This window comes from Tachypleus tridentatus, chromosome 1, assembly GCF_004210375.1.
Source record: "Tachypleus tridentatus isolate NWPU-2018 chromosome 1, ASM421037v1, whole genome shotgun sequence".
NCBI classification, from domain to species: Eukaryota; Metazoa; Arthropoda; class Merostomata; order Xiphosura; family Limulidae; genus Tachypleus; species Tachypleus tridentatus.
The window spans coordinates 72159520-72231608 of record NC_134825.1 but is presented as its reverse complement, the minus strand read 5'-3'; the positions used below and the strand labels follow the sequence as shown (position 1 = coordinate 72231608).

At 34.2% G+C, this 72089-nt stretch overlaps 1 long non-coding RNA gene across 1 annotated transcript; it reads left to right on the top strand.

Annotated features, from left to right (window-relative positions):
* The first annotated feature begins 15788 nt into the window (after positions 1 to 15788).
* LOC143250875 (uncharacterized) lies at positions 15789 to 64320 on the top strand. The gene is made up of 3 exons (XR_013028424.1): positions 15789 to 16282; positions 63021 to 63075; positions 63362 to 64320. It is a non-coding gene; the product is annotated as an uncharacterized LOC143250875 (long non-coding RNA).
* Positions 64321 to 72089: the final 7769 nt, after the last annotated feature.

Here is a 72089-nt window from a genome sequence, read left to right as displayed (position 1 = left end):
CCGAGATAAATTATAATACATAACACTTTGTATTATTCTCTCCTTGCTTATCACACATCGAATTTTTCACCACTGGAATTATATTATGTCTTCATAAAAATACTAATATCCGATGTGAATATGCTAAAGTTAAATGGTTTGTAATTTATAAACGTTTCTGATCAAATATATGATCAGAATAGGTTGATAAGCGTTAATCATAATTATAGCGTCCGAGGTTTATGCTATACCAGTTACAGCAAGCCAATGACATATATACCGTCTTTTAGCGCGTCGCGTTGATTACATTTATAGGCGCGAGGGGAGTTTCTAGAAATTTCATTCTTCACAACAATACTGATGATACACTAGTGTTTACGTATGCACAAATATTGTTGATTCTTACATTATAGAATCTTCTACCACTTTAAAGAATAGGTTGGAATTTTGCAGTACATATTTAACAGTATACGTTATATACATTTAGAAATATTACGTTTAACTTAAACACATATAGATATTAAAATAGACGTATGAAAATACATATGTCACACCTTACACGTGCGTGAAATATCTTAATATAGTACATTACTTGAAGGCACTCGGTGAAAGGAATTTACTGATAACAGAGTGGAACCGACAACGTGATTGATAACTGAGAGAAATGATAAACGTACGAATTAACAGGAGCTCAAAGCATTGAACAAAGTAAAGTCATACTGAAACATGATTGGTGGATCTGTAGCACCAGATTATCTCTTGCTCTTATGTTCAGTCTTCGCTTTATAATTCGAAACGTAATTATTTTGTTTATTAATTACTACTTTCAGCGTTTTAAAATAATTTCAAAAATTTAAATTATTATAATATTATTTATTAGAATTTTTAGTAAAAGATAAATTTAAAAAAAATTCATGATAATACCGCCCCTATGTACTTGTTTTTAGGAAAAGTTTTGTTCAAAATTCATTCTATATTTTTATTGTAAATTGGACAATAAATTATTTATTAGTTGCCCATTTTTATATACGATTACGTCAACGTATCTACTCTCCCCGGTGACTAAGCGGTCAGTCTGAGGACTTTCAACTTCAAACATCGAATTATCTGTGGTTTACCAACCACGAGTATCGAGACTTGACCTTTAGCCCTGTCAATCCTTAGACTTGCTGTCAAGTCACCGGAGGGGTCACTAAGCTAATGATTGAACTAAAATTAACAAGATATTAAGAGAATTAGAAGTGTGGCTAGCCTAACAAAATTAGTGTGATAAGGTTTAAAATATTTTGTTATTAAAACTTTTGATAGAAAAGAGTTTGTTCGGTTCTCTCAATGCAGTTTGGCCCGGCATGGCCAAGCGTGTTAAAGCTTGCGACTCGTAATCTGAGGGTCGCGGGTTCGCATCCCTGTCGCGCCAAACATGCTCGCCCTTTCAGCCGTGGGGGCGTTATAATGTGACGATCAATCCCACTATTCGTTGGTAAAAGAGTAGCCCAAGAGTTGGCGGTGGGTGGTGATGACTAGCTGCAAAATTAGGGACGGCTACCACAGATAGCCCTCGAGTAGCTTTGTGCGAAATTCCAAAAACAAACAACAAACTCAATGCAGCTTAATGTTAAGATTGCTCGCTGTATTTACACTTCGTTGTGTTTGGAAGACCAAACAATAAAACAAGTTTTGTGCAACGCCTTCTGCTAGCCCATAAAATATATTTCTATATATTTATAAGAAGAATTTTGGACAGGTATGATCCGGTGGTTAAGGCGCTTGACTTGCAATATTTTGCACTCGCGATCAAACTCACTTACCAATAATGCTCGCCCTTTCCGCCGTAGGGTGTTATAAAGTGCCGGTTAGTGCCACTGTTCGTTGGTAGAAGAATAGTCTAACTGAGATGACGTGGACCACATCTCTCGTTCTTCTCTTTAGGAAAGACTAGCGCAGAAAACCCTCTATTAACTTTGCACGAAATTCAACAAACAAATATAATTTTTAGATGTTTATTTTCTTTCTCTCTGAACACCACAATTATAATCTAAGTAGAATTAGATCTTTTCACGAAACCGATTTGTTTTTAAAGTTAATATACAATTTTGATTCTAACCTCACCTAACAAACCATGCAAAATATATTTCAGAATATATCATGTTTATTTTTGATTACTTAATAATAATGTTTGTGCATCTGATAAAACTAATTAAACTTACAAAACATACTGAAACATCAACAAGGCCAGCAGATAAGCAAATTAGCCAGCCACCTGGAATAATATCATAAAAATAATTTTTAACAATGAATTCATCAACAAAAGTTATTGAATAGTTATAATATAATATCAGGTCATGTCCGATTTATGTTCAGGTAAAGAGAAAAGATTTCAAACACTTTTAATGTTATTTAATCAATAATGTATGCTCCATTATTATTATTAATTACTTCCTGCTAACGATTCACAAGCTCCTGAATGCCTCTTCTGTAAAATTCTTGGGGTTTGGAGGAAAATAATGTAGGGAGGGTAGTTCTGACATCTTCATGTGTTCCAAGCTCTTTTCCATCAAGATAGTTCTGCAAACTTCGGAAAAGATGATAATCAGATGGAACAAGGTCTGGATAATAAGGAGGATGTGAAAGTTTCTCTCAGTCTAGCTCTTCAATATATACAGATGTGATCCTTGCTGTGTGGAGCTGTGCATTATCCTGGTGTAACACAACACCTTCACGATTGAACAAAACAGACCGCTTTTCTTTCATTGCAAGCTGTTTAACTGTTGACAATAGAAGTCTGATGTAATTGTTACATTGAGTGGCAGCAACTCAAAGTGGATCACACTAACAATATCCCACCAAATGCTTAACAAGACTTTCCTAGAGTGGAGGCCCATTTTGGGCTGTGCTTTAGCCAGTTTACCTGCACTGAACCATTGTATGTGGCACTTAACAATTTATAATATATATCCATTTTTTTATCTCCAGTCACTATCCTGTCCAAAAAAAGGTGAATTACGTTCACAAGAGTGTAGAGAAGTGCAAATGTCCACTTTGCTCTAAGGTTGGCTTCTGTTAAATCATGGGGTCCCATTTTCCAAGTTTTGACACCTTTCCAAGGTGTTGCAGATGACGGTGAACTGTTGAATGGGCTGAATTAAACTTCTGTGCTAGTTCTTTAACTGTTACACACAATCTTTGTCAAGTGCAGCCAGCAGCAAGTCATCATTAAACTCAACAGGACGACCTGAACGTGGCCCATCGCTTAAGCTGTAGTCACCTGATCTGAACTTCTGAAACCACCTTCGACATTTTTTTTCATTGAGAGACTCCGCACCATAAAATCTTTGAATAAGTCGTGCAGTTTCTGTTGCACTATTGCGTTTTTTAAACACATAAAGCATTATATGACTAATGTGCTCCTCAGACACATCAATCTTCAATAGCGTTTATTTGATTAATGATCTGAACAAGTAGAGTTGGGTTGGTTTCTTTCATTTGTCTGAAAATTTTTATACACGTCTTACTATATATTTTAGTCATTAAAGCATTCTAAAAAGACAGAAATGACGATGCGCTTTCTGTATTAAATTTTCGGGCATTACTTAAGGGATGATCTGATATTTCTTAACTAATATGTTGCCTCTAGCTGAGAGCGTGTGCTGTAAATAAACAGTAGGAATAAAGTTCTCTGATCCTCAGATCCACCCCACTATACAATGGAAACAACAGAATGAAAATATTCTAAATATTTATAACTACAGATTTTTAAAGAAATCTGGAAATTAGGCCACTGTGATATTTAACATACACGAGATCGATAGGCTACAAGTTTGTTTGTTTTTTCCTTAGGGAATGCGTAAAGTAGAAATATATTGTTATTAAACAGCATATAAGTTTATAAAAAGTGTAAGACAGTAAAAATTCGTGACAAAAATAGAGATAACTAATAAGTGATTAACTATCAAAAATAAGAATCACCGTTTTCCTCGTGCTAGGTATTGGAAAAGGAAAGCAAAAAAAAAAAAAGAGGCACATTTAGAAATTGTTTCTCTAACGTTATACAATTAAACTAAAGAGACTGCCATTAGAAACAGTCAGGAAATTACTGGTGATAAAAACAGTAAACAAAAAAAGGAAAGTGTTACAAGTTTCTGCTACGCTGCCTCAGGAATGGAAGAAATAACTTTATTTTTATGGCGAGGACGATTATGTAAAGAATAAAAGAAGATAAATAACAGAAACACATCTTTATTAGACATAATTGATTCATTTACACACGACGACATAGCAATGAAGAATAAGTGCTAAGAGTGGGTTCAATATTTGGTCACACACAATTCAGTGGTTTGATTTGATGCAAGAGTTTTAACACGGATAACCTTTGTATCTCAGAACGGCTGGTATGAGTTTTAACACTTTTATTAATAAGGAGAGAACAACGTTTTGACCTTCCTTGGTCATCTTCAAGTTTAGAAAGGAGTTTGTTTGCGTTAAATGGAACAAAGTGTTGTATAACTTTGTCAGCATTTTCCAGTTATCTAGCTGGCGCGGCATGGCCAAGCGTGTTAAGGCGTGCGACTCCTAATCTGAGGGTCGCGGGCTCGCATCTCCGTCGCGCCAAATATGCTCACCCTTTTAGCCGTAGGGGCGTTATAATGTTACGGTCAATCCCACTATTCGTTGGTAAAAGAGTAGCCCAACAGTTGGCGGTGAGTGGTGATAACTAGCTGCCTTTCCTCTAGTTTTACACTGATAAATTAGGGACGGCTAGCACAGATAGCCCTCGAGTAGCTTTGTGTGAAATTCAAGAAAACGAAAACAAACAAAAGAGTCATCTAGAAGCGATTCAACATTAAAGAAGACTGAAGTCTGACTATAAATAAGGCAAATAAGTTAAGCAGAAGACCTGTACCTGATGAAGAAAAGAAAAAAAAACACTTGGAAGCCACATTGAAAGACCCGTTGTATAACAGGAATTCATGAAACCCAAATACATTCCCTCACATCTGGAAATTCCCTGATAGTTGGCCACGTTTGATTCTGTCATGAAAGAAGAGTTTATAAGAATTACCGTGCAAGAAATCCATAAGCACTGTCTGGAAAAGAAGATTGAAAATGAGCTGATTCAGCTGTTGTTCAACAAGACATGGATTTACACGTTGGTTGCTGCTAGGAATACTAACTATTACTCCATTTTACCCTATTTAAGTACAGATATGAGACACACGGAACAGAATATAGTGATCATTCTGTTGCCACAGGTACTGGTCAGGATCATTTGGTTTGCCACAACTACTGAGATTACTGCGACTAAAGATTGTATGTTCAGCAAAATGGGCACTTCCTTAGTCTTCTGTTGCTGAAAAACGCATGGGTTGCACGTATGGCGAAAACTGAGGTCTTGTGCTGACCCTGTAACACTTACATGGCTAAAAGAATGACAGTGCAGCCAACATGAAAGTTTAAAAAAAAAACAAACGATATTCCAAAATGAATTAGAGATTTACATCCAAGAGCTTTTGTTTTTTGTTTTGTACCACGTAGTTCTTTCGTTTTCCATGACAGTATAGCAGGAAGTCCTATAGTTGCTTTTAGCTTCTCCATGGATCTCGTGTTGAAATCTTAGCAACGTTCTTTGACTTGGTTCAAGTAAAATATTAGCTATTTTTTACTTCAGTTCGTTGTTGAGAGGCATTGCTTCAACATGTTTTCTAGTTAATGCTAAGCCAATTAGTGACACGAGATGAGGAAACAGAAATGATGTTCTTCGTGTACTCAGATACGGACTGAGATAGGTTAACGACACTGAAGTTTCCATCGTAGAAGAAAACACTCTCAAGGAAGCTGGCGTAACAAAGTCACGTTCCAAAACGTAAGCATTCGCTGGGAAGAAACTACGTTTCAAATTTGTAGTTAGTGTTACGGATGGCTCGACTTGCTACATGAAAACAACTTCACCAGCAAGTAGCTGCAATGTAATGATCTAGACATGCCTTCAGAACTGGATTGGCAACAGTTTTGATTGCAAATGAAATTATTCAAACTTTGGACTTCATAATAACATTGTACGATTTAGGCTGAAATGATAGCAAGAAAGAGACAATTTTCGTGATTATAATATTTTAAACTGACATTCAAGTCACGTGACACTGTAATTTATTTTCAAACTTTAATACATGAATATAAATAGATAAATAAATACATTTGATCTGATAAGAACTGCAACACAACTAAAAGTAGCACCAAGGGTATGAGGGAAGAGGTTGAAACATGTTCAAGACGATAAAGTTGCTTTGATCATAAGACGTTTCAATTTTACTTTTAGATATTGCAGGCGCTTTGATTAGATAGACTAATTATAAACAGTTACTATTGTAAAGGTGAAGTGTTGGTCCCGAAGTTGTCATACTTGAAGAAATTGTTCCACGATAAAGCTTCGATAACGAAATTATTACTTTCATTTATCAACCATCTATCAGTATAAAGTTCTATTAATAAAATAAAGCTTATATTTTTCTTAGGTTCTAAACTTTCTGTTTACTGTAATGAAAAGTATTTTCAGAATTATCTTCAAGGAACATTTTGATATAAACAAATTAAACAATAGGTATATAATAAACTTTCATGGATGGTATACTATTTCTGGGAAGCTTCACGTGTAAGTTGTATTTCTTCCAGTTGAAATCTCTACCAATAATCCATCAGTGAACCTGGTTAGGTAAATAGAATTGTTAGTTGACAATTCCGAAAGCTGTAATCTCCTTACACTTTAAATGCTTTGTTTACGTATAATTGCATAGATCTTTATAATTGGCCCCGAACTAGCAGAAAATTTTGCATTCTTTCTAACAAATACTGTACTTCTGGACAATTACTATGCGTTATGAATATTGTAAAGATGAACTTTCTCTTTCGTTTAGGTTTTTATAATACAAACTAATCACAATCGTGTGTAGTATACGTGGATTAAATATAAATTAATGTGGACGTTGTTTTATTTTCCTTGCAGTTATTTCTGATGCTTTCAAAGTAGTTTCTAATTACAAGATTTATCTCCAGTTACCATGAAACTAATACTGTTTTATTTACTATTATTACTCTTTATATTCATATTAATGACATGAAACTATTATTATAGTTTTTATGGCCCTTTCACATCATAACAAACGGAAATAATGGTTTAAATGAGTGTTTCATAGCAGACGTTCTGAACTTTGTACTGAAGATATTTACTTTTTTATTTTGGTTGGTTAACGTTCTATAACATTTTTATTGGATAATATCTCACCAATTGGTGTTTCTATTATCGATACATCACATACTCTCAAAGTGTATCTATAAGACTTTCAATGATAAATAGAACAAAATTCCTGCTAGTTATGTAAACTATAAATATTGTGGCGATTAGGATTCAACATCTATTCAACTCGTCGTTGTCGGGTTTTATTGATGTTTGGCTTTGGACGGAGTAGTTTATGTTTGTGATTAGTAAAGTTTTAATTTTCAAAATAATGTTTTAAATACACTCTTGTATCAAATACACCTTTCTTGCACTTAACACCCTATTTAAGAAGGAATTATATCTGCTCCTAAATTATCCTGTTTTTCATATCATTTTTAATACTTATATAAATAAATCCAGAGAATTTTTAGATCAGTATTTTACTTTTAACTATTATTTTTATTATTTTGAATTATATGCACGCAAAACTCATACACTGATTTGCAACCAGTTAAAATTATATACGTTTCTCACAAACAAAACGCCTGGCATGGCCAGGTGGTTAAGGCACTCGACTCCATCACACCAAACCTTCTCGCCTTTTCAACCATGGAGGTGTTATAATGTCATGGTCAATCTTACTATTCGTTGGTAAAAGAGTAGCCCAAGAGTTGGCGATGGGTGGTGATGACTAGCTGCCTTTCCTCCAGTCTTGCACTGCAAAATTAGGGACGGCTAGCGCTGATAGCCCTTGTGTAGCTTTGCACGAAATTCAAAACAAACCAAAACCACAAACAAAACTAGTTTGCTGTTGAATTTTGAGAGGATATTATTGAAACACATTCAAAGAAGTATTTTAACTGTAACAATATGAGTGATGTTAATTTTATCGTAAATTCGATATTTTATCGATATCAAATGTTTTAACTATAAAATATATAACATATGATGTTATCATTTAAACACTAGCTAATACACAACCAGTTTAAAACGCAAAATATTTTTTAAGCAAAACTATTCTTTATGTGACCACTCGTTTAACGTATGTGTATTTTGTTATAGAAAATCCACATCGGGCTATCTGCTGAGTACATTAAGGAGAATCACACCCTTGATTTTAGCGGTGTATATCCGTAGCCTTACCGCTGCACCAGCGGCGAACTTGTTGTACGTCATTTGTACCTTAATCTATTATTCACACTTAACGTAACTGTTAAAAAGTGGGGCCCGGCATGGCCAAGCGCGTTAAGGCGTGCGACTCTTAATCCGAGGGTCGCGGGTTCGCATCCCCGTCGCGCCAAACATGCTCGCCCTTTCAGCCGTGAGGGCGTTATAACGTTACGGTAAATCCCACTATTCGTTGGTAAAAGAGTAGCCCAAGAGTTGGCGGTGGGTGGTGATGACTAGCTGCTTTCCCTCTAGTCTTACACTGCAAAATTAGGACGGTTAGCACAGATAGCCCTCGAGTAGCTTTGTGCGAAATTCAAAAACAAACAAAGAAACAAACTGTTAAAAAGTGAAAATATACAACGAGAGGTCATTTTAAGTAAGTTATAATTCATTGTGAGTATCTTTATAATGCATTCACTCCGTCGTAAAATTAGCTTGGTAAACATGCAAAGAAATTTTTTGAAATTTTTTCACCACATGCAAGATTTCTTCTTATTGCATACTTCATATAATTTTATTACCCCTAAAGACTAAGGCAGGCAATAAAAGGACTAAAATATGATTCATTTATATATTATTATCATATGAGTAATTGTTATCGGGTAATGACGATGGTTGTTCTGCTAAACATCTAGAAAAATCTCTGATGAAGTTGTCTCTATAAACATCCAAATAAAGCAAACTCGTCCATTAGGTTGTGTGAGTGTGTAAACTACATTTTATGGTCGACAAGGCGTTAACTTTGCTTGCTTGTTTGTTTGTTTTGGAATTTCGCACAAAGCTACTCGATGGCTATCTGTGCTAGCCGTCCCTAATTTAGCAGTGTAAGACTAGAGGGAAGGCAGCTAGTCATCACCACCCACCGCCAACTCTTGAGCTACTCTTTTACCAACGAATAGTGGGATTGACCGTTACATTATAACGCCCTCACGGCTGGGAGGGCGAGCATGTTTGGCGCGACTCGGGCGCGAACCCGCGACCCTCAGATTACGAAGCGCACGCCTTAACGCGCTAGGCCATGCCGGGCCCCCGTTAACTTTGCATGCGTGTTTATACGATAGCAACAATGAAACTAAAAGTAACGAGGTAACCAATCAAATACTCTTGGGAAAACATGTTCAAGTATGGAAAGATGTAACATGAAAAGAAGTTATACGGACCGTGAGTACCTTACATTAAAGTATTTTGGAGTATCACCACGTTTGTTACAACCTATGATTATACTCTACCTGAAGTTTGTGCATCTTGGCAATAGGACAATAGCCCTACAGCGTCGTTCTTATTGTAGTGGACTCCATTGTAAGCTGTCATGTTCAAAGCGAACCATTTTTGCCTAATTACCTTCTTTTGAGGTATGCGATGGTTGAATAGACATTTCGTGGAAGTAACTTTCAACACACGACTTGTGTTTCTTTTTATGATGGATATCCTTTTTTATTATAGTTTGGGTCGGGCTACCTGCTGCATTTACAGGGATAGAATTCCGAATTTTCCTTTGTAATTTCACAGACTTACGGTCTCATCGGGGGACCGATTCTTGATTATGTTTAGAGTTTCTATTTTCTTAAATCGGTGTTTATTTTTAGCCTTTCTAAAATGTTATTTAGACATGATCTTGAAATCGATGTTTGTCAATAATTTTATTTTTGGGTTTATATAGATGTTTTAAAAACGACATTTTTCCCACTTTTCGTGCTTAAATCTTGCGAATGCAGTAACTAAATAATATATTAGTTCGTTTATTTCAGTTTGTTTTTTTGGATTTCGCGCAAAGCTACACGAGGGTTATCTACGCTATCCGTCCGTCATTTAACAGTGGGGAGGCAGCTAGACATCATCACCCACCGCCAACTCTTGGGCAACTCTTTTACCAACAAATAATGGATTGACAGTGACGTTATAATGCCTGCACATCTGAAAGGGTGAGCATGTTTGGTTTGATAGGAAGTGAATCTGCGACCCTTAGATTGCAAGTCGAACGCCCTAATCACCGGGCCTAAGCATGTAGAAATGAATCAAATAATATAGGTTATATGGCATTGCCTCGTTCTTGGTTGTTGCTACAGCAAATTTGCATTGCTTAAACATTAAACGGAATGAAACATGATGCATGTTTGTCGATTCACTGCGCGCGCGTGTGTGTGTACAATATTCTCCGTGCATGTGGTTCAGGTTGCAACGGTTCGACATAGCCAGGTGATTAAAGCACTCGACTTGTAATCCGAGGGTCGCAAGTTCGAATCCCCGTCACACCAAACATGCTCGTCCTTTCAGCCGTGGTAGTGTTATAATGTGACAGTCAATTCCACTATTCGTTGTTAAAAGAGTAGCCCAAGAGTTGACGGTGGGTAGTGATGACTAGCTGCCTTCCCTCTAGCCTTACACTACTAAGTTAGGAACGGCTAGCGCAGATAGTCCTCGTGTAGCTTTGGGCGAAACTCAAAACAAACACCTTGCAACTTCTTTTGGCTCGATAATCACAAGATGTAGAATGAGCAAGAAAAGAAATAAATAATCCTATTATTTTAAATGAACTAAGATAGACAGTTGATAAAACAAACTTCAGGTCCTTACTGTATACAGTTCTCTCTTCCTTTTTTTCTTACACCCGAAATGCATTGGGTTATTATTCACGCCCTTGTAGCGCACACCTGCAACACAGTATTATCAGCTGATTATTTTTTCAATAGTAACAACAGATAATATATTTGAAAATGTTCTCCATACGAAAACAATGTTCGTAGTTTTCACATACATATACTTGTTTCTATTTCGTTACCTCATTGTTTTAAGTTTGGCCGTTTTCTTTCTACTTTTCATATTCAACTATAACAACAAACTATTGGATGAAGTAGTTTTTAATTAACTTTTGACTGTTGTTGAAATTATATAGTGCGTTCCGGCACCATTGATTTTTTCTCTTATTGCTTGATCACGGTTTAAAACAATAAACAATTTTAACATGTAGTTCTGATACATGCTTTTCCACCACGACTTGCATATTCATAATCTTTCTAATATAACATACCAAGCCCTATGTATAAGGAGTATGGAATACGCGAGTTTAACAGGAGATATAAAGGAAGGAAACTATATACTTTACAAAAGATTTGTAAAGCTTACCCACATGTTAAAAGAAAGACTCGTGATTAGTGTGAAAAGTGTTATATACTTCATATATTAATAGTGAAGTGTAATATCTTTCTAAAACAAAATAACATGAAAAGGTTCTCTCCATTCAGTAAGATTTTTAAAGCATACCTACATATTAGAAAGTGCTTATAATGTTGTGTTGTTGTTTTTTTAATAGCGCAAAGCTACAAGAGGACTTTCTGCGCTAGTCGTCCCTAATTTAGCAGTGTAAGGCTAGAGGGAAGGCAGCTAGTCATTACCACCCAACGCCAACTCTTGGCCTACTCTTTTACCAACGAATAGTGGAATTGACCGTCACATTCTAATTCCCCCACATCTTAAAGGTTGAGCATGTTTTAAATGAGGGGGATTCAAACCCACGACCCACAGATTACGAGTCAAGGCCTTAAACACCTGACCATGACGGGCCGGTTTGTGAAGATTAATCACCTCTTGAATAATAAATTAGGGTCGAATGTCTTTTGAATTTTGAAGGAATGGATTAGTTTTATCTTCAAATTGTGGGAATTCTAAGAAGTAAGGTAGTTATAAAATTAAGTTATAAGAACTTTGTGCTTAAAATCTGAATTCTTTTATTTAATATTAAATTTGTAAACGACTATTTTTCGACAAGCTGTATGCACTCTATGTCCAAGCAAAATGCTATTTTATTGCTGAAAAAATGTTCTGAAAGGTTACAAAACAGAAGAACTTGCAAGATTTGATGAAACCCATAAGAACAAGAGTTATACCATAAGATAAGTGCTTTTCATGGAGATTAGTGTGTTATGATTAAATTCCATCATTTTTTCTTGTATGTCTTTTATTTCTAAACTCTCAGTAAATAGATTATTAGACCTTCGTGAAAAGAATAATGGAATTTAAATAAGGACTTTTTATATCAACCATCCACATCTTATAAAAGTGAAGCCAAGCGTGAAAGCGAATCCTCTCTACTCATTTTCAATTTCCATGACAAATTGTATACTCCTGTGTTTTGAAAATTAGGTACGGTAGTGTGAAGACAGGTTTGTACTTAGAATAGCACCTGATAAGTTGCTGTATATATATTTATATATTTCGTGATCGAAAGATTACTCATACTTTTCAATTATTCTTAACTTTTATTGACCAGGATGTAGTTTGGTGAAGTGGAAACGCACAAACACGTTCCGTTTTTTTCAGTCATTGATGCGCGATAAGAGTAACTGTCAAATTCCGTTATTCTTTCACTCAGGAGTAGCCCATATAGTTAGCGATGGAGGATGCTGACTAACTGCCTTTTCTCTAGTTTATCAGCTCAAAATTATGAACGGCTATGCACTGACAACCGTTGTGTGTCTTTGCGCATAATTTTGAAACAAAATCGTTTGTTTGTTTTGAATGTCGCGCAAAGCTACTCAAGGGCTATTTGCGCTAGCCATCCCTAATTTAGCAGTGTAAGACTAGAGGGAAGGCAGCTAGTCGTCACCACACACCGCCAACTCGTGGGCTACTCTTTTACCAACGCATGTTTGGTGCGACCGGGATTCTAACCCGCAACCCTCGGATTACGAGTCGAACGCCTTAACCCACGTGGCCATGCCGGGCTCGAAATCGTTAGACCATATACATTTTTTCTCTTTTTCTGATATCTGTTCGAGTACACATTTGTGAGCTTGTTGTTAGGCCGACAAAACTTGTACTTGAAGATACTTCTAATTATTCGTGCAAGAATGATTATGACATTTGTTTTCCAAAAATGAATTGTGAGAAAATAAGAAGAAAAAAATTAGCAGCTGTTCATTTTTTAATTAAAAAAGTGTAACTAAAGGAAATTTAAATTTTTAATAAAGACTTAAGTATTTCTCTTTAAATCCTTGCGTATGCTTCAGTTATTAACTAGTTATTTCTTGCCTGAAATTTAATTCTCTGTACTTTATCGTACAAATAATCGTAAACGTCAATCTTTCCTTCCTCGCATACGAAACGGCGGCTAACACAAAGAGAAGCATACAACTGGATGAGGGAAGACCAAGGTCCCAGCGGGATTGTTTGTCGTATTAGTTGAAGAGAATCGGTCTTTTATAACGCTTCCGTATACATCGCTGTTACAGGCTGTTTCTGACTTGCTCAGAGAACATGGTTTTGATTAACATGCACATACATGCATTATTTATAAAACTAAAGTTGTCTGTTTAGTAGAAACAGTTTTCTACATACGTATATACAGAAAAATCTACTCTCTTCAAACTCTTACTTTATTTAAAACTACGTCTGGTTCACTACTTGACCAAAATAAATCTATTCTTTGTTGTCGTTTTTGTGTTCTGTCTAGAAACTAAAAATAGATTGTAATTTCAACTACAACACCACAGTTTAATAAAAAAAACAACAACAACTGATAACTGACATCGTTAAAGATGTAAGCGAACTAAGCTTACATGTTACAAGAGTTACACTACCTTGGGTATAATTTCCTGTGTTAAAATACATACCACATTTTCTAAAAGGTAAACGTATATAAAGCTTTTCATTAATAAATAAAGTTGAAAATACTTCGAATTATACAGTACAATTACTTACCGAAATTTAATTATACCTATAAAAAGTTATTTTGTTGACATATGATAACATATGTAAAATTATCCCCTTACGAAACTTTCGCACGCGTCACAGACTGCTAGTTAACACACACATAAACTTATAATACTCCATTTAATAAGGAATAAAATCCTGATGTCACTCTTACTCCAGAAATGGATTTTCTAGATAAAAGTTAGGCATACGTATTAGGTCTATAAGTATAGTCTTGGCCTAAACGTTTGTATGCTGTTCTACACTGATGTTATTGTCTACATGCATGTAGTTGGTACTGATTAAATAACCGAGTAGTAACAGAGAAGATATTTTATGATTGAACAAATTAATGTATGTGTTGTTATTTTGGTCCCCATAAATTGTTTTGAGCATTATTATAATATATTTCGAAGCAGATCAAAGCTTTGTTTAGACATTTCTCTGTACTTGGTGTAGAGTCATTCTTCGACACGTGCTAGAAGTTATATGACGTAAAATTATTCGAGACTGTTCAGAAATGGTGTGAGGTAAACAGAAATTGGCAGAACAGTAGAGTACTACAAGTACACTATATCCAGTATGTTAAAATGTTATCAGACTAAATTATATGTTGTTCCAGGAAAGTTTACCATTAGATGCCAAAAACTACTGCCTAAGATTACCGTGTCGTGGTCAGTTTAACACGTAAAGGTCGAAAGAAATCTTGTAATACCTTACAATAGGAATGACGTGGATACATTCATTGTAGAGTATTCAGAAGAACAGTGAATAGAAGAAGGATCAAATTAGGTTGTTTTGTAAGAAGAGCTATTTACAAACCAATGTTAACTAGAATTCCCTACTTTCATTGTTTATTTGGGCAAGAAAACATGCCAATTTACAATTACGACACTGAAGACATGTTGTCTTTTCAGAGTTGTCTTGTTTGCGGCTTGTTAAAGCTGATAGGATTCGTTTTCATTGTTTCCCCGGAGAAAAAATGATATCAGAATATCGTTTTTACAGGAAGTGGTGCAGTATATGTACGGGTAGCTAGTTATCGTGGTGTAAAACTACTGTTCATTTTCTCCAAGGAAACGTCAATGATGTTTCCTTCAGGCATCATATATACTAGGACAAGGTTTGACAACAACATTTTGTTCCAGTATGACAATGCCATTGCCCACAGTAAATGTTTAATATAGCATACATTTGTCAGTTTGACATTTTTAAGTGTAATTGTAGTCCATCTTAATAGTAATAATTTTATTTGTTATAAAATGTGCAAACACTTTGGAAAAGACTGTTTAATTGACTGGTTTTAATACATATACATGAAGTTTATTTTTGGTTTTAAGCACAAAGCTACACAACATGTCATAAAGTTTGTTTGTTGTGAATTTCACACAAAGCTACATGATGGCCGTCTGCGCTAGCCGTCCCTAAATTAGCAGTTTAAGACTAGAGTGAAGCAACTAGTGATCACCACCCACCATCAACTCTTGGGTTACTCTTTTAACGAAAGCAAAATGAGGTTGACCGTCATATTATACCATTCCTACAGCTGTATGAGTTATCATGTTTGATATGACACCCGCGATCCTCAGATTGCGAGTTAAGCGCCTCTAATCACCTGACCATACTGAGTCATGTGTTGTTTAGAAAATGTATCAAAGAAAATGATAATTTTATATCTATTTGTGTTTAAGAAACACTACATAACATTTTCTATGTTTAGAGAATGTTTTACATCGGTATCTGTGGGTTATCAATCACACGTAATGAAGTTTACATAAGAACTAGAACGCCATGACAGCAAAACAAATTCTGATTAGGAACGTTTCTAGTGGGTCTACAGTGATCTGCAGTAGCTTACATCAAGACAGAATATTACATAATATACACAAGCAAAGAGTATTGTGTTTAAGTGCGAATACAACTTGCGTCACTGGGGAAAAGAGATCTTGAAATAAACTGACATAGTTCTGAAACAACAAAGGTGGCAAATAAACAATAAAATCTTTGTATATAAAATATAAACAACTGAAAAGAAGTAAAGCTGTTGTCAAGACTGTGTGTTGTTCTGAGATCGAATAACATCTCTACATATGGAATTTGTGATTCTAAAACGTGCGTAGATTAAAAAACGTTTGTGAACTTTGTAGACGCGGTCTTCTTTTACGATGAGTATGTTTGATGACTATCTATAGAGGGCAGCACATTTGCGATTGACTGACATTTCACGTGAAAACCGTAAGTGTATGAAGAGACTCATTATTAATATTATAAAATGATTATATTCTAAAGGATAAACGACTGTGATAATATGGATTTGTAACGATTAGTCAGTGTTTTGTTTCATTCAGATTTCCAAGTGTAACGCAAAGTCTAATAGACTCTGGTCTATAATTATTTATAATTCATTTTAAGGCACATCGTGCTGATATATTGAGTAACAATTACAAAAAAAAAAAACAAAAAAACCGACGTTTCTTGGTACAATAGAATTTTACCAAAACCAGTTAGCTCTGAGTTATAGTAAATGTTATTACTTATTGTTAATCCAACGACGTTTTCTTTCTCTTCTTATTTGTTACTTTTAATGTGTTTTATCCAATAAAATGATAGGGTCTGTTATTGATGTACAGCATTTTCTGACAATAGGTTTAAGAAATATCTGACACAGGTCTTCTCACCTTTCGACTCATGTCTGTTAAAAAAAATAGAATCAATTCTGTTGAACAAATAAGCATAAACAATTCTTCTTTGGTGGAATATGCGCATTCAATGTTTAACATATCTATACAAATATGGAGAACTAGATATAAAATGCGAATGTAAAGAAATACCGAAAAGGTTTACTGCTTACCAAAAAAATACGCTTTCCTGCTTGCGATATGAGAGTATTAGTTTTAACACAATATAGGTTTTGGCCAAGAGACAATTTGCAGTATTGATTTTAGTGACCTACAATAATTACTACGAAACACTCTAGACTCTTAATCACCCTGGAGAGTGAAAGCTTGCTTCTAATTATGTGTTGAAAACAAGTACACAAGAAAATTATCAAAAAACACACACCAGAAAACAAGCAGTAATTCTTTGCCAATAAAGTAAACAAAAATAAAGACCTCATGTTATTAGAAAAGTCAGTTACAATGAAAATATCTTGATGGGTATTATTGTCATTCAGGAAATACATAATATAGAATAATAATTAAAATGTATAACAGAATATAAAATAGAACATAGGATACATAATATTGAATAATAATAATCAGAATATATTATAGAATATAGAATACATAATATTAGAGTATATAATAGAATATAGGACAAATACTATAAAAATAATTAAGAACTTCAATGCAGTGACTACTGTGTGTATAATCTAGCAGTTGTTTCAATGTTATAAGGTTTGACATGTGAATCTTTGTGTTTCAGGTTCACGTCCCTTTGTCGGAAAGGAAAAAAAATTAAAATATAGTTGCGTTGTTGTTCAAGATTTATTACATAGTTATATTAATATGTAGAATCATGAAGGGACTTTTCGTTTCTAATTCTATATAACATAGTTGCGTTATTAAATTTCGCTATTCTATTACAGTAGTGATAATAATGGTTGTGGGTTCAATTGACGAGTTGCCGCCTTCACATTACTCTATTAACATAGCTTTACGAAAATATTCTTAAGCAAACAAGACTGTATTTAAATACGTAACATATGGATTAAAGGCGCAAATTATGTTATTTGTAATTAAGCAAAAAGCTATTCGGTTACTAGCAATATAATTCCGCAGACATATCACTGTACCACTAGGGGGCGCACGAATTATAAATCTACAAGTAAACAAAGACTAATCATTTTTTGTCCATTTTTTTGTATTTTCTTGCTTACTTTCACTGTAGAAGTAAGAAACAATTGTCTCATTGTGTAATATTCACAGATATGTGCTTACATTTTATATTGAAACAATCAATATTATTGATTGCAATTGTTTGTTTTTGAATTTCGCGCAAACTACTCGAGAGCTATCTGCGCTATCTGTTCCTAATTTAGCAATGTAAGAGTAGAGGGAAGGCAGCTACTCATCACCACTCACCGCCAACTCTTGGTCTACTCTTTTACCAACAAATAGTGGGATTGACCGTTACATTATAACGCCCTCACAGCTGAAAGGGCAAGCATGTTTGGTGCAACCGAGATTCGAACCCGCGACCCTCGGATTACGAGTTGAACGCCTTAACACGCTTGGCCATGCCGGGCCTTATTGATTGCAAAAGTCAGTTCTAAAGGAATAATGTCACTAGTGTATGAAGGTTTCATTAACACATAATTTCGCCTTAATACAAATTTATTTGAGATTCTTTTTCATTAGTTAGACATATAATTATAAAATATCTTGGGTTGGGTTTTTCAGTGTACTATTTTTTATGCTTATTAAACTGATTGTAGTTTTAAAAAATATCTATCAATTAGCAAATTCAATTATTTTGCTCTGATTTAACAAAAATCAACAAAAAAGAACTAGAATCCTTGTATTAGTTTTAAATAATTATAAACAAAAACAACAGCACAAACAGGTTTACGTATCATTAATATATTAAGCCTTATCTATAAAACTGTTCAGAAATATTGAATGAAATTGTAATTTATCACACTTGAATGTATAAAAACGCACAGAAACAGCATTAAATGAAAATCAACAGAGGCTTATTATGACAGTACAAAGCTGAAAAAAATTGTTGAATGCAGGTTACTGCATTTAATATCGGATTTCGATAACAGCAGTACAGAAAATCAATTACGTAGTTTTGCGCTTAACAAGCCCCCAACCTCACTTTCAATACCCATGGTGAGCAGAGCACAGATCTCCCATTGTGTAGTTTTGTGCTTAAACAACAAGAACAGAGCTTAACAACGATCTATCGAACAATAAATTAACACATATCTGTCTTGGTTTGTGACAAAAGTACTGAATGTAAATGAACATAAGCCCATTACGACAATGCAAGAAAACACAAGAAATAAGCATTAACACAGGTCCTATATGAATGTGCAAAACCGCACAAAAAAACAACAACACTGAATATAAATTAACACAGATCCATTTCGACTGCGCAACATCACACAAAATGTGTTGAATATAAATTAGTACAAGTCCATTATGTCTGTGTAAAAAGAACTGCACTAAAATGCTAAATTTAAAATGAATATAGGTTCAGTATACCGAATGAAACCAATCATATAAATATAGTAAATATATAATAACTCTAATCCATTATTATAACGTTGAAAAATTCACACAATTAATATTAAACATAGTAAGATACCCACACAGACACACTGAACATAAATGAGTTTGTGCATTAGAGTACTATGCATGTACAAAACGCATAAAAGTACTGAATTAACGTAAGCCTCTTATGAACATACAAAACATAATAGAATTGATCAGGATGGGACTTAGAAACAATAATGTAAATAGAAAGGAAAAGTTTTTATAATTTTTTTCTTAACTAGACATACACTTGGTTGTAGTCTATCAAACCAGCACTGAAAGCTAAATTTCCAAAAATTGCAGCTGTGCTTCAGAGATAAAGTATTAAGCACAAAATAGCACTAACACTATATTGTGCTTTGAAAGGATAGCTTATCAGAGCTTAACATCAAAATGGAATATACCATTTCGTGCATCAGATTTTTTTTCAAGAACTAACGTGTTTGTTACGTTTGAACTGGGTAAGTAATCAAGGGTAACAACAGAGGCTGGTCTCAGCTGGTCTGCTGAACCTAGCTTCACACAAATACCTTTCATCTTGCATCCAAGGAACCAAATTGGACTGTACGCAGTGTAATTAATTCCTTACTTTCTTATGCACTGTATCAAACTATATCAGAAACAGGATGTATTTCTAGACGTTTATTCAAGCTTACAGTTATAGCTAAACAGCCTGTTTCCATGGCCAAACGTTGCACGCTACGTACACGAGCGAGCAGAAAGTGTTAGACAACGTTAAAGGTAAACATTATATCACATATTCCTTTTCAAGTTTTTATATTCAATAAAATGAGAAAAAAAAAAAAAACAACGAGCTGTTATATGTATGTTTCTTCACGGAACACTGACAACATCAATGACTATAGGACATATACATACATACTGTCTAAGGGGTAACCAAAGTTTTTGATAGTGCATAAAAGTTCCAGTAAAAATAATGTGACCGTTTCCAAATATAACCCGAATGCTTTATCTCTGTGTGGTGCCTCGTGGCGTTGATCAGATCCACGTGAAGATAGATTATCTTCGCCTGAGGTGGTTAATATTGTTTGCATATCTTGTGACGACGTATGATGACGGTTATTGTTTTTGCTTATTTTATTTACATTGGTGTGGTTTTTCGAAGAGGTTTGAAGAATCATGTTCTTATTGATGATGCAATCAGCTATGATAAGTGACCCTTTTTATAAACTTAACCGTTTAGGTTCGGATTGTTTGTTTGTTTTGAATTTCAAACCTACCTGGCCATGTCGGGCCTAGTTCGGATTGAAAGAAGTAACATTTTTTTTTGTTTTTTTTGCTATACCAGTCCATGTCCTTCTGCACCTAGAGTACAAGAACGTGTATGGAGCTTGTTGTCAGCCCATTCCTCGACGTGGGCTTTGGCCATTAAGTCCTTTTGATGTAAATGTTCGTCGTTTATTGCCTTGTGTTATTCTATTTTTTTTTCAGCAACATGTCTTGGTACACTTTCGTTTAAATCATCTAAGGCTTAGTATTCATGGCGTTCATGTTGGTTATAAATGCTTAACACACTGAGAAGGTTTCTTAGAGTATTTTTTGCTTCGAAGTTGCATTAGCCTTAACTCAAAAATGCGTGACACCAATTGAGAAAACCTGTGTGGTTTACGAATTTTTACAAATCTTGTTTAATAGATGATGGTTCATTATTAGTCTTTATTTTACTTTAAAGAGTACTAGTGATTACTAGTGTTCATCTGGATGACAAGCGAATATTTTTCAGTTTGTAATGATATATAAAATCTGTGCTGAGATGTGCTCAAATTTTCTTGGTATAACAGACATTTGGATAAGTTCACATAGTTGTGGTGAACTGTTAGCTACTTGACAAAAAAGAACATTCCAGAACTTCACCTTCTATAAATTTGTTCATTCTGGTAAATATATATCTTCAGTCACGAAGCTGCTTTGTTTTGACAATGCTTTCATATCACTGGCAGACGAGTTTTATGGTAGTATAGGAGAGCATATGTTACAACGATAAGCGAGCCTTTAAGAATGATGTCAAGATCTTTTGGAATGGTTAGTTCGTCTTAGGGTATCAATGGTGTTTTAGTGATTTCTCTTGTTTTACATATCCTGTTGACCTGAATTCTGTAATACTTATTCCAATATGTTGTATTTTAGTGTTTCTCTATTAATTTTCTGTATAATTATTGTTTTGGAACGGCGTTGTCCTCAGCAGTATTCTTTGATCTACTAATGTGAATAATTTTACCGGGGCTGAATGGTTGCGCTATATAATCAGTAGAGTTTTATTTCTACGTTACGGAAGTTGTGTGTAGTATACAAAGATAGCAACGATCAATCGATCCAGTTGATTTGAACCTAAAATCTTTGAGAATGAGCTGTATAACTCAGTTTGAAAATTATGTAATAGAGGTAGACGTGAAGATGTTTACATGCCAACATTATGACGAACGCTTCATTTCAAGTGTTTTTCCTTCATGTCCATCAGTAATTGATTGGCGTAAGCAATAATTTTGGATTTTTTCTCTTTGGTATTTTTGTTTGCAATACAATGGCTCCAAGTTCAGTATGGCTAGCAACAACATGCAGTTAATTGACTAAATTTAGTTCGAAGTATGCCATTATATAGTTACTTGTGAGTCACTCTTTAAACAAAACTAGTATGTTCTCGTGTTTTCTTGTTCATGTCCATCGCCTATAAACCATTATTAGATCACATGTGTAATCGTTGCAAACTCTGGCATAAAGCTTCCACTGTAGTTTTCCAGGACGAACAAAATTTATATATCGGGCACATTATTTGAATGACTGATTTTTGTGGTCCAAAGAGATTCCTCCTTTCAGATATAAGTATTAGAAATATTCCATTCGAGATACATTACATTGGCTATTGTTACTAATGTTTGTGGCATCAGAAGTTCCATTTAAGACCAGAGATATAACATTTTGAAAAACTTCCGCAGCAGACAATACTTCATAATATAATGTAGTATGTCTCCTGAGACGTACGTGTTTACAGTAAATAGAGAGGTACCGACTTTCGGGCGCTAACTCTAGCGTATGATATCCTGTTCGCAAATCTAGTTTAGAGAAAAAATTGAGTTCTTTTCAAAACTTGTACTGTGGCGCCAGTGTTGGAGTGATATGAAAGTTTCTTTCAACAACATTTTCGGTAATATCATTGGTGTAGGAGCAACTAGTATCGATGTAGTTGTTTCACCTGCCCACTCTATGATTCCTTGACCTTTTAAATCAGCTTGTCTTGTTTTGCTCATTTTGTAACGTTGAATGGGTTATACATTGTCATTTTAAAGGAAACTATACATTTTTTTTTTTAGTTTCTTTATATCCAGGGGAACAAACCTGAAAATTCATCTATTAAAGCAGTTATTTTCTGATACATAAACATTTATTAAAGGAACACAAAACTACATTTAAACTCAGTAGCCCTAGTTCAGAGGCTGTTGTAAAACTTGAGTGACCCATATTGTGTTATGGTGACATAAAAGACTACTTCAATAGTTTTACTCCAGATGTTGTTGTAAAACTTGAAAGTGACCCACGTTGTTCGATAGTGACATGGAAGGCTACTTCAATAGCTCTAGTTCAGACGCTGTTCTAAAACTTGAGGGTAACCCATGTTGTCCTATGTTGGCATGGAAGGCTATTCTGTAGCTCAGTTTTCATTTGAAATAAATTGCATTTGGTTGATCCAGAAAAAAAGCATCTACCTTACAGCTATCGTTTTAAACCCGGAACAAGGACATAAGTTCTCAAAACCTTTCAGGTTTGTTTCTTTGTTGTTAAGCGCAAAGTTACACAACTGGCTATCTTTGCTGTGCCCACCTCGGGTGTTGAAACCCGAATTGTTGCATAAACTTACCACTGACTCACTGGGATCACTCTTTCAGGTTTAATATGGTTATTCCTTTATCCAGTAAAATACTAACAATAATTTCTAGCAGCATAATGTTTTTTACCGATTTCTTTTGTTTACTCAAATACATCAAGAAGAGTACAAATTCCGTGTTTTCTGAAGAATCTAAAAGTGTTTTTTTTTCACACTTTACTGTGTGCACTGCTTGGCGGTAACCTGAACCTGAATCCAAAATGCTTTTCTCGCATTTTGCCTATTTGACCACTTGAGTGTAACTTGATTCTATTATATCCTTTCTGATCGAAGTGCAGAAGTTTCCAATGACAGCACTGGACATACTGATTTCGTTTTCTACAACTGTGGAGTTATTTTTCTGTATCTGCGCAAGGTCCGTTTTTTCTGAAAAAAAGATTTCCGCATTGTAAAAAGTTCTTATCTGGATCACACATTATTTTTGAATGTTTGGAATGTTTTTTAACTTACTTAATTTCTACTTTAGTGAATGTTCTTGTCTTTCTTGTATTCTGTTAATTATTTGCTTATTTTGAGGCTAAATTGTGGTGGTTACCGTCAGTTCAGAGGTTTTCCCGATATTAAAACCTCATTGAGGGTCATCTGAGATTCTCTAAACTCTCTTTGCCTAAGTTGTTGATGCAGGACTTCAGGTAATCTGAGATGTCTCTTCTCTGTTCGTATTCTAGAACTTGCACAATTCTGCATCGGCTGTAATACAGCTTCACCTGCTTATTGACGAGCTTGATAGAAGATTTCGAATTCGATGTTTCTGTGTAACAAAAAGCCTTTTCAGGTTGGCAAAGACTGCGGAATAAGTTTTTTTTTCTGTTTCTAGGAGCGTCTCAAAGACTTCTGTGATTCTGGCCTTTAATAACATGGCAGCACAGCACGTTTACGTATTATATCTTAAGCAACAACAAAGTTTCCAAATCTACTCACCAGCTTCGTCCATCTCATCCCTAGTGGTATAAGGTCAGAGTTACTTCTACAAATGGAAATAATGGAAATTCAAGAGTGACTATGTTATTTCATTCTGTGTGTGTGTGTGTGAGCGCTACAAGTTTCTCTATGATTATTAAGTGATGATGCTTAGATTACAATATGATGTATCCTGATCACCAATTATGATATTCTACTTTTTATACGTTATAATAAACTCTAATAGACGCAGAATATACTTCTAAATGTTTATTCAGGTCAGTTGGGAAGATTTAATATAAAGTAAAATATGAAGTTGTTTAATTAGCTGGTACTTCTGTTTACCACTCAAAAGGAGTAACATGTGTAAAAACATATAAATATATGATTAGGGTTTCCTACCAAATGTCTACTACAATCTTCAAAATATTTTACTTATTGCTGTGGATTTATTGCAATGGCAATCCAACAGAATATCATAAGGCTGTGAGTTATGTCACGTATATGATGAGTATTAACTCACATTTTTCTTTAATATTTACATCTCGTGCAATGCTGCAAGCAGCTAGATAGAAAGTGTATTCGGGTTCTAATCTTTATTTCAAAGTTGCTATGAGCCATGTTTGCAGTTTCGTTATAGTGTTTCTAAAGTGACTCGTCTCTTCTTCTTTTGGGGAGAGCCTTGAGTGAGTCAGTCCTGAGAGAACAAAGAAAGTCTTGGGAGGGAAGTTGTTTGTTAAATTTCACTGAGAAGTCATATGGTAAAACATTCGGTCATCATCACAGTCTTACACGTTTCTATAGTGCCTTTACATATTAAAGTTCAACTTTTCAGCATGTTTAAATTTTTTACTCTCTACCATAAAAAATTATGGTTTTTCACTGGTTTATCCTATTTTGTGTGAATAATGCTTATTGTATTTATTACTATTTTAGATTTTGCGTTTAGTTTTCTCATATTCTCATTTTGTCAACACATACATATCTTAAACTTTGTCTTGCAGAATTATTTCTGTCTTATCATTCTTGCTGGAATCTAGCAACCTGTTTGTCAAATAATCTCTTAAAGATTACTGTAGGTAAACTAAGAAAAACCGAGACAAACAAGTACCAGTATCTCTTTAGCTGAGCCAATCACAAACAGGTGTTCTGGACACAGACTGTTCTGTTATTCTATGTGGCAATTGTACATGTAGCTTTGGCATTGGACAAAGTAAGGCTACGAACAAACACCTCATGTATGAGTTAGTAGCAGAGACTGTTTAAACTGGCGCGTATTATCGAGTGTGAACGTGATGTTAATTAATATTTTGGTTCATATTAACGTATAATAAAATTTTAAAATATATATTATATAAAGTTTATAGTATAAGCTTACCACAAGAAAGACACTGTCTCAGATCAGTATTAGGACAAAGGTATGAAAGTTAAAGCACTGTAAGAAGTATTTGTCTATTCGAAGTAAACTAATGTTTAGCTAATTAAGTTTGTAACAAAAACAATTCAAGTATGAAGGTAAACCATGGTATACGTTAGTACTTCTCAACCTCTTTCTATATGATTCACCCATATAAGTGTTACACAACAGCTCACTCACTGAGTATTAAACTAAATTGTTTTGTTATGACATAAATATACATGAATAAAAAACTATAAAGAAAACAACATAAAACAAACACAAAATAAACTCATTTATCAAACTACAGCTAGAATGAATAATAATAATTAATTATTTTGTTGTTGAATTTGTTGTGTAGTTGATAACACTCATTCAACCTGATTCTGATCTCATTAAACTCTGGCTGAACCGTTTATCCAGTTTAGAAGCGCTGGTCTGAAACACCACATATGACTTTTACACTGCGATACCAAATACAGTTTAAAAAACAGTAAACACTTTTTCTCGAAACACTTCTTTACATTTTCAAGCTCATTTGTTTTTTTTTCTACCGTGAAATTACCGAGAATAGTTTTACTGTTACGTAAATGCAAGCTGCAATAAAACAGAAATCCCAAATTCTTTGTCTTATCAAATTTGTCAAACGAGGCTTTGGTTTGTCTTTAATAACAGAAGACTGTACTTGTTTGTTTGTTTTGAATTTCGCGCAAAGCTACTCGAGGGCTATCTGCGCTAGCCGTCCCTAATTTTGCAGTGCACGACTAGAGGGAAGGCAGCTAGTTATCACCACCCACCGCCAGCTCTTGGGCTACTCTTTTACCAACGAATAGTGGGATTAACCATAACATTATAACGCCCCCACAGCTGAAAGGGATTCGACCGATTCAAACCCGTGACCCTCGGATTACGAGTCGAACGCCTTAATACGCTTGGTCATGCCGGGCCTACAAAAAACTGTAAGTGAATTATAATTAATTGATGAATGTAATGCAATGACAGTTGTAAGAATAAAACTGTATAGCTAATAGTGTATTATATTAAGAAGAGTTAAATTTTTGAGATTGATAACACAACTTATCTTTATTCAACCTGAAAATAAAATAAAGCGTGGTCAGAAAACAATAGCAAAGTGTTCAAATGTTTTCAAAGAGCAAGGATTTGATCAAGATTTGGATAAATAATTGCAGGTTATAATTCAAGACAGATAAGTTACTTACTGTACGATAAAGAAAACCGACAGTTTCTTTTTTTTTTTTACATAATGGTAACGTGCTCTGTTTTAATCTGTTGACTAAACTTTAACTGAAGTTTATTCTGCTTGAGCTCTGAGATAAGTTGCTGACATAGTCTAGGGCTCTTGGGTCTGATCAATTCCTGAAATATCGTTATTCAAAACCCAATTTTTGTCATTTACTTACACTGGATTTTTTCCCAAGTGTTTGCGTCCACGAATGTTTCACTCGTCCCACCTCCTTCCAAGCTTCCTCTCTGACTTTCCTCCTTGGAGATTTCCAACTGTGAAGTCAAGCATGACCTTCTGTCCGTAGAGATCGATACCCTTCACTTGTCATGTTTTATCTCCCTCTGTTTAACGTGATTCTCACGAGGCCGCGAGACAACAGACGGCTTGCCGCCCAGATTAGCTTTTGATGGACTTCTCCTGCACGTGCTCTGATTAGAAGAGACCGGGTGGATCGCGCACGGAGACTTGCGGATTACAGAATAAAGCATCAGCGCCATATTTATATATTTTTTAAATTAACTTTTATCAGAATTGCACATGTTTGCTTGGGCTGTGATTGATAAGATAGATATAGGAGTTCGCGACGATAAACACTATACAAAATATATCACAATGGAGGTCAAACAAAAGCTTCTACTCCTGTATAAAGCAGTTATAAAACAAACAAGTATTTAATAGGTAGAATGTGTCAGTGGGGCTTTCGTATTCTCCCATTTCATTCACCAATTGCAAAAATCTTTCATTCTACGAGTTTCCCCAGTTTTCAGAATAAAATTAGTATAAAATATCTGCTAGGAGTGTTTTTTCATATTCTAATTTTGCCCTGTTAATGGTATTTTAACAGCCTCGTCACTTTGTATGTTTTTATTTCATTTTGTTGTTGTTTTGAATTAAGCACAAAGCTACACAATGGGCTATCTGTGCTCTGCCCACCACGGGTATCAAAGCCCAGTTTTTAGCGTTGTAAGTCCACAGACGTACCGCTGAGCCACTGAAGGGCTTCATTTTGTTTATTTAACTTATGATTTGCTAGAGCTATGAATGAAATTCATGAAACTTTACATACATTTAAAGACGATAAGTTCGATTTTGGTAAACAAAGTCTATGTTTGTTTTCCTCCTTACAGAAATTGTTTGCGACGCTTGTGTTGAAAATATCTCACTGGTTGGAGAGCTTGGATTGTGATTTCAAGGGTTCATAGTGCACATTTCGTTGTCATGAAATCTTGTTCAATATTTCAGGGCCGTGGGTTCACTATAAGATTCTTGTTTTCGGTCAGACAAAAGTGACCCGACAGTTGATGTTGATTGTTTTGACTTTCTTTCTAATCTTTCAGTTATAAAGTAAGGACGGGTAGACGCAGATAGTCTTTTGTGCATGTATTCAAGAAAATATTAAAACGAACAAACTCGTTGAATATTGTCCTTTGTATTAGATCTAAAACACAATCAGGTCTTTGGTATAATAGGATAGTTTGATTGGTCGTCTTTCAATTACACTATTCTGGTAGTAATGTGTCTCTTCGTTTTATTAACGATTTAACGTGTGTTGTACTAACTCATTATAAATATATGGTGCTTATCATCATGTTGGAAACTGTAGATTATCATAGAGGTGTTAGTCTGTTTTTGTAGGGATGGTCAAGGTAATTAATAGGCCTAATACGAATATGCACGCTAAAAATATGATTTAATATTGGATATTAAAATTTATGGTAACAATGTAATATATATACATGACTTTAATATTACTGCATTTGGAGGTTATATGATATTGACTTTTAGTATACAGTTTGTTTAATATAATATCATGGCTATACCAAGGTAGACGTAAGGAAGAACAATCTGTGCCAACTCATGGCTTGGTTATTACAGATTTACAGTAATGTCGATCAAACTGACCAACCTCGTAACCATTTTGCACTCGTGAGTTTTACGATGTTATAAATTTTAATATCGAAAATTATGTGGATTTATTTGTTTGTTTTAGAGTTTTGCGCAAAGCTACACGAGGGCTATCTGCGCTAGCCGTCCCTAATTTAGCAGTGTAAGACTAGAGGGAAGGCAACACTTGGGCTATTCTTTTACCAAATAATAGTGGGATTTACCATAACATGATAACGCCCTCACAGCTAAAAGGGAGAGCATGTTTGAGATGACAAAGATTCGACCTCGCGACCCTCAGATTACGAGTCGAGCGCCCTAACCATTTAACCACGCCGGGCCCGATTACGTAGTGATGATCTATATATAGCTGTCTCATCCCTATATTCTGCTTTGCACTACTACCCCTACATTATTTCACATTTACAAAATGTTTAGTATTACTTGTAAAAGCCTATATCATATCATCATTTTAAGTACAGTCGTTGAAAATACAGTGAAGACGCAAACGTTTGTAAAACATGTTTTTCAAAAACAAAATTGTGCTTCCATTTATACAACTATGAAACAGATATAACTATATTATTACCATTTTAAACAGAAGATTTACGTGTAATTAAAAACAACGGACGTGTGATAATTTGCAAGCGGCAGATAATACACTAACTGTAAAATTGTTATGTGATCATGATCGGTAGTTTAACTTTGAGGTCTATGATCATGAATTTATATTTTTAAATATTATTTAATGTCCGGTGTTCTTATAAAGTTGAAGAGTATCTATTTAATATAGATATGAGCTGAATTGAAAGATTCATGATCATTAAGCTAATTAAAAATATTCGTTCAGAAATCAGAGATCTCAATTTCATTTAGATATTTTTCGTACTAATCTGTTTTCTTTAAATGTTTCTAAGACTGATAAAACAATTCATATCATTAGCAGTTAAAAAGAACACCATATCAAAGCAGACACATGCGACAGAACACAAATCTTTAGTAAAACTTTTAGTAAATTTATACTTCTTGGTTTATTTTTTCGTTTATCGACGTTATTGCAATGTTCTTTATACCTGTTCGAACGTTGTCTCAGCTTGTTGTGCTTGAGAAGCAACTTTGAAGGGTCAACCAACTGAGCATACAGACTTGTCAACAGTCCTCGCTAAGTACGTTTACCATGTACCGAGTTGACGTTCTCTGAACACAGTGGAGAATCTGACAAGCTGTGGTGAAAGCGTTCAGTCAAATGATTAATGATGCCAAGCTTAAAAGGAAACGATGAAAAGATTTCAAAAACACATGTCACACATGCTTATTCGTTGTCTACTGTGATTTTCTCAATGATTTGAATCTGTTTGGACACGTAGCAAAGTAAGCCTTATCATACAGTAATGCACATTGAAATTAAAGTTTTTATCCACAAAATATATTTTACGTTGTTCTAAAGCACCTGTCTTTGCCACCGGTTATCAAAACATAGACTAATTGAGACAACACTCTACTGGTGGTATCATTTGTGTATTAATATATATTTAACGACAAAAGTTTCACTAGATGCAATTTACGTACAATAGAATGTCTTTATTCTTCAGATTACTAAGACACTTCATCCACCGAATGTATATAGAGAACTTCCAGATAATGTTGACATAAGTGTAAAAATGTATAAAACTACTAGTAAGAACAGATTTATTCAGTACAGCCTTTCATTGTTCTTATCTTATACAATTATTCTTCAAAGTTCCAAAGATTGTTCGTCTGTTTGTTTTGAATTTCGCGCAAAGTTACACGAGGACTATCTGCGCTAACCGTCCCTAATTTAGCAGTGCAAGACTAGAGGGAATGCAGCTAATCATCACCGCCCACCGCCAACTCTTGGGCTACTCTTTTACCAACGAATAGTAGGATTGACCGTTACGTTCTAACGTCCCCACGGCTGGAAGGGCGAGCATGTTTAGTGCGACGAGAATTCGAACCCGCGACCGTTAGATTACGAGTCGAACGCCTTAACCCACCTGGCCATGTCGGGCTAATATCCGAAGATAAAGTTAGCCACGCTAAAAACACGAGCCATTAGATATAATTAGTTTTTTGAACAGTCTCAAAATCACTTGATTTTGTCTTTTATCTGTTTCTAATAACAAGAGAATCAGCGTTACAAAAACGTCAAAACATGACACACGTCGTTATATCTTCAACAGACACCGCCGGTGAGCTTTGCAATACACAATTCAACAGAAATTTGAATTAGTAAACACTGGTCCCAAAGAGATACACGTGACTTTTAATTAATGTTTTATTTTATCTTTCTGTGTTTGCACGTAAATACGTATAACTCCATAAAGATAGTATTGATAAGGATATCTCAATGCCTATTTGGAACTTAAGAATACAAAGAAACGTCGCAGCTTTATCTCTCGACTCCTGCTTCAAAATTAGTTTAGATAATTCAATTAAATTCATTGCATAGTGTAATTCGCTACCGACGTATTAATGCTTTAATATTAAACTAATCTAAAACAGACAAATCTTTGTGAGGTAGATCGGTGGTATGAACCTGATATTCATTATTAATGGAAAATAGAAAATATCTTGAGGAAGATATATTAATTTGATATTCAGCTTTGATTTAAAACTGGGTAATTATTGTCAAGAGAAGTGGATTAGGTTGCCTGTATTCATTTGTAAAATCTTCGACAAAAAGAACTGTGTTGTATATTAATCTAACGCTCAAAAATACTCAAATATAAATAAGTATTATATATTAACTATTAGACTACAAATCTACGAATGGACTTTGTGAAAAGGCTTAGTATATATATCTTTGCTTTCCCATCTTACTTCAAAGATGCAAACTGGTAATTTAGAAGCCAATTGCGATTTGTAAGCATTATTACATATCTTTGTTGCCTTCCTGTACAGGGATAAGTAATCTGTTACTGTTTCAGCCGAAAGTTCAATGACCAAAGGAATAGAGCAGTCTTAGCCTACTAGGTTGCGTTCTAGGCTTTGAATTAAAAGGTCCACGATTCGAGTTCATGCTATACTGTTAAACATGTTTCGCATTTTCAGCTATGTGGCGTAATAAACATGACAGTCAATACTGCAGTTTGATTATGAGCATCCATTTAGGCATCGTGTGCTACCGATTGGTTAGTCTTTCTCTGATTAACAGTTTTAATTCAGAGGTAGCGACACCTGGACCTTAAGGTCTCTGACTGGCCATATAATTCATATGTCACATAAGATTCTATTTAAGTTAGAAATACCCAATATTAAATGATTAATTTGAAGAAATAACAATTGGCATAGCATAAACAACTGAATACAGTTTAAACTTTGTACAAAACTATAATACCAACTGTAAAGAACTCGCAAGTTACAAAACATGTCCCATCTCGTTCTACTCAGTTCATAACTCCTGGGTAAACGTTTAAGACAGAGCTGCCTTTCAATAAAGAAATCAGATCATTGATCAGAGAAGGTCAACTTTTTATTCATTAAGGTCTAATAAACTCAGGAAAACACAAAGACAGTCTAAATTCTGCTGGATACAAGTGATCGACATAGTATATTTCTAAGAGCCTGAAGTCTTGAAGCAAATGCAAATTTTGACACGTAGAATTAAAATTATTGAAAGGCAGGTTTTGGCATGAAAGAAATGTAACATGTTATAAAGGACAATGAAAGTTATCTTTATACATCAATATAAATTGTTGGTAGGCCGTAAATAAATAGATGCACGAACTTTTATCAGTGTTTTTCTTTTCCTTTTATAAGCTAGGGACTATAACAGTCGTTATAGCGAAAGAGATGTGTCTGGATTGCTGAGTCAAATACTCTAATAAACAGGTAAGGAGAAATTGAAAACTGAGAAGAAAAAAATTGATTGTTGGTACGAAAACGTTGAAACATTATGTTAAAATAGAACACACACACACACACACATATATATATATATTTTCCGAATATATGAGGCTGTCTTCTTAGAAGGTTAGGTAAGATGGTCACCTTAACTTTGAATGAGATTTTTACAAACAGAATGAATATCATCAAAAATAAAAGGTTTTAGAACAACCCTGTTTAATTGTAGATGTGATGCCTACTATGTTTGAATACATCATAAGGTATTCTTATGCAATCACAAAGATGCTAATTACAAATATTATTTAAAAATCTTTTTTAGATGGTGAAAAAATGTGCTTATTGTGGTTAAGGCAGGTTTTACCAATAAGGTCAAATAATATCTTATTGGTTAAATAGCTTGTACCTAACTCTTAACACCCGCAGTTTAAAATAAATGCTGTATTAAGAAACTGTATTTAGGAAGCTACATTTATCAATTAATGCTTCTTACAGAGAGGGAGAAGGTCTTGGGCTCTGAGAAAATTTCGTATTTCTAGGACATAGGTGCAAAATAACGTTGAGTTTTAGTGTGTGAAGGTAAAGCATATCCTATGAGAGAAAGGGAGATACGTATGTCATTGGTAAAGCAATAACATTTTATAAAATATCAGTGAACTGGAACCGTGTTTTTACTGCATGTTAAGCTATCTGTAATTCCTCATTGTTTGAAATCAACAAAGTGAAAATTTCTCGAAATATGTGTTTTATAACCATAAGCAGTTTAAAGTGTTTACCTTAGATCAAAGTTGTTGAAAAAAACAACAACAAAAATATGAAATCGTGCTTTAATTATTCTCACCTGTTGTCACGTGATCAATATTTACGTACAATTTACTATGATCTCAACACGTCAAAACTTGTGATATACAGCGGTGTAGGTCTTGTCTCTCTTTCCCATAGTTATGATTTCTAAAGTGCACCAATAAACTTCATTCTATATTAATTGCTTTTGAATTACGTGATTTAAATAGTAGATACAAATTTAATATACAACTTAAAGCATTACTCAATACTGGGAAAATACAAACTTAAGGTACTATTCAATCAATGTGAAAACTGTGATAGATAGAAGGCTTAATTAATGCACAATTTATTCCTGGTGAAATCTGTGATAAAACGCTTTTGATCTTTTTTAAATGAACATCAACATAACAATAAGAGAAAAAAACAGTTATTAAAGTACATACCGTTTTAATTGGGTTGAAATAAACGCGCCAAGTAAAATATATATTTTAAAATAACAGTATACCATTATAAAGTAATTCTGTTAGTATGGCTCTTATATAAAGTTTCATCCTTTGTATGAGTACATAAGAATTTTCTTATGGAAGAGTAGATGGTGATTTAATGTTGATATGGCGATATTGTAACTTTCCTTCTTCTCTTGAAGAAGGCCTGGCATGGCCTAGCGCGTTAAGGCGTGTGCTTCGTAATCTGAGGGTCGCGGGTTCGCGCCCGAGTCGCGTCAAACATGCTCGCCCTCCCAGCCGTGGGGGCGTTATAATGTGACGGTCAATCCCACTTTTCCTTGGTAAAAGAGTAGCCCAAGAGTTGGCGGTGGGTGGTGATGACTAGCTGCCTTCCCTCTAGTCTTACACTGCTAAATCAGGGACGGCTAGCACAGATAGCCCTCGAGTAGCTTTGTGCGAAATTTCAAAACAAACAAACAAATCTCTTGAAGAAAATGTCTAGAATGTTTAGTATTTATTTATTCAGCTGTAAACCAGTGAGGTAGTTGGTAATTAAATAATTAAATACATTTGTTGATTGTATACGAGGAAAAACTATTTGGTGATCAGCTAGCACTGTCATAAACAAGGTTTAGAAATATCAATTAGATAGGTATATAGGAAGTTGTATGTTATGCCTTAGAAGATATAGAAATGCAACTGATGTGGTAAAGAAACGGGAAGGCTCAAGCTGTTTCTTGTTCTTGCCACTTCAGGCTGTTTCTTGATAGTCTAGAGGAAAAGCAGTTAATCAACACATATTTGGCTATTGTTGTTTGACCAACTAGTTGTATTTGACTGTCACACTTATAGTACACCAAGACCTTGAAGTAAGGAGCGCATTTTTGCATTTACTGGTCGCTAATACAGGAACCCTCAAATTGACAGTCCGAGAACGCTAACCAGTAGGTTACGTCAGGCCCAGTTGAACTACTGATCATATGGTTGATGTTATTGTCAGTTATAAAACAGAGCTACGCAATGAACTATCTGTGTTGTGCTCACTGCGAGTGAATTTTAGCGTTACAATCCCAGTAACTTAAGGCTGAACCACTGGAAGACATCTGTTTAATACTCTTGAATTTTAACTACGTGAAACAGCTATAAATATTTGATGTTCACATTTCAACCGAGACTTCAAATTGTTTCTATTAAAGAGCAGACACCTTTTGTAAAATAAGTGAGTATCCATAGGTTTTACTAAACTCATAGTCACAACTAATTTAGTGTTGTATCAAACTACTAACTTACAGTTGTTTGTTATATACTAAATAGTTTGTTTAACTTCAAAAATTAATTGAAATGCCCGATGACGCATTTTACAATTTGAATCCTCTTTTCCCAACTTCGAGCTCATATCTGAAATTATATTAAGAAACACTTTTTTAAACATAATGATGTAGTCCTAAATACATCAAGTAATAATTTTATTTCATTATGCACTTTCAGTAAAGAATCGTCTTTGATAGGATTGGCTCAAAGGCAACGATTCGCATACCTGTTGACATCAGTATAAGTGTGTGGAGAAATGTGGATATTGGGTTAAGCCTACCAAGGCAAAACTCCCTATTCAAAGTAAACAAGGAAACAGGTGCTGACTAACGCATCTCGAACAGTTATTATTCAATTGTTTCCAAATGCTTTGTGGCTATTGTATTTTCACGTGCTTTTCAAAAAAGTCTAGTTCGTGAATGGGTATTATGTAGTAGAGTTTCAATGAATACTTTAACAGAATTGCTTTTATATCGTTGTGGACTCAATTGTGTTTTGTAATCTTCTGATTGATTTTGTTGAATCTTTTCTCAGGAGGACTCAGTTCTCTCTGCATGTTTACTACTGTGCCGTGACATGTGTATTTGAGTTGTTGGTAAGTTTTTAATACTGTCATACTCTTTGTTCTAGCGGTAACAAAGACATTATTACGACAGCAATGTTTTGTTACATTTGTTTTGGTTTTGTGAGTATTTCTGTTTGTGTTAGATTATCAGGAATCACAGGAAACTGTTTTCTTTGGCAGTTTTAAATGAAGGTAAAGATATCATCCCCCTTCTTATTTTAAACTCTCATTTGAACACAATAAAATTTTATATTTTTATGTGATGACTTAAATATTTTGGTGGTAAGTATAGTTAGTTCAACGTGTGCTATTTGATGATTTCAAACTAAGGAGTTGGTTCAATACCTAATAATCTGAATGTATGAATGATTGAGTCAATGGATCCTACTTGATGATTTGAAGGTAACTAGAGCAGGTCCCTTACCTTTTATTTATTGGTTGAAGATAAGAAGTGTTGGTACAATACGTATCTGTTTAAATGTATGAATGGTTGAATCAATGGACCCTACTTGATGATTTGAAGGTAACTAGAGCAGGTCCATTACATTTTTGTTAGTGGTTGAAGCTAAGAAGAGATGGTTCATTACGTTATCGTAATGATTTGGAAATAACAAGAACTAAATCAATGCATCCAATTTGATGTTTTGAAGATTATATCAACTGATTCATCAAGTTTAACTTAATGATTTTAAGGCAATACCAGTTACTTCATTATATTTCAGTAACAATTTGAAGACAAAAACAGTTGATTCATTACATCCAGCTTAGTAATTTGAAGAAGAGCAGGGCTGGTTCACTAAATTCCATTTAGTGATGTCATATGACAAGAAGATTTGGTTCATTATGTAATATGTAATGTTATGGAAATAAACAGGATTGTATCACTAGATCCTCTTTGGTGACTCGCAGATAAACATGTAGTGTTTTGGCAAAACTTCTAAGACTAACTGCATCCGTGCCTAATTATGTACTGTTAGCCAGAATGTTAGTCACTTCCTCAACATTAATAATACACTGTTATCAAAGAAAAACTCGTGAATGTAACTGACAAGGCGTTACTCTAAAAACCAGATTGGAGGTGCACTTCATCATCAGACACCTTAATACCAGAAACCGCAATATCACACATAACAACCTCATTATAAAGAACTTCTCAAGAAATATTCACTCACTAGTTGTTCATACAACATCCTTAACTGTAGAAACAGAGAAAAATAAACCTGATCTAATTAAGAAAGAAAACATTTCAACTGCTTAGAAAACAAAAACCCCATCAGACTTTAATCAGAACTTATCTTTTTCTGTTATTTTCTCGGGATTATTAGCATTGTGTATAATACAGCTATTACTACAGTTACATCCTTGTTTATTATTATTATTTTATGTATATCATAACCCTGGTGTCTGCTCTAGCATTCGTGTGTTTCCCATTTGAAAAGGTGTACACGCAGACAAAGCTTAACATTAATTTTTTAAATGACAGGAGAACAGACATGAATAACGTTGATGTTAAATGTTATTTCGGAAGCAGGATATTCTACATTAATGATACTATCATTCACATTTCAAAATGTGACATAAGTAAAATAATAAAAATGTAGATTTACCGTAAGTTATTGTTGAGTGACTCTTAGCATGACTGAAATGTTCAACAATTACTTTTTGCAGTGGGAGGCATAAGTAGTTCAGAAATTTGGCTTTTAGTGAAACTAAGAGTGAACATAATACACCTTTTAAAATCCACGAAACAATTTAAATGACTTGTTTGTTTGTTTTAGTATTATGCACAAAGTATCACGGGTATCAAAACCCGGTTTCTAGCAGTACAATTCCGCAGACATACCGCTGTGCCATTGGCGGGTAAATTATATTGGTAAATTAACTGAAACAATAGACGTCACTAAAGCCTGGCACTTTTGTGTCTTATGAATAATTAAAGTTCACTTTTATTACAGTTAATGCTGTTTATTAAAGTTTTCAATCGAGCTAAAGTCAGATAATGATTTAACTTTGGCAAAATGAGCTCATTTTATTTGTTAGAATAAGAATACTTATTAAGAGGTGTCGTGAAAGCTTTTTATACCATAATCCATTCATCAAATTCTGTTTGCTTTGTTTGTTAAAAAATGTATCCCAATTGATTAAAACTAAACAATGAGTAAGATTTTGTAATACATTGTAATATTTTTTGTAACAACATTGCACTAGTTTCTTTCTAAGAATTATTATTTGTCTTAGTTAACAGTAGGGCCCGGCATGGCCCGATGATTAAGGCACTCGACTCCTAATGCGAAGGTTGCGGGTTCGAATCCCCGTCAAACCAAACATGTTCATCCTTTCAGACATGGTAGTGTAATAACGTGACGGTCAATTCCACTATTCGTTGGTAAAAGAGTAGCCCAAAAGTTAGCGGTAGGTAGTGATGACTAGTGGCCTTCCCTCGAGTCTTTCACTGCTAAATTAGGGACGGCTAGTGCAGATATCCATCTTGTAGCTTTGCTCAAAATTCAAACTAATTAGCAGTTATAAGATTTATTCTAACATTCCTTTTTTAAAACGTAGCTCGTATAAACCTTAAGATCCCATTCGTTAGTAGGCTTCTTATACAAATAACATCCGGAACGAATTTTTATGTTTCTTGTTTCTTTCATTGCTGTATGCTTGTAACACTGACATAAGGTAATCGATGATGATGAATCTAACAAGCTAGAATCCTCAGATTTAGGATGGCTAGACGATTAACTGTGTTTGTGCTTCTCTCGAGGTGTGTTAAATACTTGTTACTGGCTATTATTTAAATAATGTAGAATATTTCTTATCTAAAGAATAATTGAATATAAATATTTCATAAAGCTATTTTGAATATTTTCGTTACCTATTTCCTTTTAAATTTCTGAGAAATAAGGTGACAAAAATTATAAAAAACAGAGATTTCTGATATAGAAGTGACGTAATCAAGTTCATCGTCTTCAAGCCAACGAAAATAAAGTTTCGAATCGAATAATCACTTTGAGCTTGATTTTACAGATTTGGAAGAAAGTCATTTGTTTTACAATGTCATTGATGTCCTTTGCTTGTCTATCAAGACAAAAATAATATACGGGAATATCTGAAAATCTGATTGGCAAGAGACAACTTCCAAGGAGTAGCCACGGTTCTTAAAACATGAAATAAAATTCCTCTGAAATTACTGATTTCACAGAGATTAGAACGTAAATGTTTTACGAACGTGCACTACATACGTAACTCTAAATGACAGTTTACATTTACAGGGTAGGAAAAAAGTTACTATACAGCTAGTACAGTTGATAATATACGATTGACACTAAATAAAATATTGTGAAAACAATAGAAATTAATTAAATTATTATTTGTTTCATAGAAATAGTTGAAAATTAAACTATATGCTAAATAAAGCATTTTCATATTCACTTTTTCCCAACCATGTATGTATATATATATATATATATATATACACACACATATATACATGTAGGTTTTGTTACATTTTTCATATACATATTTCATGTTTCCTTTCAGAATTTGGTGAAAAAAGTTTGTTTTTAAATTGCCTAATAACACTTAGGTTTTATTATACTGTGCGTGATCATTATGGGGACTGGGAGAGAATTTATTTCTCCAATTAGTATGCTTGTAATACTTTATTCTTATAATACTGTTTCATTAAAATATTTTCCTTTCCACAACTGTCCGTAAAATGCAAATTGTAATTTTAAACATGGTTAATTTAGTTTTAGAGTATCATGAACCTTGGGCTTTCTTATTTTTTTTACCTCGATATCTCGATACACGACGGTTTTATTAAGTTATGTTTAAGCTACACGGAAGAAAGAAAAATAGGTGGCAATCAATATTTAAATACGGGGAAAAAAGTTCATGGTATGTTTGAAGAGAAACGATTTCTAATGCAGATATATCGAAAGAAAAATGTGAAAAACAACATGCTGCAGATTTAGGTGACAGTCGCATAGCACTAAAAACTTACGATTATCCTAAGTATGAATATTGTGTATAAATGTACTTATTTAAATAAATTAAAGTCTACATGTACTTCAGAACCTCAGAAAATCATTTTGACGTTTATTAGAGTATGAAATAAATATTTCATTTTCTTTTCAAACGGCATGCCATTTTTGAACTGACAGCGTAACAATCGGTTGGCGTTTACTATGTTTTTACTTCTTTTACTGCAATATACTTCTATGACACTTCCATGGGCACGTATATGTTCCACAATAAAACAATGCTGCGAGTACGTGTATGGTCCCCTTTATTACACTGCCGTGGGTGCACACATGTTTCTCCCCCTACAACATTTCAACGAGTACGTATATGTTCCCCTCTAGACCAATGCCATGTGCACCTACATGTTCCTTTCCAGAACACTTCTGTGGGTACGCGTACATTTTCCTTTAGAACACTTCCATGAGCAAATATATGTTCCCGTCTAGAGCAATGTGGGCCATGGGACACACTACAGAGCCTTCATTTTTGCCTTTGGAATTAAAACAATAAATGGATATATGTTGAACATTTGAATAACCGTGAATAAGAGTTGTTTTCCTTTAAATGTTTCCAAAATATTCAAGTTTCACACGAATAATGGAGCATACAAGCATGTGTTTCTTTTTGTTGGTTTAACTGATAACACTCTCTTTCTTCTTATTTTGTACTTAAAAGTAATATCCAATAATTCTTAAAAATTCATACAATTACTTTTTTGAACGTTAATCACGAACTTAAATTATGAAGGTTTGTATGAGCAATGCAATTCTCTTTAAAAAGTTCTAAGTTAAGTATAATCTACGTTCATCCAAATAAATATACGTGGGCCTAAATGCCATCATAAATCATCTCAATTTCTACCTGAAATATGTATTTCTACCATGAAACCCTTATTAAAGCTCAGATGAGCTATAATTGCAGACAATGACAAATTTGTTAATATTACAGAGGTAATGCAATACAAATGACTTGTTATATCCAAACGTTCCCTCAGTCCAAATTGTTTAAAGGGCACAGCAACAACATCACCACTCTGAGAGCTCTAATTCCACTTTCACTACGCATAATGATAGTTCTTACCAACGGGTAGATGTAATTGCTTGAGCTCACGCAGAAGGCAAACTTCATGTTATTTGGAATTTATATATATTCCGAACTATTGATAAAGGTTCAGTAGAATTAAAGTTCCCGACTTGCATAACATCTTCGAGCAATTGAGATTTCATGCAAAAATAAATTAAAACATAACAAAACAATAAGAACGTGTAATTATATAAACTGCAGTTAATAAAAGTGTAAGAATGAACAAAATATATTTATATTTTACTGAAGTCTCTACAAATGTACAGTCAAGTATATTCGTACATTCTTTCTTTTCTTCGTTGATATTAGAAACTTTAGTGACAAGAAAATTTTACAATTAACAACACGAACCCTTTCAATACTTTAACCCATTATACAGAATGGGTAAATGTTTTATTACTTTCAAGCTATTTAGAGTAGAACGAGGCCCGGCATGGCCAGGTGAATAGAGCACTCGACTCGTAATCTGAGGGTCGCTGGTTCGAATCCCCGTCACACCAAATATGCTTGCCCTTTCAGCCGTTGGGGCGTTATAATGTGACGGTCAATCCCACTATTCGTTGGTAAAAGAGTATCCCAAGAGTTGGCGTTGGGTGGTGATGACTAGCTGCTGCATTCCCTCTAGCTTTACACTGCCAAATCAGGGACGGCTAGCGCAGATAGCTTTCGTGTAGCTTTGCGCGAAATTCAAAACGAACAAACCAAGAGTAGAACGAAATTATAAAGATTTTTCTAGCCTTTAAGCTATCACATAAGAAACAACAAATACTTCTTTGCTACCTTAATATAAAATGTTATGGATGTGAAATATGAAGGAGAAATTCTTCTTTCTTTATACTATACAATTACTTTTTCCAAATTTTCGATCTCTTGGGCGTTCTCCAGAGGGAGTACATCCAGACAGAAGCGTCCGCCGCCTTTGTGATTTGATCTCGCAGTGGTATTGATTATTGTAGCTATAATGCCTCCAGTATTGAGAGTTTAAAGCGTATTCAGCGACTTATCTGGGTTCAAGTCTTGGACCTTCATGCTCTTCATATAAAGCATAAAAACAAGGTCTACATATCTTGGCACGTAATAGATCAAAAGGTTCAATAACAGCATTTGAATAAAAAATAACACCCATATAACAAAACAAGTTATTTCCAAAGTTACTCAACAAATTGAGTTAGATCAAATATTTTTATGCGCAAAAAATAAATATATTTGTGAAAAAACTGAACATGCTTAAAGTAATTATTCATATTTTATTTTCCGATTTTGCTGAGCCTGAAAACAAGAGATTTATATATATATGTAAATATGGTCAGTTGTAAGTTTACTTTTGCCTGTTTATTTTATATCTTTTTATTTAAACCTAGAGCTATGGAAGAGCAGTGTAAGAAACCAGTCCCTCAGTAGCAGGTTTCTAAAGTTTTTGTCACTTAATATTACCTCACAAGAATATCACACCATAAAAAGTATAGCAGCTAACATGGCCACCTCACGTTTGTTTGTCTTAAATTATATTTTGTTAGCAACTGTAAATAGCAAAGTAAAATAATTTTGTTAATAGTTCTTGGGTTGGATTTTTGTAAATTTCTTTATATGATTCTTGAAAGGAATTTTTTTTTTGAAGTGTCAAAAGAGGAAATTTCTGATTAACTACAGCACTGTTTAATAATAATTCTTTTTCAAAAGGCCGGTTGGTGGCGACCTTGTGGCCTTACGATAATGTATTAATCAATTCAAACTACACAAAACACGTTTTTAGTTGTCGTTGAGACTCCTCCTCTAACAGCGTTGTCTCAGTCGGTAGCTGGATGAGAGATAAACTAATAATATATAAGCACACTTTAAGAAAACTATGTTATTCAGATATTATAACCTTTTTTTTCCTCACAAAAAAATCCACTTTAAAGCACAAGCAACCGTAGTTTATTAATTAACGTAAGTGAACAATCTGATACTAAGAATTTAGGTAGGTAGCCTGTGGCGAAACTTGTGATCGGGGACCTAAAAAAAAATAAGATATGTAAATGACAGGTAATTTGAAAGAAGAAAGTAAATTTGACTTAAGACTGACAAACATATTTGTATTATATTATTATTCAAGCTTTCACAGCCATACACTTGATACAAAGACAGTTGCAACAAGACTAGTAAAATTGAATTCGCGTATAATAAAATCACAGAAACACAGGGTAAAACTGAGAATATCTTTGTTGTGGTAGCAATAGTGTAGGCAAAGGAATGTAAAAATTTTATTATCTGTAAATTTACATATACAAATAAATTGGGATAGTTGTATATAAATTTACCAATATATTTGAATGGTAATAGTTTATAAACTTTCATATATAATTGAATGGTAATAGCTGTCTATAAATTTACAGATATAATAGACAGATAACATTTCCATATGAACTTCTAGATATAATTGAAGGGTGATAGTTGCTTGTAGATTTACATATACTATTAAACGATAATACTTGAAAGGTATTAACTGCAGTAACCTGTGTGAAAATAACAGATAACAAGGACAACGAGTCAAGTACAGTTCACACATTTCATGATCAGTTAAACATCTTTTACAGACATTTGAGAAAGTCAGTGATTTCTGACACAATTTTTCAGTTTCAGTTTAAAATTTAACAAACAAAAATAACGCTTGGCGTAAATTAATGAGATCCATCACCCACGTAAATACTTCTTGCCAACCTAACTACGCCACACGAAAGAAGTGTATTCCTATCGTCTATCCTATTCAACTAACAAAGTGTTAATTCTCAGCTCTACTTCCTGCTCGGAAATATTCTTAATAACGATGTAAAAAGTTGTTCACGGGCTTGTACTCTAATCAAACTCTGGTTATAACTGTTCAAGTGAGATATAGAACCAAATAATCTTTAGCATGTACGACATATAACTTCTAGATTATAAAAGGACGAGTTAACGATTCTGGTTATTAGAACTCCGCCTCTTTAGTGTGGTTAGATGCTAAGGATCTTAATTAGTTTTAAACTTAGATCCGAAACAAATGCGTCTGTAACAACTCAGTCAACTCGGATTTTTTGGTGAATCATAAACGTTAAACCTTACAGTTCATGGCACATGACGTCACATTAGCAAATAAGGCGCTACTTTAGTTTTATCGATTCCCCTAGGACACGTTAAGATCACTACATTAGTCAAAACATTCACAAAACGTTACCAATAACATTACATAAAGCACAGTACTGAGGCTCTCGTCCATTTGCAAATTTTTGTCCTATAGGAGTTACACTAGTTATTAAATCACATGTAGTAGTGTATACGTACATACGTATAAAATAAATGAATTGGAGAATATAAAATAAATTATGACAAAACCAAATTATGTTGCAGGATAGTAACTATATGTTCAGCCTATTTACTGAATACTGATCATAAATGATTTCACAATAAATTCTATCATTAAACATTACATACAGCAGGAACTCCTTGTACCCGTGAGATACAAAGGAGAGCTAAATTTTTAAAATGTTCATACCAGAGACTAACTCTCTCACATAATCTATCTAACCTGGCACATTAATTAATCTGATTAACACAGATTATCACATACATCTAACCTTGGAATTATATCACACAGACTTACTAATCACAGCGTACTCCAGCTATCCAATCTTCTACTATAAACACACACGATCTATTTTAACTAGCCTCATTCTCCTTAATGACCATTAAATTACCTCAGATCAAAATAAATGCGAGTCCAAATAATAATTGAAAAATAAAGAAAAATATCCACGAAAGACCATACAAGTAACGTAGTTTCTATACACATCATTGTACAGTATTTAATAAAATAAAACATTTAATAACACTACTCACGTCATACCTTCACAACAGAACAGTTCTCCAAATGATTAATTGTTTACTTGTTCAAAGAGGAAGAAAAACCTATTTACAACACACATTTTGCATATTTTTCCACCCTTGTCTTCAAATAGCTTAATATAAAGCATTAGTTTCATTTAAATATTAATATCATAGCTTCGTTTCTCAGCTCAACTGGACAGAAAAAAAGCTTTTAAGTTGAGCTTACTTTTTAACATGTCATACTTTTAACAGCTTATTATGAAGCCATATATGAAACGTACATACAGTCATGTAAAAAAGTTAAAATACCCTATGAAAGCCTGTGTATTTTTGTAACATTTTTTGATATATAAATATTTAATCTTAATTTAAACAATATTGAGAGATTATAGAAATTAAAACAATTAAAACTGAAGAAAGACTTTTCAAGACCTTCTGTAAATGTAATTCTACAAAAATGCATATTCTAACTGAGGAAAAAGTTAGGACACCCTACCCCCTAATAGCTATTGTTACCCCCTTTGGCTGAAATAACTGCAATGAGACGCTTCTTGTAGCCATCTACCAGTCTCTGACATCGGTCTGAAGAAAGTTTGCCCCACTCCTCAATGCAGAATTCTGTCAGCTGTAAGATGTTTTAGGGGTTTCTTGTATGTACAGCCCATTTCAAGTCATCCCACAGCATCTCAACGGGATTAAGATCTGGGCTTTGACTCGGCTATTCCAGAACACTTCATTTCTTAGTTTTCAGCCAGTCCTTGGTGGATTTACTGGTATGTTTTGGGCCATTGTCATGTTGCAGGGTCCAGTTTCGCTTCAGCTTTAATTTTTGTACAGATGGTCTCACATGATCCTCAAGCACCCTCTAATACACAGTAGAATTCATAGTGGATTCTATGATTGTGAGCTGTCTAGGTCATGCTGCAGCAAAGCAGCCCCAAATCATAACACTTCCACCTCCATGCTTTACAGTTGGTATGAGGTTCTTTTCCTGGAATGCTGTATTTGGTTTACGCCAAAGACGTCCTCTGTTCTGGTGTCCAAATAATTCAATTTTAGACTCATATGTCCAAAAAATATTATTCCAGAAGCCCTGGTCTTTGTCTACATTCTTTTTGGCAAACTTCAGTCTAACCTTGATGTTTCTCTTAGAGAGTAAAGGTTTCCTCCTAGCACACCTCCCATGCAAGTTACACTTGTGTAGTCTCATTTTGATTGTAGAGGCATGCACTTTCACATCAACAGTAGCCAGAGCCTGATGTAGGTCTCATGATGATATGTTAAGATGTTTGGAGACCTATTTTAGCATCTTGCAGTCTGCTATCAGGGTGAACTTGCTTGGACGACCAGACCTGGACATGTTGGCAGTTGTTTTGAAAGCCCTTCACTTGTTGACTATTTTCCGGACAGTAGAATGGCTGATTTCAACCTTTTTTGAGATCTTTTTAAATCCCTTATCAGACCCATAAGCTGCTACAATTTTCTATCTGAAGGCATCAGACAGCTCTTTTGCTCTCACCATGGTGCTCACTCTCACTTCAACAGTCAGGAACACACCAAACTAAATGTCTGAGGTTTAAATAGGGCAAGCCTCATTCAAAATGCTGAGTAACGATCTTCTAATCATGTGCACCTGGTGTGATACACCTGTGTGTGAGTTGAACCATTTTAAGTGGGTATAAATGTGGGGTGTCCTAACTTTTTCCTCAGTTAGAATATGCATTTTTGTAGAATTACAGTTACAGAAGATCTTGAAAAGTATTTTCTTCAGTTTTAGTTGTTTAGTTATATTCCTATAATCGCTCAGTATTGTTAAAATTGAGATTAAATATCTGTATATCCAAAAATGTTACAAAAATATACAGGCTTTTATAGGGTGTTCTAACTTTTTCACATGACTGTAACTATACACCTTTACTTTCCCACGGGTCGTAAATTGGTATTTTAACATGTACATAGGCTTGCACTTTTCTAAACTGAGTAAAAATAAGTTAACAAGATATATTCCCATTACCATTTTAATACCTGACACACGAGATAGCCAAACATCTTATAGTACTGACCCTTCGATGGTCAACAAGTTAGTGGAGTCTCATTCCGAAAAACCTGTGACTTAGTGTCATTTCAACAGATTTTTATGAATGAATTTCGACATAACTTTTAAAATGAAAAAAAAACGAAGAAAATCTAAATATTATTAAAAAATATGACATGATGATATTTGTAAGGTTACATACCATCCTTCTTGTAATTAATCTTTATTGCAGAAGTGGCATTTTAAATTTGATAATTGCCAAGTAAATCGTCTGTGCATCTGCTTAGACTTCAACGTTTTCTTATAATGTTTTATATATATTACAATATGGTTCTCTTCCTTTTGCCAAAAGTCCACTTAGACCAATTCAACTGCTTTAGAATTCTGTTAACACGCAGAATTATTTTTCTTTATTTTTATGTTAAACACTATCAGTGTACAATTCACGTATTTCATTTTTCTTTCTCTCTTTTTTATCAGAACAGCTTCGGTGTAAAATTCACTTACACTGCCTCTGAGTTATCACAATTGATTTCTGAACTTTCAATACACGTCTGCAAAGCTACTCGAGGGTTATCTGCGCTAGCTGTCCCTAATTTAGTAGTGTAAGACTAGAGGGAAGGCAGCTAGTGATCACCACCCACCGCCAACTCTTGGACTATTCTTTTACCAACAAATAGTGGGATTGACCGTCACATTATAACGCCACCACTGCTGAAAGGGCGAGCATGTTTGGTGCGACGGGGATTCGAACTCGCGACCCTAATCCCTTAACCAACCTGGCCGTAAGTGGAGAGAGAGAAAAGAAACATAAGTTATAAGATAGGTTGCATTGATGCACATTGACAGTAACTCGAAATTAGAGATAATTTTACTGTACTTCAAAAAATAAACAGAACATGGTACTGAAATGTAGGTCCATTCAGCGTAAACCTAACAAGGGAAGAGTTCACTAGCAGAGACGAAATGTTATTGTCAGCAAACGAGGTTCAGCCTATTCTTATAACAGAATCAACTCAATTAGACATCATGGTCCAAAATAGGAGTTGTTCTAACAATATGTCATAAAACTCCAGTAATTCTGGCTTCATCTGGATTGTGAAGAAAAATATATACTATGAATATCGCCAAACTGGGGCAAAAACAAATTACGTTATAACGTATACCCCCCTCTCCAATTTAGGGACTTTCACTAATTGTGAGTTAACCATTTTTATCATTTGTTTTTAAAACGCTAGGCATCCACATACTATGATTAAAATTCTCTCGATCAAAAAATTATCATTCACATATGTATACTTCTAAGTCCACAGCGATTAGTTTGCGGAATTGTACTGGAGGGAACCGAGTTTTAATACCGATGGTGGGCAGAACTCAGATAACCCACTGTGTAGTTTTGGGTTTAATTCCAAACAAACACATGTGTAATTTTTATATTGTATCTTTTTGATATTTATTACAGCCAGTCAGCGTCCTATTGAAAAACGGCCTAAAATGGATATGATTTGTTTGTTTGTTTGGAATTAAGCTCAAAACTACACAATGGGCTATCTATGCTCTGCCCACCACGAGTATCGAAATCACATTTCTAGTGATGCGAGTCCATAGACGTACCATTGTGTCACTGGGAAGCAAAAATAGACATCGTGAAAAATCAGTATTCAGTGGCATCTCGTGTTGTATTAGGAAACATCGAATGCCGTGTGAAATATTGTGTATTTGTTTATAACGAAAAATTTGGTAATTTATTAATAATTAAAAACACTTTGTGACCATTTTATCACTTTTATTTAAAATGTTATTATGTAAAAATAGATAAAAATTATGATCATGTTATTCAACATGTTTTAAACGTTATGTTATCTACCAAAGATTATATATATATATATATATATACTTGATTTCATATTACATGCGTAAAATCAAAATAAATTTCCTGATTTTGTAAACGTATTTTTGTAAAGCTTCTATTTGTTTTAACAAAAGTTGATTAGTAAAATGTGCATAGACAAGTGGAACTCGAACAACCGAAAGGGTCTCTCCAAACCTTAATCTGGCATTGGCTTTATGAATGTAATTCTACTATCGAAGAATAGTCAAGTGTTCAAAAGTGCTCGAGTTCTGGGTCTCGTTTGGAAACGTTACAACTTTTGTACGTGATTCTGTGTGCTAAGTTATTAACCAGGATTCTGGAGGTCCGTATAAGCGTTGAACATTATATACTAAGACGACTAGCAGCACAAGACAACTATCAGCTAACAGGGTCATAAAAGATGCAAAGCCCCTCTTTACACTGTTTTTATGTTGTTGTTTTTTTATAGTATTAAAGCCAAAACACTTTTGAGATTCTCCATCTTTTCAATCTTGAATTCAGTTGGGCATTTTTTCCCTCAAAACAAGTTTCTCTAATTTTGTACGAACAAATGTTGAGGCGTTCATCAAAGGTGTACGTTTTCAGTTTATTTTTGGGTCCTACACATTTGTTTTACATCACATGACCACTGAAGCATTAGATTGATGAATTAAACTGTCTGAATGGAAGATATAATTCAGCCCAACGTGATAGAAAAATACGCCATAATGCTGAAATATACTCCTGTTTTTTTCTTATATATTCACCTGAAACCGTTTTCCGTTGGCAGTTTTGTGATATCTCTTTTTGTCATAAGATAGCCTTCCCAGTAGAGAGCGTAATTTCCCAGTTCTACACTAGAGAGTTGATTAGAAGCTGTTATTTTGTCGCTTTATTGTACCCTTGTGGGACAACGATAAGTCTATAAACTTACAACGCTATAATCCAGAGTTTGTTGTCTGAAAGCCTTGGTGTCCTCCATATGTATAACTGTTCATTTTTATAAGGGTCATATACAAAACTCACATAACTGATAAAGGTTATGAAGCTTTGTAGTCCATACATTACATTATGTAAGCCGTGCTTTTTCTAGATCCAAGTCAGCTAGTATCCCTTCACCAAAATAGGGTTTTTAATTACTTGTGTTTAAACTGTTTGTTAAGCAGCTTTGGTGTCCATTTATTTATGCCATATTTACTTATGGAATCACATTCACAGCTTTATGTCCAGCGTTGGGGCACAAAGTAAACAGACAGTTTATCTCATTTTTTCATGAGCATTTATCAGATAGAGTTTTATAATAAACTAATACTTTTCCAACATCATTACCGAGTGTGTAAACATCCTTTAAATTCGTTCTGCATGGCTTGATGGTTAGGATATTCTACTCGCAATTTTAGAGCACAGGTTAGAATCCCGTGCGTCCTCAAACATGGTTTTTCCTTTTGCTGTCATGGCGTTATTTTGTAACAATTAATCTTGTTAATTGTTAGTAAAACATTGGTGGTAGATGATGCTTACCAGCTGTCTTCCTTCTAGTCTGTCACTTTAAAATTAGCACAGACACTCCTTGAGTAGCTTTGTGCGAAGTTTCATAACTTCTTCAGTGGTGCATAGGCTATCCTGACAGTAAGTTCTCATCGATACAGTTAAGTTTCAGAAAGTGTTTATTGAATATTACAATTGCAAGTGGTTTTATTTTATTGTGTGATAATTCCTTTCACTATAAGTTAGCACTCAAATTTAGTATGCTGTTATCTTCTCTATGCTATGTTGCACCTGAGATAACACTGTTCGGTTGGATTGTGTTTACGAACATTATATTCTGCCCTGTTACCATCGATATTATTTGATTATGCAGTTTCAACTTATGGAGAAGCTTAACTTTACTGATGGCTAGACAGTCCTGGGTAATAGAGAGAAACGTGTTTGAACGTTTAATTAAACACTTCTTCAATCCATCTGTTTAAATCTTTTCCTAAATCTACCCAAATACTCCTTTGCTTAGTGAATTAACATCTTTACCCACAACCTCATGCAGGGGACAATAAAATTAGTGACGATGGTTAGTTCGATATTCAAAGTAATGTGGCACAACTGCAGCGTTAATTAGTGCACAGTCTCGTACTTCCCACTTTCGTACGGATGTGAAAGTCTAGTTTTATCATAGATGTATATGTAGCTTCCTGCTGGTATGAGATCTATTATATATTCGAGTTTCTAATGGTTCAGTGGTTATACTTGATTTACGTATAAACCAGTAAAAACCGACTCAAAAATCTCAATCTCCTCTTTTTTGTTCTTGGTCTTTCCTTCACACACTGAAGAATTATTTAACTTGTACTCTTAAATTTTCTGATATTTTCAGGCTGTTGCTTCGGACTGCCAATTAACTCCCTATTATGGATAAGGTGCACTGGATGTTAACCACTAAGGCTTCTTAAATAGACTCTCATATGTGTGTGGCGTTAAGGTGCTTCAGCCTTTTCAGAGACTTTTCTATGAAATCCAGCTGTGGTTGGCTGAATGTACTGATGTCCATAGAAAAGTTTATAGTAGTGATTTGGTAGTGGGATTGGCAGACGAAGAGAGAACTTTTATATATCTTAGTAAAGTGCTGAACTCTATGTCTACAACCTAGATTCCTGTAAGCACGATTCCTTTCTCGCAAAGCAAACAACAGACCAATGTGTGTCTTCTAGTTATCCTGAATTTATGTACTCTTCCAGAAGAAGGATTTGATTCTGATAGTCTGTCAATCATAAAAAACAAATTAACCAAATATTTATTACTTATTTCACTTCTGATCTTTAATTTGAACTTATAGAATCCCGTTAATAAAACACCAGAAACTGTGATAATGATTGCTTGGGTTAATTGATAAAAATAATTACATAAATTGAATCAACATAAAAGTAAGCAGGGGAGGTAGCTGATAGTAATTATATGGACCTGAAGTTCATTCACTATTACAAACAAATGTTATTTTTTCCAATTATAATATATCATTCATGCAAATTATCACATCTGAATAAGGAGGGATGTCACAAATGAATACAGTAACTTAAGACCAACAAAAAGGGAAAAGTTGAATTTAAAGACCAAAGACCTCAAGTATACCAAACCGAAACCACTGTAGTTAAAGTAACACTAAGAAAATCTTGGTTGTAGTGTCGGTAACAGCTGTGGAGACAAGGAACGTCAAACGACGGTGTTTATAAGTGTGATTAAATGATAATAGTGAAACTTATTAACAAGCAACGTATGTGACAAGAATAGATCACAGGAATAATTAATAAACTACAGTTCATGCATCGATTTGCTGAATATCTTTTCTGAAACTACCACAGTTTAGTACTAAGTTGGTAGAAAAAAAATGAACCGATCACATAACATACAGTATGTGAACTATTCTATTTCCTTTCATACAACTAATATTGACAAGCAAAATGATAGCTCTCGACCTGCATTACTACTCGACTCATTTTTAAACAAAAGTGTTACAATTTCATATTTGGAATGACTATGAATTTCACCCTTCCACAACTAAACACCCAGCATCAAAAACAAACACAACTCAACTACATGCTTAAAATGCTCATTAAATAATATATAAGTATAAAATTTGGCACAGATGTAGATTTTCACAGCAAGATTTGTGTAAAAGTAATATTCATCGCAAATTTCGTTCAAAACAACAGTCTTATTAGATTCCACTACTACTCCACTGTGTGTTCCAAATGTATATAGAATGTCATCTAAATGGCTAAAAGTTGGGTAGAAGTAAATTTTCATCTGGAACTTCATGTAAAAGCAAAATCCGTTGCAGATCATTTTGAATACAACCATAACCTTGGATTCTATTGTTACCATCATTGATAACCAGCAAAACTACATGCTTTTAACCTTCATAAAAGTATAATTTTAATGTTTAAACACATGTTTTCTTGATCAGAGAGTTTTGTGTTAACACCTAAATAAATATATAAGTAAGTAATTTAAAAATAAGTTTTAATTATTGATAGTTTGATGTTACATTTGAAAAGTAAATGGACAACAACAAAATCATAAACAAAAAGGAGCAAAAATTACTGTTGTTGATTTTTAAAATTTCTCTAATGCTATTGATTCTACACTTGAAATAATAAAGTCACCCAAGAACCTTCAAGTGATATCTTAAATACGTTTAAAGGTGCGCTAGATAATACAATGTACCAGTGAGGGACATTAGAAGGAATATTTTAAATACGTTTAAAGGTGCGCTAGATAATACAATGTACCAGTGAGGGACATTAGAAGGAATATTTTTATGTATTTACCTTCAAATGTATCACTTGCAGTTAATGTTGTAGGTTTGAAACTTCCCATGTGAATAAGTTGCCAGAAATTATGGCTTAGCTTTAGAGTTATCTTAAACATTTCGAACATCCTTATACTAACGATCTTGTTCCAAACACACACCCAAGGCTCTAGCCATTCGTCATGCCTTCGCAGACTGTGTCAGTCTTCTTTGTACGAAGACAAATAAACTGCATTTAAAACATGGAAATCATAATCTGATGTGCAAACCTTTCAGAAACACCACACGAAATCTTATAGGAGGGTTTTGCATTCATAAAACGGTTCTCTGTGTTAATGTACAACTGCATTTGTTCAATTGGTAATGTGAACCAGAAGCTCTGCCCAAAAGAACAGGAACTAAATAAACCATTTATCCAATGCAGGACACTCTTGAGTAATATCTAAGAAAGAGCTGGAACTCTGGGTGAATGCAGTTCTGAGCAAATAGACCAAGACATTTATGAATAATCCTATCAGAGACGGTCAAGTCCTGCAAAGAACTCATTCATTCTCCTGCAAGAGCATGGACAGTTTTTCCTGCAATGCATCGTCTGTTCCGGAAATTTCGACGTAGGTTTATAATGATTGGGATAGACTTGAAATTGTTTTTGTTCACTCTGGTGGAGACCACATATGTATATGGATGACTCATGTGATTGTAGCACAAGTTAAATCACTGTTTGGATAATGTTTAGTGATTTTATAGCGGTCTAAAACGAAAACGCTGCTACAGATAGGGTTCAGCAAAAAACAACAACAATCTATTTACAATAACAACACTTACTAATAAATTAAACGCTTAGAAAGGCACAGTTATAGACAAGTGCCTAGCAAGGACTTCACACCAGTACTAATAAACAATCTATCATAAATATTAGTCCCGGTACGGCCACGTGGTTAAGACATGCGACTAGTAATCCGAGGGTCGCAGGTTCGAATCCCTGTCACACCAAACATGCTCGCTCTTTCAGCCGTGTGGGCGTTAGAATGTTACGGTAAATCCCACTATTCGTTGGTAAAAGAGTAGCCCAAGAGTTGGCGGTGGGTGGTGATGACTAGCTGCCTTCCCTCTAGTCTTACACTGATTAAGTAGGGACGGCTAGCGCAGACAACCTACGTGTAGTTTTGCGCGAAATTCAAACAAACAATCTATTATATTTTATTTATTAATATTTATGTTTGCTTTTGAATTTCGCGCAAAGGTACACGAGAGTTATCTGCGATAGTTGTTCATAATTTAGCAATGTAATACTGGAGAGAAGGCAGCTAGTCATCATTATCCAACGCCAACTCTTGGCTAATCTTTTACTAACTAATAGTGGGATTGAACGTAACATTATAATGCCCACACAGCTGAAAGAGGTTTGGTGTGACAGGGATTCGAACTCGCGACCTTCAGATTGCGAGTTGAGCGCCCAAACCACCTGGGCATGCTGGGCCCAATGATAATGTAATCAGGAAAAAGAACTAGAAAGAAAAATTAATTTCACAGATAAATATAGTAAATACAATGTTAAAATAATACCTTTCAATATCGAGCGACAAACAGCAACAAGTATACCTTTCAATAGCTACCTCATGACTCTTTCTTTGTAAGTGAAGGCTAGATATTTATTCACAGAATAGGATACGAGTGTGCAACCTCACATGATTATTAGTTTACATAATATTATCTGTACGTCACCGCAAGGGAGGCTGTTGTCAGTTTCATCAAACCAGATGTACATTTATTCAAAATACAAATGAACATGTAGAAGATAAGTTAAGGTATAAATTGCAACTAAAAAGTCATAGATAAACTAAACGATCAAAGTAAATAATAAATAAACGATAAACATAGTCATACAAAAGTGGAATTCTTATTGTGACTACTTCAATAGTTTTTTTAACCTATGAGAGACACCTTCAGAGATTTTACTACAATATACTGAAACCTTCAAGCTCTACTAACAAAACTGTTTGTTCTACAACGTTCATAAAATGTTTTATATATTGACTAATACTCATTGTTTGTTTTGAATTAAGCACAGAGATACCCAGTGGGCTATCTCTGCTTTGCCCACCACGGGGATCGAACCCCGGTTTTGAGCGTTAGAAGTCCTCAGATATACCGCTGCGCCACTGGGGAAAGTTAATACTCATATTTAAATAACAAAGTTTAATATTCTAAATCAAATGCTATATTCAGATTTTCTGGCCAGGAAAACGTGATTTTGGACGTTAAGATGACATTTGTAGTTAGATTAGAATCACATATTATACTTTGAGATTGATTTGAGACGATGGTCATATTGAAATAGGGTTATTATTTGAGAAAATATCCGTGAGAACTCTTGATTTTAAATGAATTTCTGTATGAATATCTATATATTTGTCCCAAATTTGAGATATTTAGATAACATTTCGATGTGCATTTGAACCATATAGTTGAATAATGCTGATTTTCGATGTCTTACATATTGAAAGGAAACGTGGCTGCTGTTTAGGGTAGGATATGCGATGGAGCTTACTTTTAGGCGCGGTTCTATAGAAAATCTTTTATCCGTGCCAATTTTCATGCCTTCTTTACAATTTTAACAGTCTTGAAGTTAAAGTCTGAACTATTACGGCAATGGTTAGAAACTCGTATAACTTTGTTCCTTTAACCATCAACCAATGTTTGTAGAGAAGCTATTTCAAAGGTGACAGCGACACTCCTTAAAACTTGTACGATTGAGTAGTTTTCTGCCCTAAAAACGTTATTTAAAAGAGTTGGTAAGTGTTCGTTGGATAGTGATATACCAAACTTTAACGTTTTTGTTTGAAAGTTGGGCAAATAATTAAAATTATTTTCATCTCCGTCACATGTAGAAGAGTAGAAACCTTTCCAGACCTAGCAGCAAGTTTAAGTACAAGCGATTAAAGAAATATCCAGTGGATAAAATAAAAACAAATAATTGTGAATAACGATTTAAAAAAAACATGTTGTGTCTTTTATTTATTTTCCAAGCTTCGGCTTATTCTCTGTAGGATATTTATAAAATCTGGAATATATCTCATTAAATTTATCTGTCGAACATCAGTGCACTTGAATACTTGAAGCTTTTAATGGTATTTCAGATTATGCAATATCTTGTTACATGGACAAAGATATAAAGTAAGTACCAGTAAACATATACAGACAGGGAGATGTTTAATACTAAAGTACAGTCAGTTTCTTTAAAAAAAACAACGCCCGACATGGCCAGGTGAGCTAAGGAGTCAGACTCGTAATTTGAGGGTCACGGGTTCGAATCCTGGTCACACCAAACATGCTCGCCCTTACAGCCGTGGGGGCGTTATAATGTGATGGTCAATCCCACTATTCGTTGGCAAAAGAGTAGCCCAAGAGTTGGCAGTGGGTGGTGATGACTAGCTGCTTTCCTTTTAGTCTTGCACTGCAAAATTAGAGACGGCTAGCGCAGATAGCTCTTGAGTAGCTTTGCGCGAAATTAAAAACATAAATGCATATATAAATGTATATATATTTAATAAATATTTTGTTCTACATTTAGTTTAAAATATGAAGCCACCAGGTTTCAGAATATTTCGCGGAATACTACATAAACAGTGTTTTGCCACTATATGTCACTAATTTTAAATTGATAGAGACGGTAGTTAGTCAATAATAAACCATCACAAACTCCTGGGTTACTGTTATATGGACGAATAGTGAGATGAGACGGTCACGCTAGCAGAAGAAGGACGTGATTCGGATACTCTGTCAAACAGAAAACCAAATGAACAAAATAATATCAATAACGTGGAGCACGTTTCTGCTCACGTCTGGTTCCATCAAAATAGACGATATACTTTGCAAGCATCATTATTCTGTTTCGGTGTCACCAAGCTGTTTGAGGTCATTTCCGTATTTTGTTGTTCTTGTTCTGCTTCCGAAAATTTGAGTAACTGCCTGTAATAGCAAACATTGTTATATGCTATACATTTTATCGTTCTACAATGCGATAAACGTTGATGTATATGCTTAGAAAGATATGGCTATATAATATTAGCATAAAGAAACTATTATAAGTTTTCACTAAAACAAATACAAATATTGACAAACGAGTTGATAAACAGTGTAACCTTGCGGTACTATTCAGCAACTAGATTTTTCACCTGCGAAGTAGGTACACTACTCGCTTGAGATGTTAATGGTTGGCTAATCATTACATGTTGGTATTCTAAGAGGATCAGAACTTCTTAGCAGACTGTGGACTTATAACGCTAGAAACCTGGTTTCGATACCCGTGGTGGGCAGAACGTAGATAGCCCATTATGTAGCTTTGTGCTTAACTTTAAACAAACAAATCAATTTAGCACACTATTTTCTGCACGTATCTCTATCTACAGGAATTCACTTGCTTACGATTGTTGTTGACATTTGAAGAAGTTCCCACACTTGACGCCTCATCTATCATCGTTGACAACGGCAGGTGTCGACTTAATAACTGTTAACTGTCTCAAGCTTTCGCAGAAAATTAGATCAACGACCGAAAATTTGATGACATGCCACGTTAAACTGACAGATGACACATGACATTTCATCCCATACAGATATAAAAGCCAATCTTTCCGTATCGTATTTCATAAGTTGTATCCTTTTCTTAAGGACGTTCAGAATAATACGTTTCTGTAGTTTTGTCATAAGATAGTAAGTGACTTATTAGTGGTTTTCATTAAATACTTGGTCGTGAAAGCATTTAATGAGCGCCTATATTTCATGTTAATCTTTTATTTAAAATAAATGTTGACTGTTTTGCAGACTTATATAATTTGATCAGTTTCTGTTTTCATTTCAGCTCTTTGCAAGTTAAAGATTAGAGTCAGAATCACATTAAACACTTCAAAGTACGTGGACAGTTGAGTCAAATGTGTTAAACTTCTCCTATTTGTGTTATTATGATTATGAATAAAGCTATTTCTTTATTTATCATAATTACCAAGCACGTGCGTTTATCCACATCTAACCTGAAAACAGTTTGCATCTATATTTACTTTTAGGTTTTTAATACAATATACAGTACTGTACCAAAATGTTAGAACAAGGTCTAAAAGTAGATTTCAGAGAACAATGGAAGATAAATAACAAGTGAAACATCCAAATTTTGTTAATTTCCGTGTTTAACATAGCAGAAACTCGGTGGAAGTTCTTGACTTCAGAAAACAGTTAAGGCCCGGCATGGCCAAGCGTGATAAGGCGTTCGAGTCGTAATCTGAGGGTCGCGGGTTCGAATCCCGGTCGCACCAAACATGCTCACCCTTTCAGCCGTGGGGGTTTTATAATGTGACGGTTAATCCCACTATTCGTTGATAAAAGAGTAGCCCAAGAGTTGGCGGTGGGTGGTGATGACTAGCTGCCTTCCCTCTAGTTTACACTGCCAAATTAGGACGGCTAGCGCAGATAGCCTTCGAGTAGCTTTGCGTGAAATTAAAAAAAACAAACAGAAAACAGTTAATACTCTATGCGTCACCACTTTGCTTCAATAACCGCAGACAGTCTTTCAGGTATTGTTGCAACATATTTAACCATAGCGTCCTTTGGCATTTTACTCCAAATGTCTCTAATACGATCAAATATTCCATTTTCGTTGAGTCTTCTTAATACGGTAAATCTGTACACTTTTCAGTGTCAGTCTTCCCTCTGCCCAGAGCTGCATAAATGAAGACACTTAACATCAGTATCATTAAGTTTTAAATGTTCTGCCCTTTATTTTCCTACTTTTAAATGTCTCATGATCAAGGGTATACTTGATAATGTTGATGGAGCATTTTAAGTGTGCAGTAATTTGTTGGAGAGTCGAAACAGCATATCATGAAACTTGTATACGAACTCTCTGCTCTTCTAACAATTCTCTACGCTTTTTGAACCAGAGCACGACAATAAAACTTAATATATAGTGTTAAACACTGTTTTTATCAAGATTTATTTGTGGAGTGCTATTAAATTGATTTCTTCTAGCATATACCAGTACCATATGCCAGCTCCTTGTTAACTTCTTTCTATATATATTAAGACACTGCATGACAATTATTTCAGACCATAAATTTGATCTGTAAGTTCGTTCATCAGAACCATTATGATATTCCCTTGATTTATGGGAGTTCTAAATAATAATAGGTATTCTCACCCTAACTCATTCAATTGTCAACAGGGAGTTCATAGTGTTTTAATTTACGTTCTGTAACTGAGTGGAAGAACTAGCCCTATAAAATAAGAAATACAAAATATTCTCTTGTCTTAACATTTTTGCACAATGCTGTAGTTCTCTTTATAGAACAAGGTTACTTCTTAAAAATTTCAATTCCTAAAGCTATAATAGCTATTGAATTTCATTATCTCGTTCACTACCATTTCCATGTGTACTGTATTTAAACAGCTGCCTGTTTGCTTTCACGTCCATTGTACTTAAACAGCGCGTTATCTTCATGTACTCTGTATTGAAAAATCGCATGATTTACTTTCGCTTGCACGGTAATAAATACTTAAATACTTACCTCCACGTGTACTGTATTTCAACAGCAGGTTGTTTACTTTTACAACGGGCTGGCATGGTCAGGTGATTAAAGCGCTCAACTCGTAATTTGAGGGTCGCAGGTTTGAATCCCCCTCACACCAAACATGCTTGCCCTTTCAGTCGTGGGGGCGTTATAATGTACGATCAATTCTACTATTCGTTGAGAAACGAGTTGGCGGTGGGTGGTGATGACTAGCTGCCTGATGTAGCTTTGCTATGAGGAAACACAAACACAACTGTATTGAAACAATATATTATTCACTTCTACGTGTTCTGTAAGTGACTAATAGCCTATTTAATTTAGCATGTATTTCTTACACAAGAAGTTATTCACTTTCACTGGTATCGAAGTTAATTGTTGTTAAGCGAAAATCTACATAATACACATAGAATTAAACCACGGATTTTTGCATTATACAACTCCAGCTCTCTGCTGACCCATCGAAGGACGAACTGGGTTTAAAGAGCATTATTTACTTGAACACATGTAATTGTCACACAATAGGTAATTTACACTCACGTACACTCTATCCAGTGTCCTGAAGTGATACAGCGGTATGTCTGCAGACTTACGACGCTAGAAATCAGGTTTCGATACATGTTGTGGGCAAAGCACAGATAGCTCATTGTTTAGGTTTGTGCTTAAGTGTAAACAAATAAACTGCATCAAACTTCACATTTTTTTCAGTTTAACGCGTTGCGCTTAATTAACATATTACGTACTTCAACGTGTATTATACTTAAACATCAGGTTATTTACTTCTACATGCACCGTGTTTAAACTGTAAGAAGATCTGAGGGTATAAACTAGTGTTGATAACACTGTAAGTGATTAGAGCTCATGTTACACTTTTATGAGGAGAAAACAATGTTGATAACACTTTCTCTTGTCAGAGCTCATGTTACACTTTTATGAGGAGAAAACAATGTTGATAACACTTTCTCTTGTCAGAGCTCATGTTACACTTTTATGAGGAGAAAACAATGTTGATAACCCTTTCTCTTGTCAGAGCTCATGTTACACTTTTATGAGGAGAAAACAATGTTGATAACATTTTCTCTTGTCAGAGCTCATGTTACATTTTTATGAGGAGAAAACAATGTTGATAACACTTTCTCTTGTCAGAGCTCATGTTACACTTTTATGAGGAGAAAACAATGTTGATATCACTTTCTCTTGTCAGAGCTCATGTTACACTTTTATGAGGAGAAAACAATGTTGATAACACTTTCTCTTGTCAGAGCTCATGTTACACTTTTATGAGGAGAAAACAATGTTGATAACACTTTCTCTTGTCAGAGCTCATGTTAAACAATGTTGATAACACTTTCTCTTGTCAGAGCTCATGTTACACTTTTATGAGGAGAAAACAATGTTGATAACACTTTCTCTTGTCAGAGCTCATGTTACACTTTTATGAGGAGAAAACAATGTTGATATCACTTTCTTTTGTCAGAGCTCATGTTACACTTTTATGAGGAGAAAACAATGTTGATAGCACTTTCTCTTGTCAGAGCTCATGTTATTTATTTATGAGACGGAAAAAATATTTACAGCTTCATTTGTTAGAGCTCTAATCACTTATTGTGAGAAGAAGACATTTTTGGCATTACTTTGTTGTAAGAGCTATTTATCTTTATCGAATAAAAAATACTCTTTCTATAATACCTTCTTAATGCTAGTACTCACCAACATGAGAAATTTTCACAGGATACTTGCATGACTTTATCAAATGTTTTTTGTGTCGAAATATTTAGGCTTAAAAACCATATACAAGTAATGTCATAATGTTTACATAACTCTGAAAAAGTAATCTGAAAAAACATGTTATTTCTTGAAGTGACGTAAATCTGTTCATTGCACAGCCAAAACAAAACTAATGTCGTTATTTAATACCGTGATATCATGTCATAGCTTCGATTGATTTTAAGATGAAAGTTTGATTTTAGAAAAAAACACCTTAGAAAAAAATAAATGTTTAATAATCCTTTATCTTACCGTGTTTCCAGAGCTCCAAGGAGTTTTTTATTTCATACTTCTCTAAATATTTGTTTTGTTGACATAGAAAACCGGATGTGTAATTATCATTCCTACAGCACCCATCAGAGTTTCATAGATTGGTGTGTTGTTTATCGCGTCTATTCTCATCATTTTGCTGCCTACAGTAGCATGACAGTGTAAAATGTTGTTTGTAATGTGCGTTGTTTTTTGCCGTTCAAAATGTTATCATCAATTTCAGTTCAGCGGGTACACGAACACGCGCATATATCCATAATTCAAGAAACACCTGGTCCGGTATGGCCAGGTGGTTAGGGCGCTGGACACCTAATCAGAGGGCCGCGGGTTTGAAGCTCTGTCACACCAAACATGTTCGCCCTTTCAAAAACCAAACAAAGAAACAAATTTTATGTAGAAATATCTTATTCTGAAATAAATTCGGCAACTTTTAAACCCCTTTTCTTTAATTTAAGGTGCTGAAAATATGTTGCATTTTGTAGTGAATTGTAATCGCAACAAAGCCTGAAGATGTCAACTGTATAATAACTGATCAAGGATCAAAACATAATTTTGATATTACAAGTTGAAACATAAATCCTTACAGCATATTTAAAAAATGCTTTATTGTTTAGCAGTATAGGTACTGAGGAAACGAATACAAATGTTGTTTATTATTTGTTGTGTAAAGTTTATTGGTAATAACCTTGTGTGGATTTAAACATTTAAAAAGCCATATTTTCACATACAATATTTTTAGGCAACACTTCTATATTTTAAAATATAGTGGTAAGTCAGAGCGCTTTTAACGTTAAAAACCGAGTTCCGATGACAGTAACGGCATAGCACAGATAGCCCACTCTGTTTCTTTGTGCTTAACAACAAACAATTATAAGAACTATCTAGGTAGGATGTGCTATCTGTTCTCTGCCACCAGGGGTATTGAAATCAAGTTTAGAGAGTTGTAGTTCAGAAAACATTCCGCTGTGCCACTGGGGTGGAGCGTGGACGTATGATTAAAGATATTCACTATTTCGAAAAACAACCTAATATAATATGTTCATCTAGTAGTTTAAGATGGACATATTCTACACTCAAGATTCTAAGCTCTACTGGGTGTATACGTATATATATGTAATCAAACACATAATTTATGATTAAGGTTAAATGTACATAAATTCCATATAGATATCCCAAAGAAAGTGCACGATATGCAGTAAATAATTTAATGAATGTATTTTTAAATATTTTTAATTTAAAAAAGTATATTTTCACGTTTCTCTCTTTTGGACATGTAATGTAAAATATAAAATATTATTTGTTGAAAAATACTTTATAAATGTTTTTGGTGCTTCTTTAAAGATATATTAGTAACTGGTTGTGAAAAGTCGGTTGAAATTATTGTAAAACTGTGAACACAGTTATTTTGACTCACAGAAAATACACTAAAGTAAGTAATAGATATAGAGTCATGATATAAATAAATTCCCTTTTAATAAAAACAGAAGAAATTAGAAATAATATTTTAATTTAATAAGAAAAGTATATTGAATAAAGTTTAACAATTTTTTTTATTTTTGAGCATATTTTATAAATTTAATTATACATGTTATACGCTTCTATATTTATAAAATATAGTATTCAGTTCAGATTATTTTTGTTTAGTTGAAAAACTGTATGTGAATCTTTTTGTTATAGATTCTCAATGTAATTATATCGTGAAGAGGGAGCGACCTTTGAAGTCATGAAACCGGTAAGTCAGAGAAAATAGAATATTCTGACATTCTAGCTCCTTGTTATTCGTATTAACAGGTAAGTCTTGTTGGTTTGTGGGTTTTACATATATATACGAATAAATGAGTTACAATTAAAAGGAATTGTCTTGAGCCAAAATTTTCTAAGTTACTATTAAATTTCCTATTATGACCCAGAGAATAAATACCTATTTGGGGTCCTAAAAGACCTCTAGACATATTTGTAAGCTTTTTTTTATTACTTTTATTTGCACCATCTTTTAACGACGTACTTTTTTATTACAGTACACTTTGTACCGCCTTATCCAGTCCAGTGAGTTACGGCCAAACACTGCTATCAAATTTTTTTTTGCTGGTAGACTCTGTCACCCCACCTTGTGGAGACAAACGACGCTAATGGCCTCACGCTCCCTGTGGTCAAAGGATGATGGATTTAAATGACAGCCTTGGCGTTTTCACTGTTAGGCCCCAGACTTCTAAAATTTCATGGCTTCCAGCTCACGGTGACATCTTGGTCTTTCGGTCATAATTCACTTAGATGGAAGAAAGTTAGCTCAAAACAACAAGCACTAGTCAGCAAAAATTCGTAAAATTGTTGATTTAACTTTCAAAATCTTGCACATTAAAACAATAACAGTAGACTGTTATCAAAGTGTCAAAGTATATATGTTGAAATTAAGCAGCTGTTATGAGATATTTCAACTATCACTGAATCATTCAGTATAATTTTTAGTTAATAGGCTAATGTCAGCTGAAGATGTCACGATTACTGTCTTTGGAACTGATTTATAAACGTTATCTAACGATGTGCTTTGAAAACTTGCAGTGTTAATAGCAAAGAGCAAGAACGTTCTCTGTTTATATTTATAACCAAGAGACGCCGAAAGAGAAACAAAACACACGAAAATAAAGAGAAACAAATTATCTTAAAGGGATGTTTATAGTCCCCTTTCTTTACTGTTTCCATTATGAAGTTAATATGGCTGACAAAATTCTTCACTTTCGACGTAGATGGATCGGTTAATGACGTGAGTTTTTACTCTTTAATATTGTAGTAACTGTACAGTAGGAACAATCTGGATTATGTTTCAGCATATGTAAGTTATGTATAATGCCATGCCTCAATTCAAACACAATTAACTGATGTAACCTCTCACTCGTTTTCACTCGGTAAAAATGACTGCTCCTATATCCACAGTTAAAGTCTAATGTTTTTGTCTTATCTTATCTCTCTCTCAAGTTTTATATTGTGCACTTTTATGTTCTTATTTTCACGGTATAATAGGTCTTATTTTTAAATTATTTGGCTGTTAAAATAAAATATTTTCACGAAGCGCAGTTTCTGGTTTCTGAGAAAAAAAACTTTCATTCAATTGTTATGGTGTGCACGCTTTATATAAGCTAGCCAAGAACGATTATAATTGTATTTACCATAAGCCATTAGTATTAAACTTATTACATTCTGTAACACTACATTCTATATTTACGCTCTTAGGGATTTTTAAGAATTAGAAAAGTGTATGAGAATAGTACCTTGACTACACTGTACTTGTCACTTCCATTGCAGACGAAAATGGTGTGATTGGAATACATTATTACACTCTCTTCTAGTTTTTTGAAAATCCCTAAGGAAGTAGATAAAAATGTTGTGTTTAAATGTACAATACAACTGATACTAGTGTTCTATGACAAGCATAATTGTCGGCGTGGTCAAATACATCATTCAAAAGGGTTTGACCTCCTGAGTATAAATTTGTAATTATATCTCCAATCGGTCAAGAGATGACAGAACTATAATCTAAGAGTTTGTACAAACAATTCAGAGCCATTCTACTTCCCTCTATGTCATGGCTAAAATTAATCAAATACAGTAATTATGTTATGCTATAATGTTCCATGGATTACAACTCTGTGACGTGTTCAGTATTATGACACCAGTTTTTTTTCATTCGACTTATATGTATAAAAGAAGACGTTAGATACTTCAATATTTTGATGTTTAACCCTAAATCTACGCGAACACAATTAATGCCATTCACAGTAATCAAATATTAAAATTTAAGAAGAAAATTAAATACAGCTCGAAATTTAAGGGACGAATATATATCATAAATGCATTAATAAAAGGCCTATGTACTACTCCCAGTTATAAAAGCGTTATTGGAGAAAGAGAAGTGGATAAGACATTAAATCACCAGCTTTAAACGTGAATTGATCACAAAGATTTAAATCGGGAAGAACATAGGGCAAAATCACAAGGGACATTACTACTTCTAATACCTCAAATCCTTAGGGAAATTATGTTCAACGTTAGGAAAAGTCCAGAGGCCTCTATATCTCTAAATGAGGTCAGAGTATTACAGCATTAATTTAACTTGCATCTAAATCAAATAATTGGATTACCAACTGTTTGAACAAGATTTACTTAGGTTGATGACGTCGTTTGATTACTTTTGTGCCTCTTTTTTTTCCTCAATACTTCCGAATGTTTGAGTGTGTGTTTTCCTTATAGCACAGCGACATTGGGCTGTCTGCTGCGTCCACCAAGAGAAATCGAAACCCTGATTTTAGCATTGTAAATCCGTAGACATACCGCTGTACCAACGGGGTACCCTAATCTTCGAGATTCAGCTTCCAAAATTATTAGTTTCTCCACTTGTTCTCATTTGTCACGTACTTATTCTAACTTGTAGTGTGCTTAGAGGGATCTCTAAATTTTCTCTATTTTAAGGAGAAAATTGAGGCACATGGGCTGTATTACAAACGAGTTGGAGTACCCATCACCTGGCCTGAAGGTATGTAAATTCATGATTAATGATGTTAGTTTTTGAATTTCGCGCAAAGCTACACGAAGGTTATCTGCGCTAGACGTCCCTAATTCAGCAGTATAAGACTAGAGTCATCACCACCCACCGCCAACTCTTGGGCTACCCTTTTACCAACGAATAGTAGGATTGACCGTCACATTATACAACTCTACGGCTGAAATGGAGAACATGTTTGGTGCGATGGGGATTCGAACCCGCAACCCTCAGATTACGAGTCGAACGCCTTAACCCACCTGCCCATGCCGGGCCTACGATAAATGAAAGATTATTTCAGAATATGCAACGTTGTTTCTCTTGAATGAAATTGTAAAAAGAAACACGCAAAAACATCCATAAAAAATGTAAGACATAAAATTCGAAAGTAATAACTCGGATATATCTCCCCATGGAACCTCCATATAAAATTTGGGGAAGGCGAAGGAGTGATAAAAATCTCCCATAAAAATTGCAAAACGCAAAATTTATATATACTCCTGCATGGACTCAATGAAACGCCATGACAAGTTTAATGAAGAGTCACCCACATTTTGGGAAGTAGTTACATGGATATACAGCAGACAACAGCCAGTACTATCATATTTATATAGATAAACAGTGCATGTTTAATTGTTGGAGCAGAAAGTATGTTAAGGTTTTTGTTGAAGCAGTCAGTCCTTAGATTCAACCATTAATTAAAATATTAAACGTTAAGATACGTTGAGTTGAAATAACTATTCAAGAGAAAATCAATATATATTATTGTTTTAAAAGTTATGCATGAGGTTAGCACAAAATATTAAGTGTGTATACTTGACTTTCATCTCCCGCTACTGTTGGAACAAACAAACACGAGATATTTCAAAATAACTATGAATAACACGAAACAAGTTAGTTGTTCGTTTGTTTTTTAAATTACTGTTCATTTTCTACAGTATCTACAAATCAGGTATTATCAAATTTAATAGTAGTTTTCGTTTTTTAACCTTTATACACGAAACACCAAATGAATGATAGAACATAAATCTCTTGGTATAGAATTGATATAATTGTTTGTTTGTTTGTTTTTATTTCGCCCAAAGCTACTGAAGGGCTATCTGCGCTAGCCGTCCCTAATTTAGAAGTGTAAGACTAGAGAGAAAGCAGTTAGTCATCACCACCCACCGCCAACTCTTGGGCTACTCTTTTACCAACAAATAGTGGGACTGACCGTACATTATAACGCCTCGACAGCTGAAAGGGCGAGCATGTTTGGTGCGATGGGAATTCGAACCCAAGGCCCTCAAATTACGAGTCAAATGCCTTAATCCACCTGGCCATAACGGGCCAAAGTTTAAAATGAGTTTCGTCACTGTCTATGAATTTCAGAGTATTGGCTACCAGAGTTTCTAAAAATAACTTTTATTATATGTAATTACTAACATAATTTCGTTTAATATAGTGGTTTATAGAAGAGTTTTATTCAAAATTATAAAAAAAATTCATAAAACGATGTATGGAGTATTTCAGTAATACTCTGTTTTCTATTATAAGAAACATAACATTACATTAGAATTATCGTCAAAACTTAAATGATGAAACACTATCATATTAAATTATAGAGTACTAAAACGCTAAATGTTATAAGTATTTTCCCTAGCATTACAAAACGCTATAACTTTACAAAAGATCGTAAGAGTGTCTAAAACACGTGTGAAAAGTGATAAACAACGCTGTTGGTATTCCGACTGTGTTTTTGATACCTTGGGGATGTTAGTACCACTACAACGTACTAGTAAATGTTTGCACTTATCATATAATAATCATTTGATAACTTACAAAAGTGCGCGAGTGATAAGAAGCCATAAGTACTTGCCAACGTTTCATCGTTTTTATTTAATAAGAACTTTTACTTACAATTCAGAGTTGAACTTTTCTAAAGCTCAGTGCGCTTAATAAACGATTTGTTTAAAGAGTCGTTAACCGCAAAGCTTTGCAATGGGCTACCTGTGCTATGCCCACTGCAGATATCAAAACCGGTTGTTTTTTTTAGCGTTCTAAGCATTCAAACTTATCTCTGAGTCCCATTGGGGCACTTAATGTAAGAAAACAGTGATGACCAAACACTAGTTTTGTGTCTTGTAAGCTAAGTTATTTTTTTTTCTTTAATGTTAACTTCGTTAACAGTATTGGTTATAATGATTAATATATACATAATACATTTATCTTCATAAAGTTTTATTTATATGATATATATGTGTGTGTGGTGTTACAAAAATCATGTTGCGTTTTTAGTGTTTCCCGTTGGGACAGCGGTAAGTCTTCGGATTTAAAATTCTGAAATCAGCGGTTCGTTTCCCCATCGATGGACGCAGTAGATAATCCGCTGTGGCTTTCCTATAAGTAAACACACAGAAGTTTCAGTTTAATCTAAATCTAGTAATAAAATTAGATCAACTGTGAGATGCATTACTGGAATTAAGGCCAAAAATTTCTATACAAACAAGGATACTCAAAAAATATATCAATTCGTTCTAATCGTTGTAAGGTTATGAATTAGATCTACATTAATTACTGCGTTACGTTTAGCAGTGATTTATGTAGGTAGCTTTCCTTGATAAAATGTTATTGATAAATATAACCACATATCAGAAACATGAATTTAATGAACAAGAAAAGTAATGAATAATAAATACATCAAAGTTATCTTTTTTGTTGTATATGCATTATAATAAGGCAAGGTTTTCAATAGAAAGGTTTCACTTTAGATCAATAGTTTCATAAAGAGAGTTAGTTTCAAAAGAATGAAATCTTCAAACAATCTAAACATAATAACTTCTCTGTTGTTATTAGGTCAGTAGTTTCATAATCAATCCTCATTAACAGAAACAAAATACACCATTCTATATTACTTCAGAGATCTCAACACATTCTGGTCGTGCTTTTAATTACTATTACTAAATCCTATGACGTGTGAAAGCACTTCAAACATTTAGGACAAAATTCAAACTCATTTTACACACTATAGCAATTTTCAAAGACTTAAGAGTAAACCCACGCCAGACAGTAATTAATATCACTATAATTGACTCCTGTAACCTTTATAAGTATGAGAACGTTTCTCAAAACCGCCCCGGCATGGCCAGGTGGTTAAGGCACTCGACTCGTAATCCGAGGATCACGGATTCGAATCCTTGTCACACTAAACATGCTCGCCTTTTCAGTCGTGAGGATGTTATAATGTGACGGTCAATCTATTGGTTGGTAAAAAGGTAGCCCAAGAGTTGGCGGTGGGTGGTGATGACTAACTGCTTTCCCTCTAGCCTTACACTGTTAAATTAGGGACGGCTAGCGCAAATAGCCCTAGTGTACCTTTGCGCGAAATTCAAAAACAAACCAAACAATCCTGAAAACCTGGTTATACATTGAGCCATTTTTCATTATCTTCCATAGTCTTCTGGGGTGTGAGAATACTCTAAACTAAAGGCTGTGATGCAAATTAATTATTTTTACTAGCTACTGTAGTTATAAGAGCGTGAGAACTTCATCGGTTAACTTTGAGCTAGCTACAATAATTAATCTGATTATAAGAGATGAAATGATGTTTATTGTATATTTTGATTTGTATAATCAACTGTTATTGATACTTTGAGCAAATCTGTGAAGTAAAAAACTGGCTGAGTTTAATTTTATTATATTTTTCATTAATTAATAGCACATCTGTGATTTTACTTACAAGCTTGGGTAAATCACAGTTGTGGCACATTGTAAAAAATTCGTTTTAAAAAAAACACGTCCAAGTGACTTACAATACCGTGAAATTTGTATTTTGAAATTGATTGAATGTTTTAAAATTAAGCACAAAGCTACACGATGGACTATCTATGCTCTGCCCACCACGGGTATCGAAACCCAGTTTCTAGCGATGTGAGCCCGCAGATATGCTGCTGTTCCGCTGCGTGTCGTTTTGCGAGATAATATCCATGGACTTGCAATGAATTTAATAAACAAACATGTAATATAATGATTTCTTATTGATTCACTAATTTTATATTTTCGAAGACACTTTGTTAGTTGTGTAATCAGTGTAACTTGATACATTTGCATATATATATATATTAATGAAAATGGAACGGTTTTATATTCCTATCACACGGGATGACTGTATAAAAGCGACATACTAAACTGGTGTACTTATGTAGTTTTAACAATGTTTAACAAAACGTATACAAAGAGCTCAACTGAATGCTCATGAAGTGTTCGTGAAATAACTTTATAAAGCTTCTTATCTTAATTTGATACTCAAAATATACGCAGAACAATTTCGTTAAACTTCCTGGGTGAATTTGATATTCATGAGTTTGTCAAAGTATCATCTTAATGTAAACTAATACTAAAAACTTATATTCATATGTTCTAACATAATTTGAATATTAGTTGTATTTGTTTGGGTAATTTTTCGACATTCTTGTCAATATAAGTGATGGTGGTTTTACTTTTATTGAGGGATGTCGAATTGCTAGGGTTTGAAGATACTGAACAACACTTTCTGTCTTTTCAGAAAAAAGTTATTATTTGCCAAGACAAAAAGAATAACATGAGTGTGAGAACTAATTGAGAAACAACAATAATCAGGACCTGGCCTGGCCAAATGGTTTAGGCGTTCAACTCATAATCCGAGAATCGCGGGTTTGAATCCTTCTCGCACCAAACATGCTCGCCGTTTCAGCCGTGGGGGCGTTATAATGTTACGGTCAATTCCACCATTCGTTGGTAAAAGAGTGGCCTAAGAGTTGGCGGTTGGTGATGATGACTAGCTACCTTGCCTCTGGTCTTACACTGCTAAATTAGGGACGGCTAGTGCACATAGTCCTCGTGTATCTTTGCGCGAAATTCAGAAACAAAACAAGAATAACCAGAATGATGAACGACAACATATATTAACCTGTTAAACTCTAAATTTGATTTTGATGTGAATACTGCAGAAGAAATTGTTACGTGCTTTTAAATCGCCTTTAATAATGTTTAAGTATATTTTTTTTCAGTTATTTTGGATACGAAATAAAAGTTTGGTCGTTCAGAAGGTGACTACCAACCACTTCTAACAGTCCTGAGAATTCTCAATAAATTCATAACGATTAACACGTATTTCAATAAAGTAATTTTGTACTTCTAGTAGATGGTACATACCAAATATATATATATTTATACAAAGAACTTTAACAATAATTAATGTTTTCTGGGTGCAAAGCAGTGATGTAAGACAGTTTCTGTTAGAACTGGTCATTTAAAATAGTATTGATACATAGATAATTAAGAAATAAGTATTTCCTACAATGTTTTCATTTTATTTGTCGTTAATGGCGAAATTATACAAAAGAGCTAGTCATGTGTCTTCCCACTTCGGGTGTTAAACTGACATCCTTAGTAGTATAAGCCCTCAGGCTAACTGCTGAGCTATTAGAGAACAAACATTTATTTCTAATTAAATTACTTATATAATTATATTTATATTAGTTAAGAATAACATTACAACGCACGTGATACACTCAGACTCTTCGTTCATCAGCGGTGCGTCTTTTCTGAAGAAAAACGGTTTATATTTTAAACCGATTCATTAAGAATTTTGATATTTTTATGAAGGTTTAAATTAACAATAATTTGATGTTAATAAAGATTTCATACGCATGTAAAAATAGAGAAAGAATACAAAACGGACACTTTTTGAAGTATTTAACTTGAAACATAGAGTAAATGAAACGAGTGATTAATGAATACAGCGAGAATTACACCAACAAAGAACCACAAATGATAAGTATTGATCTACAGACAAATACTCTATACCACGATTGTCAACTCCTTCTGATTCAGTCATCTTAGTACTCTTTTTTCATAATTACAATAGAGGAACTAGAAAAAAATATGTATTTGATGTTTTATATACTTCGGTTAGTACAACCATGATAAAAGAACTTAGAAAGTGAGAAATGTGAACAACGCAATAGATGAAACAATTTTGGATATAGAAAACAACGAATGTTCGATATCATGATAGGTGAAGTTCAAGTCAGATTTTGTTTAGTATTAGACCACGTTCGCCTTCACGGAATTTCAACCACATGCGTGCGTCTTCGTCACGTGGTTTATATGCAGCTTGGTTAAGGAAAGGAACGTTAGAACCTGTTTGAAAAGAATCCACAGTTGGAAATGAAAAGATAGCCTTAACCATA